General features: G+C 39.6%; 1 protein-coding gene and 1 long non-coding RNA gene across 2 annotated transcripts; one reads left to right on the forward strand and one right to left on the reverse strand.

Moving 5' to 3' along the window:
- Positions 1–15881: 15881 nt before the first annotated feature.
- On the forward strand, positions 15882–26549 carry LOC148131118 (uncharacterized). Its single transcript, XR_015748457.1, has 3 exons — positions 15882–16025; positions 22590–22738; positions 26439–26549. It is a non-coding gene; the product is annotated as an uncharacterized LOC148131118 (long non-coding RNA).
- Positions 23697–51660, reverse strand: SDC4 (syndecan 4). Its single transcript, XM_026665035.2, has 5 exons — positions 51534–51660; positions 31532–31676; positions 30523–30572; positions 28484–28670; positions 23697–26499 (listed from the first exon to the last, which is right to left on the reverse strand). The coding sequence occupies exons 1-5, from the start codon at positions 51600–51602 to the stop codon at positions 26348–26350; spliced, it is 603 nt and encodes a 200-aa protein (XP_026520820.1). The 5' UTR covers positions 51603–51660; the 3' UTR covers positions 23697–26347.
- Positions 51661–72089: the final 20429 nt, after the last annotated feature.

Raw genomic sequence — 72089 nt, forward strand, 5'->3', positions numbered from 1 at the left:
TGCCACCTAGCTGGGAAGGTGAAAATGTGGTCATATTTTATCTTAGCAGGTTGTGTGAACCAGGCATTATATTATGCGCTGTATAATTTTTTTGTGAGTACAACATAACTTAATGTATTTATTATTCCTAAAGCAAAGGTTAAGCAGAGGTTAATATGATATATAAAGCCAATAGTCCCGCCCAGCCTGGCTTACTTCAAACATTGTAAAATAAAGGAGAAATAATAAAACCATCCATATAGACAAACATCCACACACGCTACTATCCTAGTCTCCTTGAATAAAGAATAGGCTAAGTCAGGGGTCCCCAACCACCAGTCCACGGACCAGTACCGGACCGTGGAACAAGTCCTACCGGGCCGCTGGCTTGCTGGGCGCCGCCATCTTTTTGATGAAAAAGTGCTTCGGTGAGCTTTTCCGGGTAGAAAGCTCACCGGAAGCACTTTTCATCAAAAAGATGGCGGCGCATAGTCGGTGACCTTTTCCGGGTAGAAAGCCATTTCTACCCGGAAAAGCTCACGAGCGCTAGCGCCGCCATCTTTTGATGAAAAAGTGCTTCCGGTGAGGTCACCGGAAGCACTTTTTCATCAAAAAGATGGCGGCGCCCAGCTAATGCTGGTACCGGGCCGCGCCATAAAAAAGGTTGGGGATACCGGGCCGCGGCGTAAAAAAGGTTGGGGATCACTGGGCTAAGTGACGTAATTATAAACTAAAAGCCTATGGAGATTCTCAGTCATCCAGGTAATGGTTGTCCCAAAGGAGCTTTTCAGGAGACAACTGGACTTTCTTGTTTTTTCTTTGAAGACGTTTCACTTGTCATCCAAGAAGCTTCTTCAGGATCTTCCATTCCCCACTATCCTGTCAGAACTGAAGAAACTTCTTGGATGACAAGTGAAACTTCTTCAAAGAAAAAACAAGAAAGTCCAGTTGTCTCCTGAAAAAGCACTTTCAGGGTAATTATAAACTGATTCCTAGTCTCATTTTTCCCCTTTTACTCATTGGATACACTTTGCTGTGTATTTTACTTACAGATAGTCTTTGACTTACAACAGTTCATTTAGTGACCGTTCAAAGTGACAATGGCACTAAAAAAAGTGACTTATGACCATTTTTCACAGTTATGACCGTTGCAGCATCCCCATAATCATGTGATCGAAATTCATATGCTTGGCAACTAATTCATATTTATCACCTTTGCTGTGTCCTGGGATCATGGGATTATCTTTTGCGACCTTCCGAGAAGCAAAGTCCATGGGGAAGCCAAATTCACTTAACAACCTTGTTACTAATTTAACAACTGCAGTGATTCACTTTACAACCATGGCAAGAAAGATCATAAAATGGGGCAAAATTCACTTAACAAATGTCTCACTTAACGACAGGAATTTTGGGCTCAATTGGGTAAGTCGAGGACCACCTGTTTTTTATTCCTCGATAGCATTCAGCATTTGTTGTTGAGCTGAGGCTTTCTCCAGCACTTGTTTCAGAGACAGTGGATTTCTTTGGGGTTCTCTGAGGATTTTGTTTTTCCTACCTGACTTAAGCTCTTTTAAACTGAACCATCTTTTAACTGCCTGCTTTTGTAGGATTCAAACCCTTTCTTTCAGCTTGTCCTCTTTCTCTCTGCTCAAAGCCTCCAAGTTTATCTTGTTAAAAAATCAGGCTGCTGGTGCCAAGTGGAACAGAATAATTGCCCAGCTTGGCATCCATGTGATCCTCAAGAGGAGCACTAGCTCCTGGCAGGAGCTCTTTTCCCTGAGTCACACAGATAATTCAGCAACAGCCGCCACCACTACCAACAGGCATAGGGTAAGAAGAGAAGGTCAGGGCAGAGCAGCAGGGAAGAAGAAATTCCTTGGGACAGAGGCGAAGTCACAGGACAGCTGGATAGGAGGGAAAATATGTGCATGGGCGCAATTGTGCTTGTGGAATAACTCAGGATTAGAAAAACAAAGGGCGCCTCCTGAGATTTATGATTGGACCACTCCCAAAGGCAGGGTGCCAACTCCAGCCTAGGTGCCTGGAAGGATGGCTTTCTTTTAGCAAAGATAGGATCCCATGCTTCATGAATGCTTGGAAAGTGAAGTCAGCAAGGCAGACTGAATCACGTTTTATGTGCAACAAGCAAGAAAAGGTGAGGCTTTGATTATAGGGTGGTGGCCATTACCTTGACTTTTTGGTCCTCTCTGCAGACATCTCTACCCCATTGCTGCCCCAGAACAATATGTAGTTCAGAAAGCCTATAATAACGATCAACTGCATTATTCTTTCCCATAAGAGAAGTTCTACACAAGCAGTTAAAACCTTTTTTTTAAGTGTCCAACAAAAATAAACAGCATAAAGCATTATTTAAATTTAAGTTGAGAAAAGTTCAACAGGCAAAGCATAAATTCACAATTATAATATTAAAGGTCTGAAACACTTTAAAAACAAAAGAGTGGGAAGAAGGAAAGGTTTTCATCTTGCAATGAAAAGAACCAAAGAATAGAATAGAATTCTTTATTGGGCAAGTGTGATTGGACACACAAGGAATTTGTCTTGTTGTAAATATTCTCAGTATACATAAGAGAAAATATACATTCGTCAAGAGTCGAAAATCATAAGGTACAACACTTAATGATAGTCATAGGGTATAATAAGCAATCAAATAAGCAAGAACCTAGTGAGCCTGGCAAAGAGGGAAACTGCCCCAAAGGATCTTTCTGTGAAAACCATATGCCTTGCCTTCTGATTTATTGATTTAATCCATTTATTAGCCACCCCAGTCACCAAAGCAACTCTCAGCAGCATGCATGTTGTTAAACCGTTACAATTGAAGATAAAACATTGCAGCAATAATTGGAAATACAGTGCCATATGCTGGAGAACAGACACCGCCATGTAACCCTCCTTAATTGGAACGCCTGAAAAAAGGAACAGCTGATTATTCTAGAGTTGCTATCACTAAAGAAGTATATACTTCTACAGATAATGTGGAAGTTTTATAAGGTTTTAGTACCAAGCAGGAGCATCTTGGGTGGTTAAAAAAAGAAAAAGGAAGTCAAGATGGCAACCAAACTATGCAATTAAAGCTGTCATGCCCCATTGGACCCAGCAGAGATTGAGAGGGCGGATTGTTGGCTTCAGAGGAATGTTGGGAGGAGCAGGATGAGGCAGCCCAGGGCCCCTCAGGATTGGGATGGCTTGCTAGCAAAGAGGAATGGGGGCAGGATGACCAAGAGAGGACAAGCAGTGAAAATGAGGAGCGGCACAGCTCAGGCAATGAGCAAGGACCACCCCCTCCTTATCCCTGAGCATGGAGAGTGGAGAGAAGGCAGGACAACCCAACGACTTGGGAGGAAAATTCCCTGCCCCTCTTCACAAGGCACACCTGTGGACTGAGATTTAAGAAGACACTATGGGGAGCGACGTTTGTCGGGAACAAACACTGAATTAGTGGAGTTTTGTATGCCATTGCAGATGTCTGGCTTTTGCAGGACTGCTTGCCTTCTTCCTTGCTTTGTGGACTGAGTACCTTTTCCCTTGCTTCGTGGATTCATTTCCCTGTTCCTCTGCTTTGCTGGACTGCTCACAGCCAGAGGCTGCTGCATGTGTGTTGTGAGCACTTTGTTCTGCGACTTGCTATGAACATGGGAGCATTTGTGGGACAGTTGGAGCATTAAAGGTGTTAAGTTCGGGGTGAGAATGGAAGCAAAGCTAAAGTGATCTTCAGCAAAATTCATTTATTAGGTTCATACGAACAACAGGGAACATCATGGCTGACAGCGCTCCTTTTATAGGAAGCTGTCAGCCGGTCAACCAATTAGCATGAAGTATTTTCCCACTTCAACAGGGGACCTGAGTGAGAACTTCAACCGCTCATTTCAATATGGAACAAAAGGGGAGTTTGAACTCTCAGATGGCTATGTGGCCTTCGTGCTGTGGCGTTCAGGAAAGACTAAGCCGAAGTCTTCACTCCGGTCCATGTTTCTAGCGGGAACACGGACCGCTCCTATTGGCTGATGCCATTTGACAGCCAGCTATAAAAGGGAGCTGTCAAACGGCATCAGCTGTTGTCAGCCAGCTGGCTGCCTTGTTAGCGCGGCAGCCGCGGCAACCCTTTATTATTTCAATAAAGTAACAGCTGAAGTTTGCTCCAAGTTTGCCTCAGGTTATTCCACCACTCTACAACACTGGCGACGAGGGCGGGATCCCTATAAGAGGCAACAGGGCAAAGAATCGCTGAGCGAAGTCACTACAAAAAGAGCCGAAGTCACTACCGAGCTGATTGTCATTTTAAGAGCTACTGTCACTATTCACAAGTGCGAATTTCAACTTTCCTCGAAAGATATGGCACCGCTGAATCGAGATGACTTCAAACCCTGCATTCCCGCCTTTCAGACCGACAGCAGAAACATGGGAGTCCTACAGAAACCGATTTGACTGTTTTCTAGATGCCATAGACCTTGCTGACATTTCCGACCATAGGAAAAAGTCCTACTTTTTAAGTTTTTGCGGAGCCACAGTGTTTGACACTGCTACGGCATTATTGGCTCCACGTTCAGTTAAGACTGTTCCATGGGAAGAATTGCAGGAAATTCTTTCCAACCACTATTCCCCTAAGCCATCCCAAATTGCCAGGCATAATGCTTTTAGGAGACGGATTCAGGCTGAGGGAGAGACTATTAGTGGGTACATGGCTGCCCTACGAACAGCCGCCTTGCATTGTGGGTTTAGAGACTATCTGGAAGACATGTTATTAGACCAACTAGTTTGTGGAGTCAGGGATTTAAGGCTACAAAGGCGTCTATTGGCTAAAAGAGATTTAACCCTTAAAATAGCAATTGAAGAGTCTCAAGCTGCTGAACTATCTGCGCTTTCAGCAGCAGAAATTCAGGGAAATCCAATTAGCCAGGGCAGCTCAGCCATCCATTACGATGAAGCCTCCTCAGAAGAAGGCTCTGAAGAGGCTAATGATGTAAATCGCCTCAGTCAGCAAAAAACCAGTCAAGGGGAAAATAGGCCAAACCCCAATCTACCTCCACGGCATCAGCCCATTTGTCTAAGCTGTGGGGGAAACCACCTCAGGGCATCCTGCAAGTTCAGGAATGCCATTTGTCTAAAATGCCAAAGGAAGGGTCATTTAGCCAGGGTCTGTCAAGCAGGAAAGACTTTTGCCCAAAAGCCTCAGACAACCCAACATTTCCAAAAACAAGTTGAAGACTGTTTTACCTGCTATCAAGCCAAGCTGACTAACAAAGGCTCTAACAAAATTAGTGTTTTTGTTTCTATAGAAGGAAAACCTTGCGGGATGGAGGTTGACACAGGCTCAGCACTGTCCATCATCTCCTGGAGCACCTTGAAACAACTACTTCGCAGAATGGCTAAGAAGAAGCTTCTCGGCTGCCAGTTAACCCTATGTGACTACCAAGGCAGAACCATCCCAGTCATCGGAAAAAGCAAGTTTTTTGTACAATTTCAAAATTTTAAAGGTCACTTGCCTTTAGTGGTAGTGGATGGTGCACTCACTAGCCTGTTGGGGTTAGACTGGTTCCCTGCCCTTGGCCTCCATATAAGCGGAATCCACTCTATTACAAATGCTGATGTGGACACCTTGTTTAATGACTATGCTGATGTGTTCAGCGAGGGGCTCGGCTGTTATTCAGGAACCCCAATATCTTTCAACTTGGACCCTCGGGCAGTACCAATCCGTTTAAAGCCTCGAAGGGTACCTTTTGCAATCCGCCCCAAATTAGACATGGAGCTTGACAAATTAATTAAACAAGGTGTATTGGAGCCTGTGGACTTCGCAAAATGGGAAACCCCAATAGTGACACCCCTGAAGAAAGACGGGAGCGTGAGAATCTGTGCGGATTACAAGACGTCATTGAACAAATATTTACAAATCAGCACCTATCCAGTCCCTGTTATCGAGCACCTACTACATTCTTTTGAGCCAGGAACCATTTTCGCTAAATTAGACATGTCACAGGCCTATCAACAGTTCCCTGTTGATGACACAGCTGCTGAACTACAAACTATTGTAACACACAGGGGCGCTTTCAAATGTAGGCACCTCCAATTTGGCAGTAAGTGTAGCCCCAGGGATTTTCCAATCCTTAATGGAAAGACTTCTTCAAGGATTACCGGGCGTAGTTGCGTACTTTGATGACATTTTAATATCTGCCCCTGACAAGCCTCAGTTACTGCAAAGAGTCAGAGGAGTCCTCGATCATTTCAGACAGCATGGCCTTAAGTTAAAGAAAGACAAGTGCACTATTGCCACCCCACAGGTAGAATTTTTGGGATACAGAATTGACGCCTCTGCTATTCACCCAATCTAATCCAAAGTAAGGGCTATTCATGAGGCACCCACGCCAACCAACAAAACTGAGCTCCAGGCTTTTTTAGGACTTCTTAACTTTTACGCTTCATTCTTGCTTCATAAAGCTTCCGTTGCGGAGCCTCTGCACAGACTCTTGGACAAGCAATCCCCCTGGCACTGGGGACCTAGGGAAGCCCATGCCTTCCACGCTGTCAAATCATTACTTACATCCAATGCTGTCCTGATACAATTTAATGAACATTTGCCTTTAGTTTTAGCAGCAGATGCTTCTCCTTTTGGCATAGGTGCTGTTTTAAGTCATAGACTAACTAACGGTTCTGAGGCACCCATTGCCTTTTTCTCCAGAACTTTTTCCCCAGCTGAGTGCAACTACAGCCAAATTGACAAGGAGGCTTTGGCTGCAGTTGCTTCTGTCAAAAAATTCCATGAGTTTCTATATGGACACTATTTCGAGTTGATCACGGATCACAAGCCTGTTAGGCCTTCTGTCTGGTGAAAGACAAACTCCTCAGATTTTGTCTCCAAGAATGACCAGGTGGACCTTATTTCTGGCTGCCTATTCCTATACACTGGCTCATCATCCTGGCAAGAGTCTTTGCCACGCTGATGCTCTTAGTCGCTGCCCACTGCCTGTTCCTGTGGAAGATCCTGCACCAACTAATGCTGTTTTCCAGATCAACGATCTCAAACTCCCCATCACTGCCCTTGATATCGCTGCCCACTCTTCCAGGGACAAGGTAATTGCCCAAGTTCTTGACTGGGTGGGAAGGGGGTGGCCAGCAATTCCTTTTGCCCCTGAAATCCTGCCTTTCAAAATTCGCCAGCAAGAACTATCTTCTTTGCAAGGCTGTTTACTTTGGGGAACTAGGGTAGTTATCCCTTCCAAGTTGCAAGACTCAGTTTTAAAGGTCCTGCATGAGGGCCATCCCGGCATTGTCAGGATGAAGGCCCTGGCTCGTAGTTATGTATGGTGGCCAGGCATGGATGCTCAGATTACAAGTTGGGTGAATGCTTGTCAGCCATGCCAAGCTACCAGACCTGCTCCACCCACATCCACTGCAGGCAGGTGGGAAGATTCTGTGGCCCCTTGGTCCCAGGTGCATATTGATCTGGCTAGCCCCGTTCATGGGCATACATTCCTCGTAATGGTTTATTCTTTTTCTAAATGGGTAGAACTGACCTTGATGACCACCGCAATTTCAGAAGCTGTCACTAAGGCTCTATCAAGGATATTCGCTCCCCATGGCCTCCCTGACACCATCGTGTCTGATAACTGCCCCCAGTTTACTTCCTGTGAGTTTGAGGTCGTCCTAGTCGACCTAGGAATAAGGCATGCACTTACAGCTCCTTTTCATCCTGCCAGTAATGGCCTGTCTGAAAGGGCAGTCAGATCAGTTAAGGAGGCCCTGGCAAGGTTTGGGCCTATAGATTGGCACTCTAGGCTCGCTAAGTACCTCCTGACCCAGCACACAACCCCCTGTGCCACCACTAAGAAGTCTCCAGCTGAACTTCTCATGGGTAGACGTCTGAGGACCACCCTAGACAGACTCCATCCGCATTATGCCCCAGTCACACCCCTAGGGTCAAAAAGCCAAGCAAGGGAGTTTGCTGAGTGTTCTGTACAAGGAATTAACATACTTGCAAACCCCGCGTTGCGATTGGCTAAAGCGCGCGGCAACCGGATTGGTCGGGCAAGCCGCCCGGATTGGTCCGTTAAGAATCTCCCGCTATTGGTTGAGCCAAGAGCGGGAGATTCGAACGATGTCATTGGCAGGTCGCGCGCTTGGAAATAAAAAGCCGGGTTTTTCCTTCCTATCTCAAGCATGTACTGGAGCACAATAAAGAGCTGAACTTTGTCACTGACTCCGAGCTTCCTTCCTCCGCCGGACGCGACACTGGCGACGAAGGTGGGATCCAAGAAGGAACCACCAAGCACGTGTCCGGAGGAAGACAAAGACCAACACGATGGCCGGCCTCACTCCGCCCGCACAATTCAACCCGACTACCGAGGACTGGGAATCGTATGCTGATCGTTTCCAGATGTACCTCGAGAGTAGCAACTTGAAGGATGCCAATGGAAACAAGAAAAGGGCTGTTTTCCTGACACACTGTGGGCCCGCAGTGTTCAAAATGGCGAAAGCCCTCGCCAAACCCGCAGACGTAAAGACAATGGACTGGGCCGACCTTGCGCCATTGCTAAAAAACCACTACGCTCCCACCGTGCCCATCCTCATCCGACGAGACGAATTCTACCGGCGAAATCAGCGGCAGGACGAGAGCATAAACGACTTCATAGCCGCTCTAAGGGACCTCGGGGGTTTGTGCGAATTCCATGAACTAGACGACATCCTCCGAGACCGCGTGGTCCCTAGGTCTCCGGGACCAGGCACTGAAAAGCCGTCTAATGGCAAAGGGGGACATCAGTCTCGATGTCGCCCTGGCAGAAGCGTCCGCCGCCGAAGCCACCAAGAAATCGGCAGCTCGACTACGGAAAGCGGAGAACGGGGACCGCGCCGACAACCCCGAGGTTAACCGCCGAGAAACCGCCACACACCATGGCAACCTGGACTCCGCCTCGGACACCCCAGACGAAGGAGAAGAAGAAGACGTCCATCGGCTCCAGACACGACGAGACCAACGAGGTCGTAAGTCGGGACCCGTGTGCGGGTGCGGGGCAACCACTACCGAGCAGACTGCCGTTTTTTCGACGCGACCTGTCGGAATTGCAACAAGAGGGGCCACATCGCCCGAGTCTGCCGGCTTAGGAAAAATTACAGCCCCCGACGCCGAGAGCCGAGCAACCGGCGGCGAGACAACACCTCCCCCAGGCACCGAGAGCACCAACCCGACACTCGTTGGAATAGGGACAGCCGGGGCCGACGAAACGGGGAGACCAACAGAGGGAGGAAACCCACCAGACACTCACAATTGGCCACGCCGAGACCAACGATACCCGTAAGGTCTACGTGGAAGTAAGCATCGAGGGCGAGCTTTGCCGCATGGAGGTGGACTCCGGGTCCTACCTTTCCATGATCGCCTGGGAAGAAATCAAGCGACTAGTACCAAATCTCCACAAGGCTGAGCTAGAGAACCAAAGATTGATAGTCAAAGACTACCAAGGGAACCGCATCCCCGTCATCGGGACCGGACAGTTCAACGTAGCCTTCAAGGGCCGCACCGCAAAACTTCCCATCACAATAGTGGACCGGAACCGACCAAGCCTCCTGGGACTCCAATGGTTTGCACCAAGAAAGAATAGAACACAACCAACAATACTCACCAGATATCAGCCAACTCGAAGCCGCACCAGGGAGAAGCAGCCAAGCCAGCTCGACCAGCCCGGAAAGACCAAGCGGGAGCGGCAAAAGTCGCAGCTCGACCAACCCGGGTAGACCGGGAGGGAGCTGCAGCAGCAGGCCCACACTCCAGACGATTCCATCAAATAGGCTGGGAGCAACAAAAACCCCGACCGAACAGGCCGGGAGCCAGGAAACAACTGACCTGCGCAGGTCCAGTAGACAAGTACGGAGCCCCGCCTACTTACGGGACTACGTTGCGTAGGAACGAACCAAGAGGGGAGGGGTGTTCTGTACAAGGAATTAACATACTTGCAAACCCCGCATTGCGATTGGCTAAAGCGCGCGGCAACCGGATTGGTCGGGCAAGCCGCCCGGATTGGTCCGTTAAGAATCTCCCGCTATTGGTTGAGCCAAGAGCGGGAGATTCGAAACGATGTCATTGGCCGCGGGCCGCCGCGGCTTGGAAATAAAAAGCCGGGGTTTTTCCTTCCTATCTCAAGCATGTACTGGAGCACAATAAAGAGCTGAACTTTGTCACTGACTCCGAGCTTCCTTCCTCCGCCGGATGCGACACTGAGAATGACCAGGTCTATGCCTGGAACTATGCGGGACACCCTTTGTGGATGCCTGGGCAAATTGTGGCGGTAACTGGTCCTAAGTCTTACAGGGTCCTACTGCAAGACAGGCGCATCTGACGCTGCCATATCGACCAGCTTAGAAGGCGTTGGAGTGCGTTTGCAGATGGCCCTCAAGATGTTCCTGCAACAGAGAAACCGCTGGCGCCCAAAGAAACTTCCCTCGGATCCGACAAGAACACAAGCCTACCTGAACAGCCATCGGTCCCTCGCCCTGAAGCCGAGACACCAGCTTCGTCGGCACCAGAAGTTGCCCAGCAAGCAGAGAAGTTCCTTCCAGCTTCACCAGGACTTAGAAGATCTGGCCGCCTGCGCAAGTGCCCGAGTTATCTAAAAACTACGCATGCTCCGTTTTGGGGGAAAGGAGTGTGGCGTTCAGGAAAGACTAAGCCGAAGTCTTCACTCCGGTCCGTGTTTCCAGTGAAAACATGGACCGCTCCTATTGGCTGATGCTGTTTGACAGCCGGCTATAAAAGGGAGCTGTCAAACAGCATCAGCTATTGTCCGCCAGCTGGCTGCCGTGTTAGTGCGGCAGCCGCGGCAACCCTTTATTGTTTCAATAAAGTAACAGCTGAAGTTCACTCCGAGTTTGCCTCAGGTTATTCCGCCGCTCTACAACACGTGCCTTGTCCTGGGTCATCACATTAGCCCTGTCTGTTTGAAAATCAATGCATGTAAAATGGTGTGGCCTACAGTCACAGCCTCTGTCTCTTTTTGAACCTCCCCCAACAGATAATCCTGGTATTCACATTTAGAATTGGGCTTGAAAACTATGTGGCAATCAATAGAGGAAGAAGCAGTGGAATAACATGCTTAAAGTGACCAGGCCATCTATGTGGCGTTAAGACTAAACACCATTTTCTTCTTTTTATAATTTTTATTTAAGATTTTAATTACAACAGTAAAAGCAAATGCAAATTAAACTCAGAGAGAGAAGGAGAAGTAGAATGAATGAAAAATACAAAGAAAAAAAAGAAACAAATATGAAGAAAAAAAAGAAATATATTAAAAAGTGACTTCTGATCTTCATTGTAAATATAAACAACTCTTCACCCCCTATATTACAATCAAAATTCTTTGCATGTCCTATTTTTACCTATGAAGATCCATAAATCGATTTTCAAACCTGGTTTCCACAAAAAGTCCATAAAGGGTCACCAAGGTTTTATATAAATGTCTTATTTTAACTTTTAGTGACTTTATATTCTTTCCTTTTATTTTGGCAATCTTGATTTTTAATTCATTCAGATGTTCTTATAGGATCTGATCTCTTTTCAGTTTTTTTTTCTATCCTAAATACTCCTTTGAGACTTTAGCAAAACTCTTTTGTAAATGCAGTTTTAAAAAGTCACTATTTGAGTCATTCTCTTAATTAATCATTTGTTTTTCCACTTTGATTTCCATTAAGAGTAACAACTCGGTGGCACATAATCATCATCCTTATCAAGTGACCAGGCTCACCTAACACCCTAGAGAAATCTGAACTTCTGTGACAGTGTTGGATCAGAGAATATCTCCAGATTACATGTCTGGTTCTTTCCAGACACTGAAAAACTCTTATAGAAAAGGAGAGGCAACACTTAACTCACTGTTTCTCAAGCACAACAACTTTAAGAGACATGGACTTCAAGTTCCAGGGTTCAGCTCCATTCAACTCCAAGGGATTGAAGTACATACATCTTAAAAGTTGCTGAAGTTGAGAAATACTGACTAAATTAAACAGATGGACCACTTGTGATAGATGGACAGCCTGCATTAGGACATGAGAGCCATAGGCGTATGCCCTACTGATCAGTGGTGGGATTCAATTTTTTTTTACTACCGGTTCTGTGGGCGTGGCTTGGTGGGCGTGGCAGGGGAAGGATACTGTAAGGAGGAGGTATTTGCCGATCCTCTGAACTACTCAAAATTTCCATTACTGGTTCTCCAGAACTGGTCAGAACCTGCTGAATACCACCTCTGCTACTGATGTTGCATACCGGTGAAGTGGCAGGAGAAACACAAAACTGTGGTCCCTGTGATATGGCGGGTATAACACAAAGAACAAGAAAATGGATCAGTTGCAAATCTACTAATAATTACTCAAGGATTCCCAGTCTAATATCTGCCTATTACTGGACCATGATTTTTACTAGCAGGAAATATACTCTTAACAATTTAAGCACATCAGCAGTTAATTCATTGTGAATCCATAGATTCATTCACACATTCCTTGCTCCTTAATGAAGACTGTTTCTTTTACAGCCTAGTTTTCTCCAATATAGCTTGACATGACATCCAAATTGGTAAACTGCATTCAGCAATTTGCTTAAATGCATTACAGTATTTGAAACTAAGATTGGAAGGAGATCGTGCATCCATGATTTGAATTTAATCACAGTTTTCCATTTTTGCTAATTATGATTAAAATTAAATCAGGCAGCAATGGAAAAAAACAAGAGGTAAGGGTAACTCTGACAAACTCTCAGACTTCCAAATCACGTTTTAGAAAATCAAGTGTTTATGTCTGAACCAAAAATAAATATATGCCGCAAAGGAAAAGCAAACTAGTTTCTAACAAGGGAAGCACTGTGGCATCTGTAACTGGAAGAATTTTTTTACATCCATCTATTGCATTTGAGTCACAAATCTTATTCTCCTCATATTAACCCACATGAAATATTCCTGGCTGCTCTTGCTGTGGCTCTTTCCAATGCAACTATTGTTGCAGTGACACAAATGCCAGTTGCTCTAGGGCAGAGGTGTCAAACTCAAGGCCCAGGGGCTGGATCTGGCCCCCGGGGTGCTTAGATCTGGTGCACGGGGCCACCCTGGAAACAGTCAAGGACCAGCCCAGGGTGCCTCTGCCAGTGAAAATGGAGCTCAGGAGGGCCATGTGTAGCCCTCCTGAGCTCCGTTTTCACTGGCAGAGAGTTGCAGGAGGCCGTCCCACCCAAAAACGGAATTCAAGAGTCCATTTTCTCTGGCAGAGCACTCGGGCCACCACAGGCGCCCCTGACACGAGTGATGTCAAGATGGCCACACCCACCTGACTATGCCCCCCCCCCCCCCAGGGTCAAACACAATCCTGATGTGGCCCTCAATGCAATCAAGTTTGACCCCTGCTCTAGAGGGGTAAGGTATCCACACCTAAGTCATTGAAAGACTTGTCTCCAGTAAGCAAGCATGTTCACATTGTCATCCTGACCCGAGATGGTTTTCCTAGGTGACTTTTCCCCCATTTGCCCATCACTCTCAAGTCCTACTTCACCCTCAGATGGTGAGAAAAGCATCCAGAGATCCTAGCAACTGCTCCCCATACCACCAGGAAGAAAACTAAATCATTACATCCTTTTAAAACAGAGTCTATTCCTGCCCTCCATAATTAAAGCTTTGCTATGGTCAGCATAGCCCTAAAAAGAGCTTACCACTACAGGGCCATTGGTGTGTATGAGTAGGCAACATCATTGTATTTTGACCATACCAGCTGGGAATTTTGAGAATCCCATATGTTGCCAAGTTGGAATGTCTACATTAAAAAATTACAGCTAAACAAGCCAAACTCAGAAAGTTCTTGAACTCAGCCACTGTAAAAATAACATTCTTCAATACAATCAAGGATTTGAATAAAACAGGACAAGTCTTCCAATATGTAACACTGCAATACGTGCAAATGACAAAATGAGATGAATACACAATTTGTAGTGCAGAAATATTCCCTTTTTTCTGTAATTTTTATTACTAAGAATCCAATGGACCACTAAAGTACCTTAATCATTGAGAATCTTATTTATTCACTGTACCTCTTCCTCTTCTTTTGAATATTTCTCCAGTAATTTCATAAACATGAAGACACAGCAGAAATAAAAATACTTCACTATGAATACAATTAACAATGAGATGAGGCAACTAATATGTATGGCTTTATTTTTTATACCAGTGTATTTTAAAAATACGTAATCTTTAGGTAAATGTATCTTTCCAAAAAGCTCTTTAAAATGTCCACAATTGATTTTATTTAATTGAAAGGTTCTGTTTTGTTCTGAAAGTTGATCTTGCTTCAAAGCAAAACGTATTTGGGAGCCATGATGTTTATTAAATTAATGAGGCTATTTTCCGGCTGTGCCACCAGATACACCACCAATAGAGACATCACAGCATTCATGCTACATTCATAATTTAGAAACTGATGTTTGAGTGTATTTCTTCATATAAAGCAGGGATCCCAAACCCCTGGACTGTGGCCACACAAGCAATGGGCAAGCACACACACATGCTCAGTTCCACTTGTGTGAAGTGTGCATTTGTACAAACAGCGGGCATGCATGCTAATGCAAATAGCAATAGCACTTAGCAATAGCACTTAGACTTATATACAGCTTCATAGTGCTTTACAGCCCTTTCTAAGTGGTTTACAGAGTCAGCATATTGCCCCCAACAATGTGGGTCCTCATTTTACCGACCTCGGAAGGGTGAAAGGCTACTGAGTCAACCTTGAGCCGTTGAGACCTGAACTGCCAAACTGCTGGCAGCCGGTGATCAGCAGAAGTAGCCTGTAGTACTGTATTCTAACCACTGAGGCTCTATGGAGCTGATCACGTGCATCCGCTACTCACATGAAACCATCCCCTCTCCCCACCGTTTCCGCTACTGCAGCCACCAGACGGCAAAACCAGAAAGTTTGGGGACCGCTGATGTAGAGAGATTCCACCTAGCAAGGTCGCATGGTATGTTTTCAAACTGGTCTTGCATGGCTTGTGATGGTCATGCAATTCTTTTAGTGCCTTTCAATCTACATATTTCATTTCAGACTTTTAAAATATAGCTAAATTTCCAAACTCAACCTAGCTACATCGTTAAAGATCCAACAACATATATGTAACTGCACCGACTCTACTCAACTGAGGAGAATAACAGAAGTACAGAGTTGGAAGGGACCTTGGAGGTCTTCAAGTCCAACCCCCTGCTCAGGCAGGAGCCTATACTATTTCAGACAAGTGGTTGTCCAATCTCTTCTTAAAAACTTTCAGTGTTGAAGCATCCATAACTTCTGGAGGCAAGACCCAGCCCTGGAGATAGAAGATCCAATGTGAACCCCTGCCATTTCCAGCTAGGACTAGAACATGTTATGCATGAAACTCAAGAGAGTTCTAATAGCCAATGCTTTCACTGAGCTTTTGATGGCCCCTGAGCTAAATTCTCATGTTCCCAAAGTCCTAGTTCCAGTCCCCAGTATCTTCAAAACATGAAACTAGATGCCTTTGTCTAACATGTCAGTTTTTGTATAACTTCGCAAATCTTAAAGATGGTTGCAGATGAAAGGATTAATTCAAAGCCATAGTTTAGGTGATTGCATTAATCCCACAATTCTCTCTGAGCCCACTACCCCAAAACTGCTAACCATGGATATTGGAAAGAGATACCAGTGTGCTTGGATGTAGCTGGAAACTAGGAGTCATAGGAGGTGATGCTAGTAGACTTTAGCCTTTGTAAAAATTTGCTCGTTTGGGCTGGCAAGGTGGAAAAATACCAGGATTGTCATTTGGTAACCTTGGAAGGGTGGGTTGAACCATTTGCTCTGTTCAGAGAGCAAAGAAGTGTTTGTTGGCCCCTTTCCTCTCTCTAGCAAGCCAGGAGGTAAACAAACATGTAATTTGTAACAGTCTGCCTGGAAACCATTCTTTTTACCTTGTGATGGGTCATGTTTCACAGCTTTTTCCTATTTCGCTTTTTACTCCAGGAGCACAGCTGAAATAGAAGAAAACTAGAAATTTCTAAGGAGAAAAAGTAGAGGTGAGCTTGTCAGGGGGATTTTTAGGGCAGATTAGGTTTCAGCTGATTCTTCACATAGCAAGTGGCCCTTGGCAAGCTACCGCAGGGAGCCAGAAACTTCTTGCGGGATACAAATTTTATAGAAGCAGTGAAACTGAAAGGTGTGGGTATTGCCAGTTGAATGTTTTATATTTACTTTTTGACACATATTTATACTAGAATTAATTAGACCACTTTTTTACATTGATTATTACAGCATAATTCTTTCATAGTGGCATCTAAGGTTAACAGGTGAATATTTTGGCCAATGCTGTAAAAGATGAAGAAAAAGCAAAACAAAAATTATGATCTACTTCTGCAGTTATCTGGGAGCCAGAAATCAGAAACCTGATTTCTGAATAAATCCATTTTCTATGTGGAACCATAAACAGCTAAGTGGGCTGGTTTACCCAAAATATCAAGCCATACACACCCACAATAAGCAAAATTAAACTAGCATGAAATCTGCAAGCAACCACTGGTTCTTTAATTGACCACCGTAAGCTTGTTGTAATATATAAGCCAGTCACGATAGTATATATACATAGATATCATGAATTAAATTTGGGGAGTACAGTTCACAAAAAGTAACAGATGAAATAGATTTATATCTTATTCTTTCTTTCTCTCACTTGATTTGAAAGCAATTCAGGCTTCATATCTGAAAGTGAATGTCATGCCCTTTTACACCGCATTTAATGAATTAATAGTTTGATCAGGAGTCTAGACTGGTCTAGAGTATGAATCAGTTATTGATATGATCATAAAAAAGTTTAATACAAGTTTAGTCTATATTAACAAATCATAAGAAATAATGGTTCAACTTTCTGCTGTTCTTCTTAGATATTTTGGCAATATTATATTCTACTTGTGGCCTTTTATTTATGGACCACAATTATAGCTGAAGGATAATTCAATGTAGTGAATAAAAGTTCCAATATGTTAATACTGCAGTTGACAAATGACAAGAAAACTATCATGCTCTGAGGCAAAGTCCCAACTTCTAGCATCATCTTCATTTGCAAGAATGCTTTCAGGTCTCCCAGCAACATTCATAGAAAGTAAGTGTGGTAGGTGGGTGGAGGAGGACGAGGAGGAAGAAGTAAAGGAGGAGTAATGAGGAAAATTAGAGGCAGCTTGTCTTAGTTCTTCATAAATTCAGCCAAGGTCAATATATATACCTCTTTGTAAGCAGCTTTTTCTGCAAGTAAAACAAGAAAAAATGCCTTGCTTATTATTCTGGTATAGGTAGCTATAACAGGAATATAGCTGGAATTGCTTGGGTATATTTCCCTTTTTCTTGTCACTCAAAGGCCAATATTCCCACCAGTTTCCAAGTTCATCCTGCCATCCTGCCATTTTCAATTAATCTCCTTTTATTTCTTATTGAGAAAATCCTCCCTTCTTAATCTATAACAGGATGCTTGGAATTGATACGCCACTTTATATGCTTTGCTGGGGATCTTCGATGTGGTGCTTATAAGAATGGTCCAAGCTCCCCACCAAGAACCCTGCCCCCACTTGATTATTTCTAAAAGATAGTTGTATATTTAAAGAATGATTACATATTTATTGATTTGTTTTTACAATATTATCCATCTAGAGCTGGGTGGTACAAGGTACAACAAATCCTCCCAAAATGCAAATTAAATCTAAAACATTAAAATAATACACCAGGCAAATTATTTATTGCTATCACAGCGGGCAAACCAACAGTTTTCAGTCTCTTTTGTGAGTTTTGGTCTGGACATGGTAGCTGAAATTACAAAATATATGTATGGAACTTGAAATGATTTTTGGAGTTTTTTACCCTGAAAGGTGCCAAAATTATACTATGGGAAACAAGTCTAGGGAAGCTGTAGGAGGCACGTGGGCTGGAAGCTTTGGAGATATCAAACAAAGCACTAATCTAAAAGAATGCTTTTGTGTCCTTGGACATTCTTTTAAAAAAATGGAAAGGATGACATTCCAATATCTCATTTTGAAGTGTGCCATCTGCCCAGAAAAAAAACAAGAAAAGTAAAATTAGGGTGGACCACTTTGCCACAGGAAACTTTATGAGGCTAGAATTGATGGCAAGGAAGAGCTTCAGCCATCTAACCTTTTGCTGTCTGACAAATGCTATTTGGCTGGCCCCTTCTGTCATCCCACACTATGTGCTCCAAATTCCAAAAGTGTGCAGCAAATCAAAAAGGTTCTGCGCAACTCTGATGCAAGGAATGTTTACATTTAAAAAAAGGAAAGTCTCTTTTTTTTTTGTAAAATGTCTGAGGGAGCCATAAATAAAAATCCAACTTTTTATGTTGGAGGGTTAATTTGTGTTAATTGTTCCCCACTTTAGAATTGGCTGTTGTTCTTTGTCTTGAATTACTACGAGTGTCTCTTCTTAGTGTACACCACACCTCCAGGGAAGATTCCATATTCCTACACATAGGAAGCTGCCTGTGTTGGCAAAAGGAGGATGTGCAGCAGGGATAGCATGAATAGAATGTGGTTAAGGCGGCAGCATGTAATTTTTCATGACTGAATTCCGAGAAAACTGAATTGAAAAAAAACATGTCCCAAAAAATGAGTTTGGAGATTTGTAGTCATATGCATGGATCTTAACTTATTTAGTCCAATATGTTCATTTCCATAAACAGGGTTTCAAGTGGGTGTTAAACTATGCAAAACATCTTGCTGTTTTGTAGATATTCAGCATTTTCAATATACACAAATCTCAAATACTCAGAAACCATTTTGGCTAGTCCTTTGAGGGATTTATGCATTTGGGATAACTGCATGCACATTAAAAGAAATAATACAACCTAGAAATCATTCTTATCCCAACCCAGTAAATTAGTAAATTCTCCACATTACAAGGGGCCTTCAAGGGGAGAATAAAGAGAAACAGAGAGACAGCAACTAGCTTTGTTAAAGCTATCAAGTGACATTTTACATTTTAATTCAACTGAGATGTGAAGTCTGAAGTGCAGACTTTCTTGCCTTATGCATGTTTGTTTCATTATTCAGAACTAATCCCATTCCAGAGACATGGCCCTTTATACCCCTTAATCTTGTTATACTTGCTGGAACAGGAGTTGGAAGGAAAGAAAACAAGTGGCAACAGAACATGTAAAATGGGGCAGTGACCAGGCTGGGCCAAGCCAAACAGGAGAAATGCATTAGAAGAAGTAAAACAAACAAACAAACAACCAGAGTGTAAACATAGAATGAAAATTAGGAAACCTGTAATATGAAGCAACTGAAAGGAGGAGAAAGAGTAAATGAAGGAGAAGGCAGAGCAAAAATAAAAAGAAATATCTGTTTTTCTAACCTCCTTCTGTCATAGTAGCATAGCTGAAACCTGTGAGCCTATAGTTGCAGAACTACAATTCCCATCTACCTTTGTAATTTATTATATTGTTTAGGATTCCCTGGGATTGTAATTCTGTGCTATTTGAATAGCTATTCCTCCAGTACAATTTCTATCCCCTGTAATGGTGCTAGCAATTTAATTTTTAGCTTTCCTGCTAATCCATTGCTTCTTTCCTTTTCAGCAATCCCCATCAGCTTCTATATTCCACTCATTCATAAACCAGGCTCTCCTATTTCCTCTGCTCTGCCCCATAGCCTCAGATTTTCTTCTCCAGCCTTAGCCCCATTATGGCTGCATTTGCAGCAACTCAAGATGATTTTCCCCCTACACCTCCAGACTCCTTAGATTTGCACAGAATCCCTCAACCTTGTTTTCTCTCTCTCTCTCTCTCTCTCTCTCTCTCTCCCTCTCCCTCCTACACCCCTCTCTCCCTCTCTCTCTCCTTGTCTTCTTATCAGCTCAGACACCTGTCACTGCTTCCAGTAAGGAAGAAAGGATTATTAGCAGAGAAGCAAAGAATAAATCAAAGAGTGGACCTTGAGCACATATTGGAACAGCTCATACCATTTGGTGAAACAAGCTGGAAAGGGAGGGACTGGATTTTTTGGGGACATTAAAATGCCTGCAGGCTTGTTGGAGAGCCGCAATCAGAGTAGGGGCACTGAGACTTATTTGAAATATCAAATAAGTTTAGTGGGTTATCATTCATGTCTACCAAACACATAGGTGGTTTCCATGGAATGTATGCGAAAGTAGAAACTCTCTGCAGGAAAACTAATATATCCAAACATTAATTGGTATTTAAGTTATTGTTAACAGTGTGATGTTCTGAGACTCATTCCTCATCAAAATAATTGTTCCCTCATTTAGCTTTTCCTTGTTGTGTTAAGACGATTGCTCTTAGAAACATACAATACAACAAGTCAAATACAAATTCTTATCCTGCACAACTGCTATGATACAGATTTTTTAAAAAAGGTAGCTGGTCACAGCACTGCTTCCTTGATTCTTGGGACCAACATTTCTGGATTAAATTATGCTGACCTTTGATTTAGGATTGTGGCCAGAAAGAATATAATAAAGGGATGGCATCTACAAGTGTCTGGCATTATGTTCTGCTTTGAAAAGAATTTCACTGAGGATTTTCATGCTGCTTCAAGTGCTAAGAGATTAAAACCTACTAAACTACAACATTGTAATATGTCATGATTAGATTATAAACAATAAGCAAGCAGATTTCCATGGTGTGTGTGCAAGTTGGAAAAAAGCGGGAAAGGAATGAGGTGAGGCAATTGTTCCATGCCCCACCTCTGGAGGTAGGCCTGTCCAAAGTATACCTCAACATTCAATGATTTGTGCCACTCATCCAGGGCAGTAAACAAAATAATCAGTTAAACTATAATCTGTGTTATTTCCAAGGCCAAAAAGCAATGTGGATAAAGCAATGATATTGTACAAGATAGTGTGTGAATAAATTATATGCCTCTGCATGTGTTATGTCTGAGGAGGATTTAGACTGAACTTCTATGTTCTCTCTGTCCAACTTCCTGCAAATTTTTAAATATTTTCTATGCAGTTTTCTTAACTTTTATACAGTTTGGAAAACCCCCAACATAGAGGGAAAGTTTTGATTGTGGTAGGACAATAGAAGTTGATATCTCCTCAGCTCACTGAAAGACTCTCAAGTGCAGTTTAAAATATCCATGGCTTCCTTTACAAAGCAACATGCTTGTCTCAGTCTCAGGAGAATGTGGAACAATTTCTTTGGCTCTGAATAGGAAGCCTCTTTAGGTAACACTGAATGCCAAAGAAGGTTGTGGCTTTCCCAAAGGCACAAACCAGAATATCTGCCATTTACAAGGGTTTATTTATAAAGCTTTATCTTCTTCTAAAAGTGGTCATTAAAAATGTAGTGTGCTGGCCTTGTTCAATTGCTTGTGGCAAGTGTGCATGTTAATAGGAGGTAAAAATTTCCCCTGTCCAGTTGTGTCCTATTTAAGGGGCTATGCTCATCTCCATTTCTTAGCCAAGGGAGCCAGCATTATCTGAAGATGTTTTCATGGTCATGTGGCCAAGATAACTATATGCCAAGATGCATAGAATGATGTTACCTTCCCACTGAGGTAGTACCTATTTATCTATTTGCATTCACATGCTTTCAAATTGCAAAGTGGGCAAGAGCTGGGATAAGAAATGGGAACTCACCCCATCGCATGGCGCTTGGGTCTTGAACCCGGGCTTTCAGTTTTCCAGTTGACAAGCTCCGTATCTTTAACAGAGAAAGCACCCAATATATATATTTGCACTTTTAATTACTTTGGTTGAAGGTGATACCATTTTACCTTTCATGGAGTGCTTCAAGATGCTCATCACATTATAACACCGCCATTACCTTGGAAAATGAACTTGGTTGCCAGACTGTTCCCTTCCATTTCATCTCAGTGCCTCCTAGCTCAACAAGTCCCAGCATGAAAAAGGCAACAGGGTGAAGTTAGAGTGCCCTGATGCACTCTAACATATTAATATAAATTATGCATGTAGTTTTTTTCAGACATAAGGACTGGATGATTGCATGTTAACGCAGCTGTCATCCATCACAGCCCTCACCCTCAATTTGAAATAGAACTCAGCTGTTGTAATATGCTATGCAAACTGTGGTTTAATGCCATGCAATATTTCTCTGTGAAAAACAGGCTTGTAACCAAGAGTTGAGAGCCACCTTGGTGTAGTGAATAAAGACATCGGGCTAGAAATGGGAGACTTTGAGTTCTAGTCCTGCTTTAGGCACAAAGCCAGACTGAATTTGGGCCAGTTCCTCTCTTCCCAAGAAAGGAGTCAATGGCAAACCACTTCCAAAATCTTGCGAAGAAAACTGCAGAGACTTGTCCAGGAGGTTTCCCGGAGACAAAGGCAACAAAATAAAATGAATCAAAAATATCCAAGATATATTAGGGTTTTTGCTATAGCAACTCCTTTGGCCACCTGCAAGTATGAGACCAAGGCAACAGCTATCCTATTGTTTGTCCCCAACTTCTATTTTACCTCTTTGCAGATTTGTAGAACTGCAAAATGGGATTTTTTGTCATTTCACCCAAGAGAGGCTCAGTAATGGGTAACATCAAATAGCAAGACCCTAAGAAGTTATACCAACAATATATACTACATATATGCTTCAATTGCAGATACTCTTTGTTCCTACAACTCATCACCAAGCCATGTTAAAAGAAATCTTTTAATCATCTTGATTGCAACCATAAAAGTGCTCCATTATACTCAAATTAAAAGGTGCATGTGAATTTACTGAGTTTAAGGCAACTTTCTTGGGTTTCAGGTAAGAGTCTTTCTCTACTTCTTAATGGAAAATTACAGCATGGGTTTCACTATTAAGCTGCATTCTGTGCCATTTATGGCACTTTATGATCTGAACACAGTAGTTGAGTTCACACTTTGCTTTCAATCATGGTTAGTTGAACATACCATAATTTGGCTTACAAATAACACTGTCATAAATAAAATGTTTCCTATGATGTAGCTTGTGAACAGAACCTTTAAGACTGCTTTCTGAAAGTGAAACTGGACTTTTTCTTGCCGATTTGAAACACTTCGCTGCTTATCCAAATAGCTTCTTCAGTCTAAGAAAGTTAGTGTTAAACTTGTTATCTTACCCATCGTTTACAGAACCAGGCTTAGGGTTAGATGCAGCAAATGACTGACAACGCACAAGTCAAGTCTTCACTGTCTATACAAGGATGGAACTGGTTTCTCTAGAGACCAACCTGTGGTCACCATCTAAGTTGCACTTCTATCTTCTTTCCACAAACACAGAAGCCATCATTTTAGTTTCAAGGCAGGCAACTATAAACTGAAAGATTAGACCAGGGCTGTCAAACTCCTGGCCGATGGACCGAATGTGTCATGTGCTGGTCATGGCCACGCCCAGTTTAGTGAAGGGGAAAAAAGCCCCGATACGTTATGTGATGACAACGTGAGTTTAATACCTGTGGGTTAGACCAGGGGTCTCCAACCTTGGCAACTTTAAGGCTTGTGGACTATAACTCTGGAAGTTGTAGTCCACAAGTCTTAAAGTTGCCAAGGTTGGAGACCCCTGGGTTAGACCATTTAGTTTTTTCCAAATCTCATGGCTGGCTGAGAATTCTGGAAGTTAAACTCCAGACATCTTAAAAACCGAGATTGAAAGAGTTTTAGAGCCTTCCCTAAAAAAGTAGGCGGGGTAGAGGGGGAGTGTTAGCACCTCTCCAAGATTCAGAGTTTAATTATACAAGGCAGAATGTTAGAAAGTACCAGTTTATTTTATCAAATCAGCGACAGTGAAAGTAATATACAAGAAATATTCAAGCAACCAAAGGCAGACATGGGATCCATATTTTCCAAGTAACGCTAATCAAGTGTTTATATGCTATATCTGCCTCCTACCCCCCCAAAAAAACAATTCCTGAAGCAGACCCAATTTAAAAAGAATGATGCTATTGCTGAAACAGAACCCTTGGCATAGGCTTAACTTTGGCCATATGTTTAGCAATCCCATAATGACATGATAAAAAACATAGCATGAATTTGCTGCCAAGAGCAGAAAAGGGAGAACAGTCCTTATGCAACTATGAATAAACATTGGTACAGAGCTTTGCCCAGGCCACTTTTAGTAACATGAGTTTTGCAAAGGGAAGCACAAAATTATGTCACGCTTTTAAAAGGATGCAAAATTAGGAAAAGATCAAGATGATATGTCGGGATTTATATGACTCAGGCTGTTTTCCCTTTGGCTTCTACTAAGTAAGTTGAAGAGTCACAACTTCTGCCATATAAGCAATAGTCTAAAAACAGGGGGAGCGCACATCAAAATTGATAAGTTTGATCTCACCACATTGACTGAAGCCCTTAAAAGGATTTTGGAATTAATAGGGTTTTTCCAAGTAAAAATCTTAGATAAAAATATACACCTCACATGTCATTGTTCTGAAGCAGCAGCTTTGCATGATCCTTCAATGGAATGCATAGGATGCTAATTAAAGTAGTAAGTACAAGCATCTTCACCAAGCTATGTCCTCTACCTGAAAACCAGCCCAGCTGCAGCAATTTCACACTTCAATCTGATCTGGTACAGAAGAGGCAGGCTATTCAAAATCTGTCCTAGCTTGCTATGGATGGATTGCAAATTCTCCCCAAGACATTTTTTGCCAAATACAATCAGCGTCTCTATTCCTTAGAGGAGAAATAGCTGTATGCTCATTCAGAACTTCGAAAGCCAAGGGCATCAGCCAAGGTTCTAAAAGGGAACAAAAGCTTGCTTTAGCATTATAATGTCTTGGTTGTTTTCACGAAAGGACCAAGTTGCTAAGAGAAAGAAATATTCGTACCATGTGCTTCCAGACCACTTTGTGTGCTATTTCTTAAGCTAGCTGAATTATCTTTGTAAAGCAGCCCCACCACTCTCAAAGCAAGGCCTCCTACCCAAGTTACCAACTGACCATGCAAGTGAAGCTAAGAGCAAAATCCAGATCTCAGTTTATCTGAGTTACTTTCAGTTGCCATTCGTGGCTCTGTGAAGTTGTTGCTCCACTTAATAGGCTGGTATTAAAAACAAAACAAAACTCCATAAATCAGAGAAAGTAGCCCCATCACCCATGCAGAAAAACTGCATAAAGTCCTTCTGGTATTTTTATAAAAACTGTGCACTTTACTGAAAAAATATACCTCTATAGTAACGATAATATATTACAAAGCTAAAAAACCTCCCCCAATTACACTTATTTCAGAGAAAATCAATTTTGCACATAAACATTAATTCTAAGCAGAGATTATTGCATCTAGGATATATATATATAAAATACACAGAATAAAGCTTAAATAGTTTTCACAATCATTAGGAGTTTCATTATATTAGTGTTTTACATATAAAGTTACTCAAAACAGAGCAGCCATCTTGGAAACTATAAATAGTTCTATTAAAAACAAACACATCTTTGCTTTTATTTGGAAAAAAAATACATAAATATCTTCTTGTCACTTGTTTAGTATCGTTTATGATATGAATGCAGAAAGCTGAAACATTCTCAGGTTGTGCAATCATTTATCTGAAATGCTATCTTGGTAGAAAGATGTCCAGCAACAGGAAGGGAGGAACTACAAGTGAATGTCTATGAATGACTATAAAACTTTATTATTATTATTATTATTATTAAGCAGTATTTTGATGGATTTTATAGGCAGCTATTGACATTTTTTAGTGAAATCCTCTCCACTAAAAGTATCCTATTACAAAATGGAAGACATGGTATTCCTCTAACAATTTGCTTTTATAGGTGACTGAGTACCTGCGCTCTCCAAAAGAAGGAAATCTGAAGGAAATCCTTCTTTACATAATAACTGCTTCTCTCAGCAAGGCCCAAACTACAGGCAGAGCTACTGAATAATTTTCTCAAGACCCAGGCTAATTTATGATGCATGTAGTGTAGGAAATTTCATAAATAACTTTTGTTCTTTAAAAAAAATGATGACAGTGGCTGGTCACACCTTTTGTGATTCCCTAAGCTGGCTATGGGACAGTCCTCTTAATACTTTCTATAAAACCAGGTAAGCTGAAGCACTGCAACCAAATGCAAGAGTTTCATATACAACCCCCTTCACCCAAATATAAAATTCAACAAATTTTCCTTTCCAATATTTAAAGCACACGCTACTTTGTGTGGGGTTTCCCTTCCCCATCCTGGGATTCTGAATACTTTATTTATTTTATATCTTCATTTGTTAGTAGGAAGGGCTGGAAAGGAGGATTTAAAAAACAAACAACAGTTTGACATTAGATCCAAAAGAGTATTTGTTTCAGAGCATTTTGTCCATGGTCCAAATGCTTTTTTTTTCCTTTTCTTTTTACAAAGTCTATTTCTGACTCCCGCGTTGGTATATCAAGTACTGGCAAGCCTTAGGCGTAGAATTCATTTGTAGGAGCTTTCTTGTAGATGGGTTTCTTGCCAAGGTCATAACTACCCTCATCCTTCTTCTTCATGCGGTAGATTAGGAGCAGAATCAGGAAGACAGCAAACAAGAGACCAACTGCTCCACCTGCAATAAGAGCTGAAGTGGGAAAGGATGGAGGAAAGAGAGAGAAAGAAAAAAGAGAAAAGTGGAATAAATGCCATGGAAATTTGAAAAGCCCTGCATTGACATTCCGCTCCTGTCCAACAGTGCAACTTTACCACTGCCGTTAAAGTTGTAGAAATAGCTACTGGGAACCATTTTCTATCCTGCTTTTAGTTCTGACTCAAAATAAGTATCATCCACTACATAAAACTGACGTTTACACTGAAAAAAACCAAATAAAGGCAGCAAAGCTACCGTTACACTTCTGGCTGAACAATGGATGCCTGGAAAATGATCCTGGAAAGCTTCTAGTCAGACAGGAAATGAGAAATCCTTTTTTAAAAAATAAATAAAAATCTAGCTCTGAAAACGAGGTGAACAGCCATTCAGCAAAAACATTAAATGTTGGGGACTGGGGAAAGACACTGGATTACTGTCTGTGCAGTTATTATATTGCAATTCATATTTTCCAGAATTATCCTGGAATGAGGCAGAAATGGAGGATATGGTAGATCTTCAGTATTCCAAAACCTCCATCCAATAGTCAAGAGGGCTGCACTTATCCATGGATATGATCTGCCTGTGTCTTGCATGCATAACCTGTACTCCTACTTCTAGAGAACAATGTACCTGAAATCGATCAACATAAGCTACTATGAAGATACAGTAGCTTTTCTGTAGGTAGCAAAGCAGCAATGCCTGCTGAGATAAGCTTCCATCAATAAACTCACAACTCTGAACTTTTATCAGAAGACTTTAGTTTTTTGTTTTTTTTAAGCAAATTTTATTAATTTCAAAGACAAACAAATCATCATCAACCATTACATATTTGAACCTTTTTCCATTATAAATTTTACAAGTCAGATAAAACCTTATTTTATACAATACAATTCTATTTTAAGCCATTTCCATATGAGCATAAAAATACCTCTTATCCAACTTCTCTTTACTTCTCTTTACTCTTATTCATTAACAATGATTGATTTTAAAATGTAATAAAATATTAAAGGGAAAGGCAATGGGAATGTTATAAGATTTAATATTTAGATTTATTATTTAACTATGTATTTAATCATTTTGGATTTATTACTCTGTTTTTATTGTTATTAAAAGAAAAAAATTAGTAGATAGAATGTACCAAGCAGAATCAGATTGGGTATTAGGTGTTATTTTAAATGTTAATCTAATTAATTTAGGGGGAGGATAGAAAGGCATCATACTCTGATTAGTGATTTCAGGAGAAATTCTTTTTTTTTTTTTATAAGGAATGAGATAGAGGGATAATAAAGAATGGGCAAAAGATACAAATATAATGATTTAAATTAAGATGGATTAAATAAGGTAGAATTATGAAGAGTGAAATGTGTGGAGAAGTTTATATAGAAGATATAGAATGGTAAACAAAATAGGTAATGATATGTAAGATGAGCATGAATATAATTGAAGCCCATATAAAGAGAAGTACCTGGGGCCAAGTTACTTTCCTAAAAGATTTTTTATATGTTTGTTTGTTGTGTGTTTATGTTTTTGAGAGTATTAATAAAACCTTGTAGAAATACAGAATGAGAATAATGGTAATCAAGTCAGAAAGAAATAGATGAAATAATAATAGTGAAATTGAATAAGAGTAAAGAAGACTTTAGTTTTTTTACCTTGTTTAATTAATCAAATGTGCCCCTTCTGATTTAAGCAACAATGCAGATGGAACACCAAATTCCTTAGAAATGTTCAACTTATATGTCCTAACTTCTCATACACGTTCTCTTTTTTTTAAAAAAAATAATAGCTATGGAGACTGGGAAAAAGTAATTTTAAACTAGTACTCAAACCATTCTGGTTTTTTTTTTAAGATTAAAACTAGCATGATTTGTGTCTGTATGGGACAGTCCTGATTTTAAAAAAACTTTGGTTCAGAAAGCATGGCCTTTTCCTTAGTTATGGAGAGCAGAGTTTATCCATCCATCCAAACAATGATTACCTGCAAGCACTTCTGTTCTCTCAAAGATGCTCCCATTGGCTGTGCTGGCCATTGAGACCTTGTTAGACAGGTCTTCTCCTTCAGGAGATGATTTTTTGGGTACAATAATCTCATTGTCTATGACAGCTGGTGCAATTTCATCCTTGGAATCTTTTTTGGAGTCAGGAATAGAGTTGTCCATGGAATCCTAGTAAAGAGAAGAATGTCAATCCTACCTTTAACATACAGTTGAGAGCAGTAGTACTATGAGTGCTGTTGAGCATTTTAAAAAGCCAGACTTTGCTACCACCCCCACCTCCTTATTTCAAGTGTTTCTATTTAGGGCTGATCACACATTTGGAGGCAATATAATGGAGACTGACCCAAAAATCGGAGAGTACACAACAGCTCCTTGTTGGAATCAGGTATGCAACTAGTGTTACACACTACCTGTGGACATTAATAATGCTATTAAGAGTTTCTACTGTGCCATTTTCCTACACAGTACACATTTTCTCTCCACACTTTTTAAAAAACTTTAAGAGTAGAAGAGATTGAGGTTTGCAGTAGTTAACTAGGCAATAACCACAGATTCCCAAAAAGTATGCCTTACAGGTCATCTAGACCAGTGGGCCGGGGATCACTGCTGGTCCACGAGAAAATTTTGGTGGTCCACAGAGAAATGTCACCCCCCCCCCAAGCAATTAATCCATGCTGCGTGGAAACACAAGGCTGCGCTGCCCACATGGCCTGCAGGAACACAAGGCATTGCGAACAACACAAGATAGTGAAGGGAGGGGGGAAAGGGAGGAGTGGTGAACTTGCCCCACATGCACCACACGCATCGCCTGGCCACCAGGCTGCTTCTTGCCACTTCTTTCTTCTTCTGCTTTTGGCTGCACACAAGAAAAGTAGCAAAAGTCTTTCTTTCTGTCCCCCAAACTCTGCCAGAAACGAGTCTTTGGGACCCTGCAAGGCATCCTGCTCCAGAGGCTGCACTGGCACAACAAGTCTCACAAGACTCATTTCTGGCGGAGTTTGGGGGAGAGAAAGAAAGACTTCTGCTGCTTCTGCTGTTTTCCTTGCATGAAGCCAAAAGTCTCTCTCTCTCTCCCCCACCTCCCCGAGAACAGAGCTGGATATGGTATCCTGCAATCCCAAATAAAGAATGATAGATCGGTAGGAAAACAGGATGGGGAATTTTCCTGCACACTTTTTTGTGGATTTTCCAGAGTCTCTGCTGCTTTCTGCAGAGTCCCTGGGAAAACATCAGCAAGCCACCGTCAGTCAAAATTCATATTAGTGGTCTGAGGGATTTAAAATTATGAGTTTGGTGGTCCTGAGGTCCAAAAGGTTGGCGACCCCTGATCTAGACCAACTGCAGCAGTGTCAGAATCCACTAAACCAGTTAAAGTTGGCACCTTTAAGATGTGTGGACTCTAACTCCCAATATGCTGGTTATGGAAATCTGGAAGTTGAAATTCACATATCTTAAAATTGCCAACTTTGAAAAAAACTGCATGAAACCATGGCAATCCAATTGCAGTACCCAGAAGTTCTAGGGAGACTGTTCTATTGCTTAACTACATTTACTGTCAGGATGTTTTCTCAAATAATCCATCTAGGTTTCCATTCTTTAATTTCATTCCTTTTTTCTTTAATTTCAATACATTGTCCCTTGTCCTGTCTTTTGTTTTAACGAAGAACCAACTTTCCCCTTCTTGCATGGGGCAGACATTTATATATCTGTAAACTGCTTTTTCTTTTGTACGTGAAACATTCTATTTCCTTTAACTTTAACCACAGGGTTTGGTTTTCAATCCCTTTTATGATTCAGACACCTTGCTTTTCTATCTTCCTTTTCAAAAGTGGACACAACAGTCTTAAGAATAAACTAACCAGTCCAGAGTAAAACTGAGTTATTACACCTTCCATGATTTGAACATGCTATTATTAATGCATTGAAGATATTTTTCATTTTAGTGCATCATTCATGGTGAAAGGTAGGAAAGCCAATGACCAGCTACTTCAGAAATTCAATTTCAAGTGGAAATACCTACCATAGTGCTACTGGTGGCAGAAACCAATTTATCCTCCATATCTGTATAACCTACAGGAAAGAAAACAATATTTAATCCTTGCTAATATTAAAGTTGTGAAATGCAGTATTTCAAAACAATCGCTAGCTTAATCTGTCAAGTTCTTTTGGATAGTTTGCACCAGATCATGCACACTCTATCAAATACTTCCGTCTCACTAGATCTTGCAACTAGTTACGAAGACCTGAATTACAAGTCATTCAAAATGTATTTTGGCTTGCCTTGCAAGGAACCTGCTGGCTTTTTTAAAACACCCATTTCTTGAAGATGGTATGAGTCTTTGACTCATATTAACCACCAGATTTGCCTCAACTTGCCGTGTGCTAGTTTCAGAGTTTGTTTTTCATGAGAACTCAGTGTACATGAGGACAAAGTTTGTGTTGAGAATTTGGGAAGAACCAAGACCGCTTGGTAGATTAGTTGCAAACGGAAGATAGAAACAGAGAAGGAATAAAAGTCTTCAGAAAAAAATGATATATGAAATGTCAAAAGCCATGCCCACCCCACCCCCCACAAGAGTGTTTAAAATGTTATCAAATTAACCAGAGGATAGCAGGTTTTCTTGAAAGGAGAATTAGAAAATTTAGACAATGTGAGGCTCTCCCATTACTGGGCATGTGGAAACAAGGGTATTGGAAGTATTACAAGTTAAAAATGTGAACCAGGTGGGTTACATTTGAATGATCAAAAAATACAAAGCAGGAAGTTCTCCAAAGTTTATGAATTCTACTCAGCTGAGGAACCATTCCCAGGTCAAAGCCAAGAAATTCAATACTGTCATCTCAAATTTGTTAGACAAATGGTAGTCAACAAAGTAAATAGCAGCACAGTAAGTCTAAGTTGAAATGTAACCTCAGATTTATGAACTATGGTCTTTTACATATTGAAGCACCATTCCCATTGATACATAATTAGCAAAAACAAAACAAAACATGAATTTGACCAGGAGTTAGTACTGAGAAAGACCTACCTTGTTCATCTCCTGAACCCGAGAACTCTTCACCATCATTATAATCAACTGTTAAGTCTGACCTTGCATCTTCATCATCTGGCAAGTCACCAGATGCAAATTCCTCTATGTTCAGTTTTGGATCCATAATCTCAGTTTCTCTCACCTAAAAAGAGAGAAAGAGAGAGAGAAAAAGAAATGAACAGGGAAATTAATGAATATTGAAGATTTACGGTGGGGGAGAGAAATATTGGTACCTCTGCAGATTAGTAAGATTAGTACTATAACTAATTGAGACTATATATTGAGCAATATTCATGCCATTCAAACTTCTTTGTTGACAAGGATTTAAGCTGGGATTGTCAGGTCATCGCTTTAGAAATAGGACCTAATTTATTAAAAACCAAGATCCAGTAGGAAAGAATGTAGTAGTATAATTTGTTACCCTTCTTATATTTGTGCTGCCATTCCTCCATAGTTAATTTTAAAGATAGAAACAATATTTGATACAGTGGGCAAAATGGAACAACTTTCTTACAGCATTGTCACCAATTCACTTTTTTTGCCAAACATCATGCAACGAACTTTTTACTTGTATACTCTTAGTGAGCCAAGTGTACTTTTCCCCCCAGACTGAATGCTAATGTCTGAAGCCAGGTATATTTAAAGAAAAATTATTTACTTCTCTGAGACCTTTACCTATAATATACCTATAATATATTAGTAAATGTTTTTAAATGGGACTATTACATTCAAGTTAAAACTGATAAGATTTGTTTGTAACTCAATCTGAAAATTTAGCTGACAGAGGATCAAAGGGACTAGTCTGTAAAAAAAAATAACTCACTTGAATTAAGTGTTCCATTAAGAACACTACTCTTTATAAAGGAAACTCGGGAACTGCCCTTTGAAATTTTTTTTTAAAAAAGGCTGCAATGCTGGGACCTAATAACAGCTACAGATATAATGCTAGCATTGCAACAGCAGATAAGCTGCTCTACAATACATAAAAGCCAAAGTGACTTTGCCAAGGTTGAGATATCAAACTACATGATTTTATCAGAGCCCATTTGCCTTGTGCCTTCAAGGAACCAGAGAGGTCCTGTATTACAGTGCTACGAGATAAGCCAGCTTCCTGCTGTATACCATTGAGCCTTGGATAGCACAGTAACTGGGACATTGCAATTTAAAATTGCAGGCGACTACATTCCAAAATCAGTGGATGGTTAGTTCTGTTACTTTGATAACTTATGGCCTTGCTTTTGAAAACAAGTTCTCCATCTGCTTGAAGAGAGGTATCAGAGTTTGCAGGCAAGTATAATTTAATCCATTTATTTAGCAGCAGCAGTGAGAACTTGCGGGAAATGAACATGTGAGGGCTAGAAGGATCCTTTCAGATTCTCCTATCCACAGCCCTAAAGGCTGCACCATCCACTAGAATATCCTTCTGGAATGTTTATGTGTTGAATTACAGCTTTGAGAATTAGATCGAAGTACCAGATACAAGCTCGGTACCACTGCCAAATGGCTTCAGAAATTCCTAAACAACAAGGTATGGCAGTATGCCAAGCTGCAGAATCTAAAGGTTCTGAATAAACCTTGCCTGATCAGAGCTCTGCAAACAGGATATGTTTTGCTAGCAAGTTTTGGCTTCTGATGCCAGGGGTATTGTGAACTCTTCGTGCATGTCACTCATGAACTCATACACTGTGATTCACTTTTGTCCTCTTTGCAGAACAGACATAATGGACACACCTATATATGCCAACTCAGACTGCATTCACTTTATTGACTCATCAATGCAACTTTTCTTTAACAGTCATTCTGTTGCTGATAAGAGATTTGAAAAGACTGAACAGATTTTACTACAAGAAAAGAGTTGAAAACAGTAGATGGTGTATTAACAGAGGATAAGCAAGGTCAAGGACCAGACATATATAATCACATGGCTTCTAATACTACAGGAGTTTAATTGAAAGAGGATAGGTAGGTTTCAGTGGTAAAATGGAGCACTTTACATAATCAAAGATTTCATTCAAAATAATGTTACTCAAATTTTAAGACCATCAACATCAAACTATCAATATATATATATATAGACCATATGTAGAATATTCACTCTTTTTTTTTAAAAAAAGAAAAGAATATAAATATTGGCATAAAACATGCTTTAGTAATACTCTCTCCCACTTATATTTAATACTTTGAATAAAAAAGATTTAATTGCATGCATGATCTTGCAGCTAATGAGATCTGTCATCAACACATAGAATGATTTTAAAGTAGTAATCATAATTTTCAGACTCTTTTCAGATTTTATTGTGGGTGTAGTAAGTGCTGAAAATCTACTTTCAAAAAGGTACATTAAAGGGAAAATCAGCTGAATAGCCTCTTTACTAAAAAAAATCTCATTTTCTGCAAATATGAAAATCCAAGTCTGCAAAGGATACATCAAAATACCTAGATATTAACCAATTTGTTTAACTTAATGTTGAGATTAAGATCAGAAAGTTTAGGAAATTTAATTACAGATTACCCATCACAGGAAGCTCAGAAAGTGGAATGTACTTTCAGTAGCTATTCAAACTTGACTGAAGTTGGGCATCTTCACCATCCAGATCAGGGGTATCAAACTGGTGGCCCATGTGCCGAATGTGTCACAGACAGGCCATGCCCATCTCAGTTCCACGAAGGGGAAAACTTCACAATACATCATGTGAAGGCAATGTGATGCCGCAAATTTGACACCCGTGATCTAGATGAAGGCCTAGTCACAGCAAGATCTGTCTTCTTAAGGCAGCCATATTTCTTTTCTCCCTTGCCATGTGGCATATTCTTGGTCTTCAGTTAGCTTCCAAAGAGTCCATCTTATCTCACGTTCCATATATCCTGCACTGTTTTATTTTGACTGGTATTATGCAACATACTTAATTAGGTCAAAAACAGTCTCAGTGGCTACATTCATACAAAATAGTATGCTGTTTAGTTTTAACCTGATCCTTTACCATATTGGCCACTGAATCTGGCCTGTTTGATTAGTTTGTGGTTCAGTGCTTTAGCACGTGGATATGTCCACAAGGGTCCATCTGTCCCTGTATGTGCTGTCAAAATCTGTAAGATGATTTATCACAACACCATTGCCACCATCTTTCAAATTTTGATATACACATTCTGCAAAAAGCAATGGTATATCCTGAAATCAACAAGAGTTGAACTCAACTCAAAAAATGACTTTTTTTTACTGTACCAAGAAACTCAGACAAAGGGTCAACTAAATAACCAAATTAAACAAGTGAATAAAGTTTTCATTTGGATCAGGATATCTGATTCACTCAGAAACACAGTATGAGAGCATTAAACAATGTACTTTGTATGTGTAATACCAAGTTTATTACAAACTTCATTTGAATAGACCACACACTTTCTCCAAAACACACCCCTTATGCAGTTTTAATTACACAATTCTGTGTGCTCAGGAATATTTTTTTTTATAAAAGTTTTATTAATTTTCTTCCCCAGTTAAAGTTGTTTGTTCATTAAAGATGGCTTCTTCTTCTTCCTCCCAACCTTCTTGTTCTTGTAATTCCTGATAGGTAGAAATCGCCATTTCTAAGAAATGAAAAACAGATCCAGAAGAGCCCTTCCCTTCTTGTTCCTCTTCTTTTAGCTTGTTAAATTCCATTTTCAGTTCTTCAACAGATAATGCCATTGTGAAAAATTTTTAAACAACCCAAATGTTTTTAATCTTTCAAATAATAATTTCCAAAGGTCCCAAAGTCACCAAGCAATCCAAATAGACACAAGCTGTTTCATTTAGCACTTTCTTCTTTTTATACTTTCTCTTCCTGGGGTACAGTTCAATTGCAAAGTTCCAAAATGTATCTTTTAGAAGTCTTATTACAGTTTAACTCTGATCTTAAAAGCTTCAAGCAGCCTCCTCCAGCGAAGTCTTAATATTAATTCTTTACCTCTCCCTTCCCACTTATAGCAAAAAAAGAATTTTTTTTTTCAATTCCAATGTTCATAAATCTTTAATGTCCCCTTGGCTTTAATTTTCAAATTTAATTACCTGCTGATGCCAAAACGGGTTTTTCCAATTTCCATCTGCTATCTCCGTAGGGAAGGAGAGTGAGAAAAAACAAAACTTTCCCTTTTAACTTTCATCTGCCGCTTTTTACGATCTTCTTTGGGAACAATGTATCTTTAATGAAGTTAAGTTTCCAGGGTATTTAGATGTTACTTGTTATCCCGGTTCAGCCAAAAACTTTCACTTTCTCAGCTTCCTCCTGCACATTCTTGTCTGGATGAAAGCTTCTTTGTGGCAGCCATTGCTGACCGCCGCTCCACCGCTTTTGGAAAAGGGAGTTAAGCCAGCTGAGGAGGGGGGTTGCGATTCCCCCGGACCCCTGTTGGATCTCCCCTGTCTTCAGTCACCTCTACGAGGTAACTATTAGCCCCCAAATCCAACTGGATCGGGGGCACTCCAGCCGCGAGCGCGGCAGGGACCGCGCACGATCGCAGATTCCTACCGCCGGCGAAGCCTTGCAAACCGGAAGTCTGTGCTCAGGAATTTTAATGCCACAATGGTAGAGTGGTCAAAGTACTTGACTAGGAGGAAAGAGACCCAGAAGCTCACTGAGTGACTTTGAGTCAGTCACTCATTCCCTCAGCCTAATCTACCTCACAGATTTGTTGTTGATGGGAAGGTAGGAGGGTAGGATAAGATATATAGAGCTCTCAAATGAAAGACAGGATATACCTCTAATATTTAAATTTAAATACATATTGGCTGTCTTTTCTGATATTATTGTCTTGCTTCCCGCCTCTTTGAGTTTCAGCTTCAGAGTTACACACACACACACACACACACACATATAGATATATAATCAGCTTGACTAACTTAATATTCAACTCAAAGGGGGAGGGAGATATGTGAACATAGCTATTATTTAAAAAGATCCCCAAGTTTCAAATGATTTGCTTTGCCTGAACAAAGCCCTCCAGATTTCCCAATTTTGCTTTTTGTAAAATAAGCTGGCAATTTTACATGGGATCTATTAGACTGTCAGTTATCAGTTTTTTCTGTACCAGAAGTATTCACTAGATATATACTGTATTGAAAAAAAAACCTAGATAAGAACAAAGTTGCTATATTTCCTTTCTATAGTTTTCACATTCTTATGAAGAGGAGCAGGGATGGTGTACTTGACTTGCTGGCTATGACCTGCTTTTTTACTATATAAAGCCTTACTGGGGTTCAGAACTTAAGGCTAGTGTGATATATAGATTCTGGCTTTGTTTTTATTTTTTTTAAACTCCACCATGACTTCATCACAATACATGTGCCAGAAAGGTTTTTGACCGAAAAGGAGTTCTTGCAGCTCTGACAGTCTCCTTGAGCCTGGCTCTTAATCCACTCTCCAGCTGAATCCTTTAGCTACTAGAGTCTGTCATTTCTGTATTTAATCCAGTTCCAGTGTATTTTCTGAGCATTAAGCAGCTTTTACCCATATTGAGTGCCAAGTGAGATTAGTAAACATCATAGGGACGAGCAGAAGGGTGGAGAAGCAGATTTTCTAACCTACAAATCGCTGAAAGATTTACTTCTCAGCTACCAGCCACAAATCTGTGCAAGCACACAAATATGCCTTGAAGCTGCTAGTTAGGAATGAAACTGTAGAAAGATATAAATATTTACAATCCTGATAGTTAACTATACAACTAATGTGCCCAATAATGCATAATAAAAGTATTATTAGTGCAGAGAGTGAAGATACTTTTATTGATATGGCTCTCAGGAAAGCCAGCAAATTTAATAGGTTCTTTTTCATGACTTGAAATGTCCACTCAAAAATTATAGTGTAATAACCAGTTTGTTGTTTTTCAGACTGACTTGGTGCTAATTCAGAACACCCATCTTGAAAACAATCAGATTCTAAGGAAATCTTATTTGTGGCTTTAGCAAAAGAAAGTCTATGATTGAAACCTTCAAATCTATCCAAGGATTGTCCAAAGCCAAATAATTTCCTACTCTAGATGTCACATTTTCTGCTCTTTTCAGTAAGACAAATAATTAAAGTTCAGATTATTCTATTTAATCCTTATTAATGTATACATGGCAAAAAAAAACAGTAAAACAGCCACAGCAATCAAGTGCATATCTTCAAGTCCAAAATTCTGAGCCAAGCAGCTTAGGAAATGAAGTATTGATGTATCATTAACAGTTTGCAAGCTTGCAGAAGTACATTTATTTTTTCAGTACCCCAAACAGAAAAATGTGTCTGGCAAATTTCTTTATCTTTTACAGTATCTGGCCAGTTCAAGTGACAATACACTTTTAGGAAAGCTGCCATTTTTGTTAAGTTGCCAAGGGGAACAAACAGAGGTGAATTAATTTGCTTCTTTCCTGTGGAACTGCCTCATCCATGATCTTGCCTAATAATAGCCAACGAGATGCAAAACTCTCTGGTGGGGTGTGGCATTTATGTATGACAGGTGGGTTTAAAAACAATTCTCAAGCCAGTAAAACATTGACTTTAATGGCACTATGATTCTTGCCAGTCTTGATTTTTCAAACATGCTAGTTCTTGATTCTGTTCTGACTCAGATAGGAGGTGCAGGAGGAATGGATCCTATTAAATCTAAAACAACACTCTGCTCCCTCCCAGATACGGTCAAACACTCTCAAACACTCTCACGTGTTGTGCACTCTTTTGTGAACGGTACACAGTTCAACTGTTTACTTAGGTGGGTGATAATAAAGCTTGTTTGTTCAATTTCCCAGGAATGTGCAGAACAGAATGACAGGAGAAAGCAGAAAACTCAAGCATAGACCATAAACCCTCCTTCAGAGAATGGGTGGACAATTGTCTTCCAACGTATTTTATCTTGCTAAGTATCCGCTGACTTTATCAAAATTAGGAAGGACTGAGACAAGTGTGTCTTTATCAGGGCTATTCATTTTTAATCCAATCTGTAGGTAAATGGAACAAGATTGTGCAAGATTGGATTAAAATGGCAGGAAAGCCCTGATTAAGGCACACTTGTGTCAGTTCCTTCTTAATTTTCTCACATTCTAGTCACATGCACATTTGAATGCAGAGATATCCTAGGAACAACCAATTCTTCTTCCTGCAGGTCCCTTGAGCAGAAAACTGAAGAGTGTGAAAGGTGGCATAGAAGAAATACAAAATTAATTCCTTCCACTTCTGAATCAGAGACTCTACTGCAAACAGAAGCAGCCCTCTTTTGGGGGTAAAAGCAACTCAGCAACTAAAGCCATATTGGGAGTTTTTTTCCTGTACATATATTCTGTGTTGATTGCAGTTTCCAAATAACAATAATAAAATAAAATGCCAACTCCAATCTAAACGTCTGGCAGATATGCAACCAACCGTACAACTACTAACAATCTTGGCCATTTTTTAAGGTTCTGAACATTATCATAGCAACAGGTAGGAATGCCAGGCAAATATTATTGCTATGTACATTTAATTGGCCCACACGTTTTACATAATCATATTTTATTTTGTTTTATATAAAATCATGTTGTGTTTTCAAAAGTTCTATGAGCTCATAGAACTTTTGAAAATAGTTGAAAGCAGAAGAAACCAACAAAAAGAATCACAAAGTCCCACATAATATTATATAATATAGTGAAAAAAATGTTCTTTTTGATTTCCTTATACTTAAGAAATAAGTTTTCTATTTCAATTTGCAGGGTAACACTCTTCTAGAAGTACAGCATATGTAAGTCCCACAGGTGATCCCTTAATCACTTTGATTCTAATGCATTTGGCCAGGAATTATGCAATTTTTTAGTTATAATGTGTATCATTCCTAATGCAAAAGCTGCTTCATCCATGCTTGCAAAGCAAGATCATGTCTAATTTCCTTTTGGTTAAGCTACTGATACTTCTATGTTAACTGATCCAGATTTCAAGTGCAAAAATTCTCTACCTACATACACAAATGGCAAAAACTATTAAAATGACTATAATTCCAGCAGGAATTTAATTCCATGAAAAATATGCATATGTCCTTATTTTATCTCATCCTGATTTTCAAAATTGTTTTAAAGAAATTTAGGGTTCCCTGGAGGCTTAGAGTCTTTGGACAGAAGATCAATAGACATCAGTAGACAACCTTCCATTAAAGAAACTTTGCTTGCCAGTATAAATCTTTCAATTAAAGTATATGTGAAACAAGAGTTAAGCAAGTTCTTATTTGGTGCTCACAATTAAGGCAATCCATTAATCTAGTCTAAAGCATTACCCTGTCCCCCGTTTCCCGAAAAGCACAAAGGTTTCTCACGCAATATATTAATTTTGGTTCAGCCAAATCCCTTAGTTTGTAACATGGTTTAGCATATGTGTTGCTAGCCGGTGTTTTGACAGTGGCAGGATACAGAAAAGGTTAACTGAGGACTAAAACTTAAGAACCAGATGTCTGCTACTATATCTTCATCCCAACTGTTTATAAGGGACTACAGCAACCCTTCTGTCTAATTACTTCCAAAGCTAGCAGGAGAAAACTTTCGCTCCTAATGTTTATTAATTAAACAAATTTACATAATATTTTTTGGCCTTGGAAGTCTCCAAGATGCATTGACAAGGTTTAGGGCAGCTTTACTGTAGCAATAAGCTCACCAGATTTACCTAACATGACTTAACGGACTGTGTTATTTGGACAAAACCTTATTGAGAGAATTCTAACAGCAGTCCCGAAGGGCAAACCTGCCACTCCCACAGCCTCTCCCCTCATGCAGTTACCACATAACCTCTTGGCAGCTTATGTGGTCCGGAGGGTGTCTCAGCCAAAGTAAATCTTGTGCTCTGCAGTTCATGAGGTTTCCAAATCCCCCATTTACAAAAATGCTGCTTTGAGACTTGCTGACCATTTGGAAAATTTGTAATCTTTACATCTGCTCTGACTCCTGAAGTTCCTTAAAAAAAAAAACCCGTTGCTAAGGGATTGGGTAAAGTGGTAAAAGGTTTAAGTCTTACAACAACAACATTGAGCAAGAAAAGAGAAATATCACTTCATTCAGTTTTATGACTACACAGTTCTAAGGAAGTTCAGAGAATCCTTCTGTCAGCAGACTCTGCTGAGGTTATAGTCATGCACCGATTCAACCCTGCAGATATCAGTCAAAAGGCCTTGTTGTCCAAGACCTCCACCCCATCCCTCCAACTATATTTCATCCATACAAACTACGTTTTAAAATAAAGCCACTTTTGAATGGGAACTAATCCTATAGGCTCAGAGAGGTAGAACACTTGGATTTTATGTGCCTTCAGGTTATTTTCAACCACTAATGTCCACATAGATTTCTTCAATGGTCTGCCCTTAACTCTTCCAACACTGCACCCATTGCCATTCTAACTGGATTCATTCACCTTGCTGCTGGTCATTCTCTTCTTCCCTTCCACCTTTCCTAGCATTAGAGACTTTTCCAGGAAGCACTTGGAATCATTCTGAATATATGAATTACAAGAACATGAATGTTAACAGAATAAGCAAGGGAAAAAAGCTAAAATTCCTTACTTAAATTATCTAAAGATAGCATTTAGGTAAATAAAGCAGTGGTCCGGAGACCATTCACTTAGTATAAGCAGTCCAAAGCCATGCTAAGTAATAGAGAGAAAGAAAGAGTTGACATTGATTTCTCATATCAGTAGTATACTTGGACCCAGCCAGGTATATAGCTTGATATCCAAGTTATCAAACAAAATAAAGAAGAACCAATTTTAAATTGCAGAAAATTAGAAATTTAAGTGCTTTATTTATTTATTTAGCATATGGCACGTGTTAGCCAGGGATCACCGAGGTGGCTGGCTGCCTCTGTGAAAGGAATTTTTTTGGGCAGTTATCTTTACCTGCGGGACGCCTGAATGCCAAAAGGCATTCGGAGGAGGCTTTCTTGTCCCTACACGGTTTATTCACTCATGGGAATCGAACTGCCGAGCTGTCAACCTCAGCGGTGCGCAGGGTTAACATAAATCTTTTCAACACAAAGTATTCTACCTCCTGCTTAGTCTATTTTTTTTTAACTATGCCTCTCAACTAGTTTGCCATATCAGTTTAACTTTTTAGTGTCAAGAAAGCTTGATTTAATTATTTAAGTGTCTGGCACTCTCCCACTTGTTATATCTGGGATATTTCAGATGTAGTTAGCTTGTGTTCAGATATACTATAAAGATAATCCAGGCTTGTTTGTACAGCTAAATTCTTGCATGATATCCATGCTATCTGTTTTAATCCAATCAGGATGCCTAAAGATTAGCATAACTTTTTAAATTTGTAACTAATTAAGATATAGCTGGTGACCTTTATGGTTAATTCTGCTTTGCAAAATCATCAGTTTTGACTGATCTAAGTCTCCCTATCACCATCCCTAGGACATTACATGTAATAATTCCAATCTAGTTCATGATTTTAAGTTACATTGGAAACCTGTGTGGCTCTTCAACTATACTTCCCAGAATTCCTCAACTATAGTCCCCAGACTTTGACCAGAGTTGCTGAGAACTCCAGTTCACTAACATCTGGACAGATTGTTCATCCCATTTTATAAAATAAAGATACTTAATTAGGCAAATAGATGTATTAATAGTAACAGCAGAAGTTACTTTCTGGCCAAGAAAGATAATTATTGTCTTGCTTTACTCCCATGAACATTTTAAATCAAGATGGCCTCAAAAACAGCGTTTATCCAACTTGGGGGAAAGGACTTGGAAAAGTTAGGCAATGTTGGACTTTTTAAACATTTAGATTTATTTATTTATTTTTATTTGTCAATTGCTTACAAGATAATAGGTATAAGTAAAAACATAGTTATGAATACATGGATACATATAAGAAAAAAATATATAAAAGAAACAATAGGACAGGGACGGTAGGCACATTGGTGCGCTTATGTCTCAGGACCCTAGTTTGGACTGAAAAACTAAAAAAAATATCTCAGAAGGCGGCAATGGCTAGAAAATTAGAAAATATGTCCATACAGTCATCAGGAATCTAGTTCTCAAAGGACATTTTTATGATGACATTACCACAAAAATAATAATTCATTCCATTAAAAAAATTAAGTTACTTTGGAGTCAAGTTCAACCTCTTGTGTTTACACAGATGTTTCCAGTGCAATGTTCTTGGCAAGATATAAGAATACTTCGTCATTTCCTTCTTCCAGGATGCACTTTGCCTTACTAGTCTGGTCTACAGCAATAATCTTCCAGTGCATTTACACCCAAATATTAACCTGACCCAGCTTAAGAGTCTAGTTAGGCAAGGTGGCCAAACAGGATCACCTTCATACTTCACTAAAAATCCTGGAAGTTTTACTTTACCCAAAGGATGCCCGTATTGTTAACAGAAATATTACTTTTCCTGCTCTCACAAAAAGTCTCCTTCAAATCCCCTGATTAGATAAGAGTAGATTCTTTTTCTGTAGGACTGCAAAGATTCTTCCTTCTAATTAAAAACAATCTCAAGCGTCAAACATGTCTTAAATAGATACTAATAATGTCCAAAGCATATTTAACTTTTGGAAATTTCTGCATACAATGCTTTGAATTTTCCAGTCTATTCAGAAAAGTAAATAAATGTTTTTGCTGAATTATACTACAAGACTGGATTGGAAAGGCTAACCACTAACTAATACAGTAGGTTCTCAGAAAACCTGCTGTAGTTAACATCAGTTCCCCATTTTCTGGGTCCAGAGGTCATTGTGTCAGATAATCAGTGTACATACCCGCTCTTCCCCCCAAAATTAAATTTTTTTGTGCCCAACGCAAGGTTAAAAGCAAAATCTGTTAAGTGATTAAATGAAATACATCAGTATTAGCATTTGGCCAGCTGTAGAATGTTGATTAAGGAGCAGCAAATGACCACTTCATGTGAGGGGTTTTAAATAGTCATTACAATAAATGCTTCCCAAAAAACAAAGAGTTTCCATAAGCTATGCTTATTTAATTATCATGTCTCATTTACAAAGAGCAAGGTGGAGAAGATTGATAGATTGTGAACTCCTTGACACAAGGATTCAACCTTTTTCTAATGTAACTCCATCGAGTAGAATATATTGCACTACTGGTATAGTATTAACTTTAATCAGGCTTTATCGATAGGAAGTGGAAATGAGGGACAGTTAAGAAATTGACTCATGTGAAATTACGCAGTATGGAGACCTGGTGGTTACAGCAAAATATATGTGTTGGCATGGCTGAAAAGAGAGATCATGTTGTTCTACATGTATTTACAAAAAAACAATGTAAGTGGACTGCTTCTTAGTGAAGCTGTAAATGCTAGCTCTCAACGTTTTTTTGAGAATAGTTAGCAATGGCAGCAGATCTTATACGTGACTTAAACTTCTGAGAATGTCAAGTTGTTTAGAAAGTTTGACTTACTGGGTATAATGAGTTTAAGAAAGAATGTTCTTTTCAGAGGCAAATAGCACTGATTCAATTTCATTTGCATTACAATCTTAGCATATAATCATTAAAAATACGTAAAAAGGTGTGCACTGCAGTGATATCAGAATATATAGATTTCCCATAATTCTCCACATCACAGCCGCATTCCTATAACCTCTTATCAGACAGTCAACTCAGAGAAGATTACTTGCAAGTGTGTGTGTGTGTGTGTGTGTGTGTGTGTGTGCTTTGTTCGGGTATTTTCCCACGTCATTGTAGTTGTTCTTTTAAAGTTGTAGCAACATTTCAGCAGAATCTCATCTGCCATCACAGAAGCCTGATGATGGCAGATGAGATTCTGCTGAAACGTTGCTACAACTTTAAAAGAACAACTACAATGACGTGGGAAAATACCCGAACAAAGCCGAATGCCATACACACACACACACACACACACACACACACACACATTAGAAGAACAGTGGGTGTATATATAAAACTGCAAAGCATGTCTGCATATAAAAGATATTATACAGTTTTTCTTTTAAAGAAACATTTCTTATTCGCTTCAGAATTGAACATACCAGGGTCATTCCTCTTAAGTTTCAGTTTACTTACAAAAGGCAAGTCTCATTAAAGCTTTTAAAAAGAAAACTATTAAAACTAAGATAATCAGTTGCTTGAAAATGATCATATTGCTATCTTGGGGGAGCTTCATCACTGGAAGCTTTCGAGAAGAGACTGCTATCTGTCAAAAATCATGTAGGGTCTTCTTGGGCGAGGGGTTGGACTAGATGACCTACAAGATCCCTTCCAACTCTGTTACTCTGTAAATATCTGCTCACACCTCCATAGATAGGTTCTGTTGCAAACTAGCAGTGCAACCTCCTGTGTTTCTGGCCTGAGGAAAAATTGATGTTCACAGGTTTACCCCATATTTTTTAATATCAACAGGAACGCAAAACCTAATATTCTCATGCTGAGCACTGATGCTTTCAAATCTGATCTTATATAATAACTACGGATACATCTTGCTTGGAATTATTTGCAGAATCTCTCTTTCTCTGAACTTCCCGAGGCCTTCAGGTCTATATTCTGTGGAAGAATTTGTCTGAGGGCTTCTATTGCTTCCAAATCTAAGCAATTTGCCAAACAGTCCATAACAAATGCTAGGACATAGAACACCTCTTGGGAAAATTTACCTTCCCTGTCGAGTTCATAACAACGCAACAGCTACAAAAAGGTAGCGAAATGCTGAGCTTTCAGGATGCTTGTGTACATTCTGTGTGCATGTTGACTTGATGCTAGATCACCATACAAGGTCTCCTCATTCCATTGCTGTAGTTGATAGAACCAATATTTTCTAACTATGCTTTCTCTGCTCTACAAGACCCCAAAGGTTTCAGGTCAGATGGACACAGGATATATTATTCATGAAATACTGTTGCCACTGATTTTGCAATATACCTTCCTCCATTTCCTATGTGACATAAAACAAGCACTAGGGGGTTGTCTTTACCACCCAGGAGTTGTTTCCACTTAGTCATCTTCCATCTCAAGTAGCAACTTGTAGACAAAATCAATATGCCACAGTACTACGTCATACTTTTTCCACATGTTTAGTCTTTCCATAGACTTTCCAGCGTGACATACTGGGCCAAGAGAGCAAGGCATATCAACTATAAGCAAGAATTTTCCTAGGAAGAGTTCAGCCAGAATCACTTACTCAGCTTTCTATGTTGCCATTCCCCTCTCTATATAAAGTTTTTACAGTACTACAGCCGTACATTTACACTCAAGAATTCTGAGCATTTTGCTTAGAAGAACAGTGGGTGTTTGACAAGCGGCAAAGTGGTACAGTTTCAAGTGATAGCAATGAACAGGTGGATAGAAAATATCTTACCGTTATTAAAGTCTCACAATGTAATAAACCAAGTCCTAATTCATTTACTAGTAAATATGAAAAAAAGCTAACTCAATTTAGGGTGGCAGGATTGACAATGAAACTGAGCCAAAACAATGCAATAATATCAATATTCTGAAATATATTTTATAATGGCCCTAATTTTGTGCAACTTTTCTACATTCAGCTCTAGATTAATACAAAATCAAAAATATATATAGTCTTTCTGCTGCTACCGTGTTTCTCCAACAATACGGTCCCCCAACAGGAAGACCAAGCATGTTTTCTAAGCATAAAATGAAGTTAAGCCCCTCCCCCCAAAATTAGGCCTAGTTTAAAACATGCAAAATTGGGGGGAAGGCGGGGGGAAACTTGCCATTAGGAGTGCCCTGCGGGCAGCTATGCCTCACCATCAGCCGCTCCTAACAGCCAATCATGGTGGAGCATGGAGGACTCCCTTACCCCTCCCTTACCCGGGTCAGCAGGCGGGCGGTGTTGGCGTGGATGTCTGGCAGCGTTTCAGCCGCCTCTCAAGCCTCCGTAGCTTCCACACTTCCCACCGGTGCTGGTGCCTCTCTCACCAGCGCCATCTCCAACAACAGCGTCTGAGTCGCTCTCGTTTTTCCCCCGTCCCCGTAACAACAGGGAAAAAAATCATTTTGAGGTACCGGGAGCGCCGCACACTGCATTTTGATTTAATCCCGAGCGGCTGGGTGGGTGTGAGAAGAGCCGAGCGAGTGTCTCTGCTGCTGCTACCCTTGGTGCTCCAGCCTCAGGCTCTGCAAGTTTGCAAAAGTCCCAGTGTGCAGCCCGTTCCTGCATTCCAAGCGCCCAGGCCGAGCTGCAGCTGTCCCTCTCTCGCCAGCCCCATCTCCAACAACAGCGGCAGCAGCGGTGAGAACGTGGAAGCGTTTCAGCTGCTTCTCGGGTGGGGGAGCCACCTCCGTAACTTCCACAGTTCCCGCCACTGCTGCTACTGTTATTGGAGATGGCACTGGCTAGAGAGGGACAGCTGCAGCTCAGCCTGGGCGCTTGGAATGTAGGAACGGGCTGCGCACCAGGACTTTTGCAAATTTGCAGAGCCCGAGGCTGGAGCACCAAGGGTAGCAGCAGCAGAGACGCTCACTCGGCTCTTCTCACGCCCACCCAGCTTCTCGGGATTAAACCAAAACGTAGCATGCGGGGCTCCCAGGTACCTCAAAATCTTTTTTTCCTGTTGTTATGAGGATGGGGGGAAAGCGGGAGCGACTCAGATGCTGTTGTTGGAGACGGCGCTGGTGCGGGGGGGGGGATTAATTCATCCCCAAAAAGACATCCTAGCCGTTTTTTCGGGGCTCAAAAAAAAATAAGACCCGGCCTTGTTATATGAGAGACACGGTAGATATAAAATTTAAATGGGCTAGCAGCTAAATTAAGGTTACAAAAATATGGATGATCATTTGGCAGCCAAAAGATTCAGTAAACTCTAGTGATCTTCCAATTTTGGCAGCCATGAACTGGCAGCTCTACTTAACTTATATTAAATTAGCTGGGTCTTAGATGGTTACCAGTCTTCTAGCACCCAGCAAGTTTGTTTAGGTCCACTGATTTCACCCCAAACCCTGTGTGACCTATAACCCAGTGGCAGGGAAAGGATGCCTGAAAAGATCTAATGTTCCTTCAAACACAACCAAGTCAGAGTTCACAAATATAAAATCATATTGCAGTTTTGATTTTGTTTTTACATATTGTGTGAATCCAGTGACTGCATTTGCGTAACGCGAACTTAGCCATTTGTGACTTATTCAAACAATGGTCCCAGAACATTATAGCTTTATAAGCATACTGTATACAGAGTACTATGGGTCAGCCTTAATCATCCCACTGTTTTGCTGATTTCTTCATTATTTGTTGTTTCTGCTACTTTACCTTCTATTAAAGTGGGAACATGTCTAATACATTTGTCATAATAGTTATATGGGAAATATTATGAAGTCGAAGACTGAAGCCATTTCAGATAACCTATACAAACTAAACAAACGTCCATTTTTCTTTCAAATTTCTTTCCTATGTGTTTAAAAGATTTAAGACACTCCCATCTTCTGGAGACATGAGTTGATAGCTTTGGATGGTACAGGCCCAACCATATTTTAATTCTATGGCATGTTCTGTCTACTGTCACATATACCTACATGTTTGACGACGAGAAACTATAGAAAAATCTCAAGAACTACACAAAATATTTGGCCATTCACTGCTAAACATATTCTGAAGATGCTAGTAAAGGAAGCTAGTCCTCTTTGACTTTGTCAAGCTACAAGATGCTTCTAAGATGGCCAGTCTTTGAACAGGGAGTTATATCATACTGGCCCAATGAGGGCATATGCATCTGTACTATGTCTCAGCCTGTCTAAACCACATGTTATAGATTGGAAATAAAATTACATATTTAGGCTAACAATGATGATTTGACTGTGAGAGACAGAAAACAAAACTGGGAAAGAGTAGAAAGAACAAGCCTGGGGGATCCATGGCAGCAGGACAGGACAAACCGGTTTGTTCATTAATAATGCTGCACTACTTTTCAAAACAATACGCTCAGCCAGATTCTTATATATATTTTTTGAATTTGATTAACACTGCCTGAACACCAAGATGGAAAAAAAAACTTGGCATGCTGCATTTACAACACAATCCAATTCCCCACAGCAAGGCTTTGTGAATGCCAACTGTCACAGCACCGTAAAATATGATTCATGCACCACCCTTTCATTATAATCCTTGGGGGGGGCCTTCCAGAAAGAGTTAAGAGGAATTTGTGCAAAATAAAGAATAAACAGCAGCATCAAACCAGATGCATGTACTGTAGATAAACCCATATCATAGAGATTAATCCATCAGCGCTCTATTAAAATATGTCAGGTGAATAGAACCTGGAACACAGTTTTCAGCAAAAACAGAAGGTCCGGGAGGAAATGACTAAATAGACTACAAGTTCAGTTCATCCCAACCATATAAGACATTCTTTTATAGAAAAGGTATGTACAGGTAGTCCTTGACTTACAACAGTTCATTTAGTGACCATTCAAAGTTACAATGGCACTGAAAAAAGTGACTTATGATCTTTTTTGCACACTTATGACTTTTGTAGCCTGCCTATGATCGTGTGATCAAAATTCAGATGCTTGGTAACTGACCCATACTTATATGACCCATACATTGTGGTGTCCCAAGGTCATGTAGCCATCTCTTGCAACTTTTTGACAAGCAAAAACTTAACTGTGTTACTAGCTTACCAACTGCAGTGATTCACTTAACAACAGTGGAAAGAGATCATAAAATGGGCAAATTCACTTAACAGAAATTTTGGGCACAATTGTGGTCGTAAATTGAGGACTACCTGTAATCTATCACAATCCAGATGTCGCTGAGTTACCACTCCCAGCATCCCTCAGCACTGGTTAAATTGCTGAGAACAGCAATTCAGCATCTCCTAGAAGGCCTTTCTGATCCTTCTTTTACAGAATACCAAGCAGTTAGAATCTCTGAACTTTTTGACTAACCCAATAAGGCCTCAGATTCATGTAACTTTCTGCATGGATTCACTTAAAACAAGTTAGAACCTCTCATGCATTTTAGTATTCCATAAAATTAAGGTCAGTTAGTATTTAGGACACCTTCTGAAAAGCTAGATAACTATATATTTTACTAAAGACTGAAGAGACATCAACAGAACCTTTGACTGAGAAACTGCAGGAATGTTTAAAACAAAAGTGATCAATTTCAGAAATGTTTTGTTATCTTGAAATTCTCTCAGACTCATCAGTTTTGAGGCCAAGACTTTTTGCATTTTTAAGCTAAGTGAATGTTGCTGGTGAAAGCTTTACAAATTACTACTGCTTATAAATAAAATAAGCTATGCAGATCCATTACTAAGAAATGAAAGTCTATGTTCCATTAATTAAATGCAGAATTTTTAGGAACAATCAGGCAAAGGAGAGTAAACAGCAAGTACAAGAGGGTTAAAAAAATTACGCTTCTGAAGTCTATAGATAACTGCAATCCATACCCAAATCCAACGGAAATAAAAAACAATTTGCAAGAGAAGATCACAGAACATCACAGTACAATTACAGGCAAAGGCTCAAATGACAGACAAGAAACCAGGACAAAAACTAAACTGGCAAAGGAATAATAGAGCTACATTTGAAATAAGATAAAGGGGAGGGATTAAACATGAAGCCCCAGTTTATAAATGTCACCCTTCCCCTCTAGAAATACAAACTCACTCAAGTTGCTAAAAACATAAGCAAGTACACAACCTAAATACAATTTAGCCTGAATTATTCCTCTGTGCTGCTGTTCAAGCTTTCTGATCTTCTCCCAGCATAACCTTATAAAGCAAGTTGCAACTAATCTCCCACCATCTCCTCTGAGGAGTCACAAAGCTTTAACGAGTTTTATTAGATTTTTATCAAGCCTTTATTACTTTATAAGCAACTCTGGTGGTGAACATGTCAAATACCACTTCCTCCTCCTGTTTTTCCCACAACAAGGACTCTGTGAGGGAGGGTTGGGCTGAGGGAGAGTGACTGCCCCGGTCACCCAGCTGGCTTTCTTGGCTAGGGGTGTTACTAGAACTCAGTCTCCTGATTTCTAGACCAGTAACCTAACCCACTCTACCCAAACTTGAGAGATCAGCAACAGGCAGACCAGTGTTTGGCAAGGTCAAAGGTTGAAGAGTGTTTGCAGGAGGATAAAACAGCCTGGCCAAATAACTGAAGAGAGGAGAAGCAAAACAGAGGCTTTCTTTTCTCAAAAAGCAGAAGGAGGTGAATGCCTCAGGAGCAAAGCAACCACATTCAGATTTACAGGAAAACCCCAGATCTCTAATGTGTCAGACACTTGGGAATTTCACTTAATGGGTTCTGTGTGACGATGGAGAATTGCAACAGAGCCAGGTTTTGGGTCAGCGGTTACTCATTCCACAGCTATGAGCTGGAGGAAGTGCTAAATAAGGCAACAACACGGCATGCTGTTTGCTGGTACTTGGGAGACTCTGAGAACATTTGGGAGGGGGGGGGAGAAAGAGGCTAGGAATCCACCAGGCAGTCAATGAGATGATGAAAACCATCCCGCTGGTCGTAAAGGACGGCTGAAGAGATTGCCAAGCATGGGCGAAGCTTCTCCCCCTTCCCCAATCGCAGTACGCTCAAAAGGACCGAGGAGATAGCTGCGGGTTAAGCAAACGCTGCGCTAAAAAGTAATACAAGACCGAGTAAGAATAAACTACTAAGCGGGGGCCAAAGGGGTGGCAGCGTCTCTCTCTCTCTCCCTCCCTCTTTCCTAACTTCCTGCGAAGAAAGGGAGAGTCGCCCCGGCTTTAGCCCAGCGACCCTCGCTTGGAGAGAGGGTTACTTGAGAATGTGTGGACGTCTCTCCAGAAAAAGGGGGACAGGGGTCTCCCTCTCCGGCGTGGCACCGGGAGTAAAGGGCGATCTCCTTTTCCTCATTACTTGACCCGCAAAGCCATCAAGGGCGAAGAAGATCGAATCCCGGTACCCAACTTCGTCTTCCCTCCTAACTCCGCCAGCGAGAATAGCTTAGAAATCAAGGCCGGACAATCCCGGGCAAATTTCCCTCCTTTTCCCCCCACAAAACCCACCGCGAACCTTTTGCTGCTCCCCCCTCCTCCTCCTCCACGCAAATCCCCGACAACGCCACTCACCGACTCAGCAGCCACGCCGACGGCGAGCAGGAGAGCGGCGTACAGGCCGGCGAGGCGAGCGACTTGCATGGCGTTCTGCAAAGAGGCGAAGAGCACGGAGCGAAATCAGCCGCGGTGATTCCGATGTAACCCCCCCGCGCCGGCGCTCAGCTTTCTTATAGGCGGCCCCCGGCGTGGCCCGTCCTCGTTCGAGGTGGAGCCGAAGAGGGGCCTCTCGCTGGGCGGACGGCGGGAAATTTCCCTGCTTTCGCGATTCCTTTCGTATTGCTCGCGCCGCCCCTCTCGCTCCCTTTTAGGCACGTTCCCCGGGCCCGGAGGATGCTTCGTTCTTGATGGTGCCCCCCCTCTTGGACGTACAGGTAGGCATCGACTTAAGACGACAGTGGAACCCCAAATTTATCTTGTTAGGCGAGACATTGTTAACAGAACAGAACAGAACAGAATAGAATAGAATAGAATAGAATAGAATGCCTATATTGTCATTGCATTCCACGAATACAATGAAATTTGAAAAGCTACTCCATCACAGTGCCCCAAACACCACATCACAATCACACTACAGAGTTTAAAACTTAAAATAATTTAATAATAATAATAATAATAATAATAATAATAATAATAATAATAATAATAATAATAATAATAATAATAATAATAATAATAATAATAATAATAATAGGACTAAATCACAAATGAAGTGTTTGAATTCAAGACAATTACTGCCTTGGAAAAGAAACTGTTTCTCAATCTATTAGTCCTCATTTTAAGACACCTATAACGCCTCCCTGATGGTAACAGATCGAAATATGACTGTCCAGGATGAGAACGGTCTGTGGAGATTTTTAGTGCTCTAGAGGAGTCTGGTCTTCGCAATCTCTTCCAAAAAGGAAAGAGAGCAACCAATGATTTTTTGTGCTGTGTTTATAACTCTCTGGAGCATCTTCTTAGCCGCTGCAGAGCATCCAGCATACTTTTGCCCCATTTTACGACCTTTCTTGCAACTGTTGTTAAGTGAATCATTGTTAAGTGAATCTGGCTTCCCCATTGACTTTGATTGTCAGAAGGTCGCAAAAGGGGATCCTATCCCAAGATATTGCAATGGCCATAAACATGAGTCAGTTGCCAAGCATCTGAATTTTGATCGCATGACTATGGGGATGATGCGACAGTCATAAATGTGAAAACCGGTCATAAGTAACTTTTTTCAGTGCCGTTGTAACTTTGAACGGTCACTAAATGAACTGTTGTAAGTCGAAGACTATCTGTGCTCCATGTAAAATTAGTTAGAAAACAAGGAGCAACTCAGCCGAAGCCTTGTAATTTACAGAATGAGCTGCTGCTTTCAAATTTTCTGGGAAAATTTGCAAGGGACAGAATAAGGGGAGTAATTAGATATGGATTTCTTTCAAAATACTTGGGAAATAAGGGGCACTGCCCCAGGGCCTGGTCTCCCTCTAGATCAGTAGTTCCTAAACTTTTTGCCGTCACATCTCCCTTTAGTGTAGCTCTAATGTACACACTTCCCATAAAAACACCAACATGAACGAACACAAGTAAGAATGAAAACAATACAATAAAACTTTGGGAAAAGTGGATTTATTTTCTGCACTCCCCAAAGGAGATACACCTCACAGTTTAGGAAATTATGTTCCGGATGCATTGCAGATTCTGCTCCCTGAGTACCCACTTACTTTTTCGCACATTGGCTAGAAATATCAATTTTAAGTCATCTAAAAAAAATGCCAGGTTGTGGAAGTTCCAAAGGTGCTTTTTCAGTAGGTAACTGGGCTTTCTTGTTTTTCTTTGAAGACTTTTCACTTCTCATTCAAAAAGTTTGTTCATCTCTGACTGGATGGTGGGGAATGGAAGGATTTATATTCATTGCAGACAACTGGTCATTTGCATTCTTTTAGAGAGTCCTTGAGACCACTAGGAGGTTTATTTTATTTATTTATTATTTATTTTGTCAAGCGATTATAAAATAACAGGTATAAGTATAACATAGTTATGAATACATGAAATGGATATATATAAGAAAAATAAAAAGAAACAATAGGACAGGGACGGTAGGCATGCTGGTGCACTTATGCACGCCCCCTACAGACCTCTTAGGAAAGGGGTGAGGTCAATAGTAGAAAGTCTAAGGTTAAAGTTTTTGGGGTTTGGGGAAGAAATCACAGTCAGGTAGAGTATTCCAGATATTGACCATTCTGTTGCTGAAGTCGTATTTCCTGCAATCAAGTTTGGTGCGGTTAACCATGACTTTGTATCTGTTGTATCTTTTGTATTGTATTGTATCTCTTGCATTGTTATGGTTGAAGCTGAAGTATTCATTGACAGGTAGGACATTGCAATGTATGATTTTATATACTATACTTAGATCGGACCGAAGGCGGCATAGTTCTAGGTTTTCTAGGTCTAGAATTTCAAGTCTGGTGGCATAAGGTATTCTGCAACAAGTAGAGGAGTGGAGAACTCTTTTTGTGAAATATTTCTGGACTTTCTCAACTGTGTTAATATCAGATACGTAATGTGGGTTCCAGACTGATGAGCTGTATTCGAGTATTGGTCTAGCAAATGTTTTGTAAGCTCTAGTTAGTAGTGTGATATTACCAGAGAAAAAGCTACATAGGATTAGGTTAACAACTCTTAATGCCTATTTGGCTATGTAGTTACAGTGGGCTCTAGCACTTAGATCATTTGAGATGAGTACTCCAAGGTCCTTGACAGAGTTTGGATCATCAACAAGGTCTTGACTATTCAGCTTGTATTTTATTTTCTGATTTTTTCTGCCAATATGTAAGACAGAGCATTTATTTGTTGAGATTTGAAGTTGCCATTTGTTTGACCATTCTGATACATAGTCGAGGTCTTTTTGAAGGGTAGCAGAATTATCTCTGGTGTAATGTGGATTCCAGACTGAAGAGCTGTATTCATGTATTGGTCCAGCAAATGTTTTGTATCTGTGTCCTCAGGGTCCCCTGAGCAGTGCAAATGGGTGTGGAGCCTTCTTGGCTGCAGGATGTTTTCTCCCCTGTGTCCCTTCACTGTTGAAGACAGGAGCAAGCTGTTGGGGATGAATCTGTGTTGTCTGCATCTCAAACTGAAGCACAAATGGTTCCTGCAGACTTGTAGGTTGTGGAAGGTTACAAGGTTATGGTAATTAGGTTTGGAAGATGCTTTTGGCAGGATTGCTTTCAAAGATTCACACCAGGCCTGGAGGAGAGAAAGGAGGATTTCCATGAGGCCATATGAAAAAGCAGTGGGAGAAGTAGAAAATATTTCTAGACTGTAGTCTGTAGGCCAGTCCAGTAGCTTAGAGATGAGGAATATGATTTGTTGGATCTTCTGAACTACAGTTTCAGGCATTCCTCACTCCTGGAAGTTATAAATCACTGTAATCTGGAGGGTGAAAGGTTTCACATACATAACATCCCCTACCTCTTCATCATCCACATTACTTGCAACAAATAGTTTTACAAAGCTGATCACCCAATGCTGTTTCTCCAGCTACAGAGAACTGAAACTTATCTCATTCCCGGTTATTTGTTTAACTAACTCTGCTGTCTGCGAGATGACATGGTGTTGATCTCGCTCTCTGCAAAAATAGGCAAGATGTGAAATTTGGATGCTTAAAGATGCAGGTTACAGGTAGTCCTCAAATTGCAACCATTTGTTTCGTGTCCATTCTTACATTCTTGAGTTGGAATTTAAGGACAGCTGGTCCTTGACTTATGACCATTTGTTTAAACGACTCTTCAAAGTTACAACAGCATTGAAAAAAGTAATGCCAGTCCTTGTGCTCACAACTGTCCCAGCACTCCCACAGTTACGTTATCAAAATTTAAGTGCTTGACAAGCACAGGCATGCATTTACAACCATTGCAGGGTCTCAAGGTCATGTGATCGCCATTGTGATCTACCCAGCTGGCTTTTGACAAGCAAATGGGGAAGGCACATTTACTTAATGACTGCATGATTCACTTAATGACTGCAGCGATTCGCCTAACAACCATGGCAAAAAAAGGTCATGAAACCGGGCACAACTTTCTTAACAACCACCTTGCGTAGCAATGGAAATGCTGGTCCCAACTCTGGTCATAAACTGAGGACTACCTGTAGTGACGGCCCCATTGCAACTGGGTAGAGGAGGGACAAAAATTGGATGTAATTTAAAAATATAGTTCATTAAAGCCATGTGGCTTTTCAAAAGGATGCCTTGCCTTGTTGAAGGCTGGAGCAAAACTACCCTACAAAGAACAGGTAGTCCTCAACTTGCGACCACAATTGAGTCCAAAATGTATGTTGCTAAAGTGAGAAATTTGTTAAGTGAGTCTTGCCCCATTTTACAACTTTTCTTGCCTTATTTGTTAAGTGAATCACTGCATTTGTTAAATTAGTAACACAGTTGTTAAGTGAATCTGATTTCCCCATTGATTTGCTTGTCAGAAGGTCACAAAAGTTGGTCCCATGGCTCCAAGACACTGTGATGGCCATAATTATGAGTCAGTCGCCAAGTGTCTGAATTTTGATCCCATGACCATGGGGATTCTACAACGGTCGTAAGTGTGAAAAAAAGTCATAAGTCACTTTTTTTAGTGCCATTGTAACTTTGAGTGGTCACTAAGTGAACTGTTGTAAGTCAAGGTCCACCTGTACTTCATCAAGGCAGATCTGAATACTCTACCTATAGTTCATACAGTTCTAGTCTAGGCTCTTTCTAATGGCCCACTAATAAGCTTTCCTTACATTTTTGAGTTGGAATTTAAGTCCTCCACTTATGACCATCTGTTTAGACCAGAGGTCTCCAAACTTGGCAATTTTAAGACTTGTGGACTTCAACTCCCAGAATTGGAGTTGCAGCTATGCTGGCTGGAGAATTCTGGGAATTGAAGTCCACAAGTCTTAAAGTTGCCAAGTTTGGGGACCCCTGGTTTTGACGACTCTTTGAAGCTATGATGGCATTGAAAAAAGTGATTTACCACCAGTCCTCATACTTCCCACTGTTGCTGCATGCCAGGGTCACATGATCGTCATTTGTGACCTTCCCATGGGCTTCTAGCAAGCAATGTGGGAAGATGGATTTGCTTAGCAACCGCATGATTCACTTAACAACTGAAGAGAAAAAAGGTTGTAAAATTGGTGTAACTCACTTAAAGAACTGTGATGGAAGTTGCAGTCCAATTACGGTTGTAAGTTAAGAACTACCTGCATAACTGTTTAAATTATTTTGGCCCCACAGCCTTTCTTCTGCATGTCCTAGCAACTAGCTTAGGCAGTGTTGCTATCCTGGCATAAGCCATTGCAATGCAGTTTTGGGCAGCACTTTGTGGCTTCCCTACAGTTCTTTCCCCTCCACACAGCATCATCTGCCAGCAGGAAAACCAGCTAAATTCTGCCAACCTCTCTTTCTCTGCCCACAGAGACGTGGCCTTTCTAGCAAGAGATCTTGCTTTATTCTGACCCAAAAAGCTGCACTATAAGCAAGTCTAGCAAGAGAAAAGAGCAAAACTTCAAGGGAGCTTGGAATAATGTTTAGATTTGGAATACCTTTTTTTCCCCTCCCTCAGACATACATGTGTGCCTGGGGTCCCTTGTGAAAGAAATGTGCCAAGAGCAACTTTTACAAGTAGAGTGGGGGAAAGAAGCAAAAGTTCTGGGCAAGGACCCAGCTCTGTTTCTGGATGTGAAATCAGTTGGCAGAAGTGCTAAATTTTATTGCAGATGTATGAAGAAAAGCAAACTATGGTTGGTCTTTGGCATCGAAGGAAGTGTCTTTCCTGCTGTTTCATCACAAATACTTCCACAGCTAGCAGTTCTTAAGGGCCAAATTTCCCTCAGGAGTTGGAAACCATCTTTTGATCAAAAACGAGCTTAAATTGCCATGTAAATACTCCTGAATTACATTGAAATCGGAAATCTGTATGTCGCCACCGATCATGGATTTACAGTAGCTGAAGAAACACTGGTCCACATTTCGGCCAAATGTAGCATCTTCCAATTCCTCCCAAGGAGCCTCACTTTTCCCATCTATATCTTGCTCCTTCCAAAGCTCTTAAGGGCCACATGTCTCAACAGAAATACAGTAAATAATTATTGCACAGAATATTGGAGAAATGCCACAGCCTTCATTCTTACTTTTCCTATTTATTTCTATGAGCCATCCTTTTTTTTATTGCTTCTAACCCAATAAACTGTAGGAAGAAATTACATAAAGATGCTTGGGATTTTATGTTTTGGGAGCATAACTTGGAGGATAACTCTTCGAAACCTGAACAGAAGCAAATTTGGTGTAGTAGAAGAAACCAGACAGAGAAACATTAAGTAAAGAAATGGTCTGAATGTGACAGAAGGTTGGGGGAGAAAAACAGCCCAGAAAAATAAAATCACCCAATGCATCCTTATGAGACTGGCAGTTGGGCACTCTGTGGGAATGCCATCAATTGTTCCATGCTTCGCCTCTGCCTTCTGATTAGGTGACCCAAACTGGAGCTGTTACAGGTAGTCCTCAACTTACAACCACAATGGAGCCCAAAATTTCTGTTGTTAAGCGGGACAATTGTTAAGTGGATTTTGCCTCATTTTACCATTTTTCTTGCACAGCAAAACCGCTTCAAAACTTCAAATCTGCCCATAGGGAAGAAAGTTGCAGAAACCACCATTTTGTTTTCCTTGATGCCCCTCAAGTTCCTTCGTGCTCCAAATTTTTAAAGAGTTTTTTTAATTTAGAAAAAATGACTGAAAAGCTGATTTACCAGTGTAAATCGTACTTTGTATCTTCTGGACTGTTTTTGGACCCCACGTAGATTCCAGTATTTTATTTTTACAAACAAAAAATTAAAAATAGCAATTTGGATGGCTACAAATGCTTTGTTTCTCTTCTAGAACAGTGCTTCTCAGCCTTGGTAACTTTAAGGTGTGTGGATTTCAACACCCATAATTCCCTAGCTAGCATCCATGCTCTCACATCCCAGCATCCATTTTGGAAGTCCATCTTAAACTTGCCAAGACTGAGAAACACTGTTCTGGAATATGAATGTTTTTTGTAATTGGTGGTATCCACAATCACAACTTTATGACTATCTCCCTCCTATGTTCTTAAAAGTCCAGTATGTCCACTGGGCTGTATCTAACAAAATGAAATTCAGTGTAGAGAAAAGTAAAGTCCCTACACTTAGGCAAGAAAAACCAAAAGTACACATATAGACTGGGTGAAACCAGGCTCAATAGCAGTAACTGTGAGAGGGATCTTGGAGTCTTAGTGGACAACCAGCTAAATATGAGCCGCCAAAAAAGCTAATGCAATCCTAAGTTGTATTAACAGAAGGATACAAACAAGATCAAGGGAAGTACTAATACCACTCTATAAAGCCTTAGTAAGACCACACCTAGACTACTGCATCCAGTTTTGTTCATCACATTATAAAAAAGATGTTGAGACTCTAGAAAAAGTACAGAGAAGAGCAACCAGGATGATTAGGGGACTGGAGGCTAAAACATACAGGAACTGGGCTTGGCTACTTTAGTAAACGCAATATAAAACCATCTCTATCTATTGGACCGGATGGAATATGTGCCTACTTCTTAAGGGAGACCCCAGCCTAGTTGAAATTTACAGACCAATCTCTTTATGCTGCATCACCTGTAAAGTCATGGAATCAATTATTAACCCATCCATCATCCTCCACTTAGAAGCAAACAACCTACTCTCTGATAAACAATTTGGTTTTAGGAAAAAACTATCATGTAATCTGCAACTCTTACACTGCAAAAACATATGGACTACACAACTCGATCAGGGCAAAGCAATAGACGCAATCTACATAGACTTCTGTAAAGCCTTTGATTCAGTGGTACACGACAAACTACTCCTAAAACTAAAATCTTAGGGTATCTCTGGACAACTGCATAACTGGATAGAAGCATTCCTGTCAAACAGACAACAAATGGTCAAAATTGGGAGCGTCCTATCAAATTCTGTACCTGTCAACAGTGGTGTCCCCCAAGGCAGTGTTCTAGGACCAACTCTTTTCATACTCTACATAAATGACCTCTGTGATCATATCAAGAGCAACTACATTCTCTTCGCTGATGATGTAAAGCTATTCAACACCACAGACAATACAGCTACCCTTCAAAAAGACCTTGACTATGTATCAGAATGGTCAAACAAATGGCAACTTCAAATCTCAACAAATAAATGCTCTGTCCTACATATTGGCAAAAAAAAAATCAGAAAATAAAATACAGGCTGAATAGTCAAGACCTTGTTGATGATCCAAACTCTGTCAAGGATCTTGGAGTACTCATCTCTAATGACCTAAGTGCTAGAGCCCACTGTAACTACATAGCCAAAAAGGCGTTCAGAGTTGTTAACCTAATCTTACGTAGCTTTTTCTCTGGTAATATTACACTAATAACTAGAGCATACAAAACATTTGCTAGACCAATACTCAAATACAGCTCATCAGTCTGGAACGCACATTACATATCTGATATTAACACAGTTGAGAAAGTCCAGAAATATTTCACAGGAAGAGTTCTCCACTCCTCTACTCATTGCAGAATACCTTATGCCACCAGACTCAAAATTCTAGACCTAGAAAACCTAGAACTACGCCGCCTTCGGTCTGATCTAAGTATAGTATATAAAATCATACGTTGCAATGTCCTACCTGTCAATGAATACTTCAGCTTCAACCATAACAACACAAGAGGAAACAATAGATACAAACTCAAGGTTAATCGCACCAAACTTGATTCCAGGAAATACGACTTCAGCAACAGAGTAGTCAATGTCTGGAATACTCTACCTGACTCTGTGTTTTCTTCCCGAAACCCCAAAAACTTTAACCTTAGACTGTCTACTATTGACCTCACCTAAGAGGTCTGCAGGGGGCGTGCATAAACGCACCAATGTGCCTTTCTTTTATTTTTATTTTTTATTTTTCTTATATGTATCCATGTATTCATAACTATGTTTTTACTTGTACCTATTATTTTGTAAGCAATTCACAAAAATAAATAAATAAATAAATGAATAAATAAATAGAAGGACTAGTGGAGACATGATAGCGGTCTTCCAATATTTGAGGGGCTGCCACAGGGAGGAAGGAGTCAAGCTATTTTCTAAAGTGCCTGTAGGCCAGACAAAGAATAATGGATGGAAACTGAACAAGGAGAGATTTAACCTGGAAATAAGGAAAAACTTTCTGACAGTGAGAACAATCAACCAATGGAACAGCTTGCCCTCGGAAGTTGTGGGAGCACCATCACTTGAGACTTTCAAGAAGAGATTGGACTGCCATTTGTCAAAAATGGTGTAGGGTCTCCCGCTTGGGCGGGAGGTTGGACTTGATGACCTATACGGTCCCTTCCAACTCTCTTTATCTGTTATTTAAATATTAGGGATACTTTTAGTCAACAACTTCCAAATAAATGATTAGAGTTAACATTGATCATTGATAATGAAAGATCACTTCAAATAAGGAATACAAAATATTAGACACAAAGAGGAGAATGTGGCTGAAAGACCAGTGTTTTATCTAACTTCATTTTTATTTTTTTCTTGTGTGGTATTCTGCTTTTTTTTTTTTTTTTTTTAAAAAAAGCCATTCGACTGTTTCAATTATCACTCATTATCTGCCAGATGAACTTTAATGTGGTCTTACTGAATAAATAATACATATGTTATGCATAGTCCTTACTTTAGAGGCACAACTTAGTGCATATTTCATTTTTTATTAGTCCAGTTGATTTTTAAAATTCTAAAGAGATTATGTAAGAGGTTCACTTCCAATACATAAAAACAAAATTACCTTTAAGCCTCAATGGAAAATATTTTTTCCTTTCGTAGAAAAAGCAGATTCAGAATACAGTCCTATATTTAAAAGTAACTGCCATTGAAATCCAGAATAAAAATTACGCTTAAGAAGATTTGTATAGGATAAATTAGAATTCATTTGAAAAATGAATACAAATTTATGCCGATTTATTGGAATTAAATATAGTAAGAATTGCACTTAGATAAGCACACTTAGGATCATATTATAAAAAAGTGCATCTCATAACTTTGTCTTTCATGTTTCAAAAATAATTAATTCCATTAAATTATTTCCTGTTATTTGTTTTATGTAGTATATGCAGTTGCTTTTGATAAAGTTCAAAGATGGATTGCAAATCAGTTAATAACTTTCAAGTTTAAAAAGTACAAATTTTCTCAGGACAGAATCAAAACACTTATAACTGATTTTATCTTCTGTATTATTTGTATGGGAAAAGAATATTTTCAAAGACGTGCTGCTTACTTCTAAAGTATACTGCAACGGCACAAAGATTTTACTTATGAATGGTAAGTCTTTGCCAGTGTACTATTCTGTCTCTGAGAAATTTCTGAAGGTGTTACACTACTCTGATTTTTGCATCTAAAATTGCTATAAGCTGAACCCTGAAGGAAATGTGCCTTAAAGCATGTTAAAGGAGCAGTTGATCACTTTGATGCCAAAGAAAGCATATAGATGGTGGGCAGCGATGATTCATCTTTATTTCCTTCACATGGAAGGACAAGCTACTCATGTGGGTGGCTTGTCATTTGAATAGCTTGTGCCGGAACTGTATAGGAGTTCTAGGGAATTCATGAAGCTACAGGATTTCAGAGACAAAGCCAAACGGTATCTAGGCTGCCAAAATCCTGACAGTCATGAAATAGCAGCAAAGAGTTATTGTATGTATGTGTTTTATGGTTGTCCTGAATTATATAGAAGCCTTGTTTTTAAATAACTAAAACCTGGGCAAAAGCTCATGGTTCCACAGATGTGTGCAATAAACAACAGTGGCAGGAAAATGACAATGTTCACGCAATAACATCGTAACACAAGCAGTGGTATTTGTGTTGTGATTCACATTCCATTGTTTTCACATCACATTCCTTTCCTACAGAAACCTATGTATGCAGCCACATGTCTGCATAAAAGTGGGGTATATGCATGTACATTGGTTTCTTCATCTGACCTCTACACGAGCATGCAACAAAATGATATGCCTGGAGCTCATCCCAAGCTTGTGATTGAAGATCCCGAATTGTATTGTTCTTTCCTTCTTATTTTGATACTGTCCAAGGACAGGCTCAAGTGTACAAAATCTGGTGGGCTTGGTCATCCATTATCTTGGAGGGAAGCCAGTGATGGTAGGGAATTGAAATCAAGTCAGTGGCAAGGCAGCAATGGAGGTATCAGTTTTGTTCTGATCTTTTCTGAATCAAGGATGAATAGTGAGCACTTCCATTCAGCAGTGGGGAGAGACTTTTGGCCCATCTCCTAACTACTTGCCTTGTGATACGTAGTCTTGATCTGAATCTAGAGATGTGATGACTCCCTCAGACCCGTCCCCAGATATCTCTTCAGGTGTGAGTTCAGAGGAGGATAAACCAGTCCCAGGCATATCAGAAGAAGAGAGTTGGTCAATGGCTCCAAGAAGCCATCTGAGAGTGATTTGGCTGAAGCACAGCTGCAGGTGGACAGCCCTGAAGCTTCAGATAAGGAAAGCACACAGCTACAGCCAGTTAGTGATGAGGAGGAACTGCCTTCTGCATTTAATCCAAGAACACATAGGGCAAGACAAAAGGCAGCTAAAATCAGCTTATTATTCACAAGTAGCCTCTATCAGCATTCCAGAAAAACCCAACTCCAGTTAAAACTGAGACAGGCATTTTCTCAAAGTTTCCTTTTATTAGAGTAGTTATACTAGCACATCGGGAAAATTGGAATCTGAAAGTTCCAGGTTTTCCTCCAATAAGTAAAAAACTTACAAATCCACCCCCTGCACCCATCATTCCATCACATGCCCCAATCACCATCCATTCCAACCTATGACATCCCCTCTACCACTACTCAACCAGGTGCAGGAATAACGTGACCTTAACTTTAAAGAAGAATGCTATTATGTCTAACCACACACACTCCAAGAAATTCCCCCCTCCCATTTTCCCAGGCTCAAGAATGTGGCAGCATGGAAGCTTCTGGTACTAATATGGCTTCCAAAGCTGAGAGGGACAAATACTTTGTCCCTCTTGATCAGAAACTGGCTATTTAGCACAGCAGACATTTGGAGCCAATGCTGGGAACAATATGTTTATTTCCTAGCTGTGTGCTGCCTGGTCATTATGATTCCTGCCTTGCTTTGGATTGACACTGACTTTGGATCGTGTCTTATGAACTGCCTTGTGAATCCTCTTGTGTGGTGAATTTAATTTTGCCTGGCGGATTTATTTTGTTTGGGAAACTTTTCAAGTGCCTTGTGGACTCATTGGCCATTGCTCTGTGGACTAGCATTGGTCTGCCTTTGGCTGGACTTAATTGGGACAGTTCTGGGTTTTTGGTGAAGAAAATTGCTGGGGAATATTAATAAACCTACTAAACCATCATTATGTGTGTGAGTAAGCAGGACAGCACAAGGGATGGTTTTCCAGGATTTCATAAACTTAGATGGAAAAAATATATTACAGGTAGTCCTCACTGTGATAATTGAGACCTGGAACTCTGTTCCTAAGCAATGCAGTCATAAAGGCATATGGTGGTACATCACATGACTGTACCACCATATGCCCGCAATTCTGGCAGTCCCGGTTGCCATTATTAGGTAAATCCCAAATGATTACAGCAGGGGTGTCAAACTCACATCATCACGGTGGCGTCAAGTGACATATCAGGACTTTTTTTCCCCACTTTGCTAAACTGGGCATGGGTGTGGCCAGTGTGTGACAGCCCGCAGGCCAGGAGTTTGACATCCCTGGATTACAACATCCCAGAGTCACATAATTGCCATTTGCAACTTCTTGTCAGCTTCCCCATTGACTTTGCTTGTTAGAAGCCAGCAGTGAATGTGGTAGGATACTGTGATGTCAAGCTGGATGTTGAGCTCATAAATATCCTCGTTTATAACTTCTTTTTTTATATATAAATTTATTTATTCAACATTTCAACATTTAAAAAACAATTTCCACTTTTTAGAAAGATTCCGTAACGGTGTTCACACTAGTTAATAAAGTCTATAACTATATCAATTCATAACTTCTAACAAGTGGATGTTAAACAAGGACTGCTTATATTGTCACTAACCCCTATCTGAAATTTAGCTTTTCGTGTTTTTGAGTCTTGTTTACTTTGTGATACAGACTAGAACTATGGACTTTATTTTATGCACTTAAAATCTTCTGAGAAAGGGTTAATGGATTTTACCAGACTCTCAGAGGGTTAATAACCTGTGTTTTGTGACTATTCCGTTTTCTTTCTTTCTTTCTTTCTTTCTTTCTTTCTTTCTTTCTTTCTTTCTTTCTTTCTTTCTTTCTTTCTTTCTTCATCTCTCTAAACTGAAACATGTCATTCTGGTGATCTTTGTACTTCAAATTTGCATGATGTTTTTGTAGCAGGCTCTCTTGGCAGCTGGTGTCCTTGCAACAAATAAGTATACTATAAACACTACTGAATTGTAATCCTGATTGCTAAAACTCTCTTACGTCCATTGGTTTATTCTCAAATAATGGTTCCTTCCAAGAGGACTTACAGCAACTTTCAGTAGCATGTAAATGCAAAAGCGTTCCCTTAATTAACAAATCTCTTAACTCATAGGGAGTACTTAATATTGTTGAAAATAAATTCCCCAGAGGCAAGCTAGCAAAAATTTAGATTTAAACCGATTTACAAAGGAAAGGGAGCATTATCCATTTATCACAACTATATCACAAAACAAAAAAATGTTTTTATTATGAAAAATAAAATAAAATCATATAAATGTCCATTGTTCAATATATTTAGTAAATTATCCATTTTTATCTGTTAAGAAAGTATAAATGAAAATTGGGAGATGGGGGGAGGAATAGATTTAAAGTTTCTCTCTTGATTCTTACTGGTGAAAAATTTCAGGAAATTTTCTCACAAAAGCAATTGACTGAAAAGTGTTGATTAACTCAATCACTACTACTAGCAGGGATTTATTTCTGTCAGTATTTTACTAAAATCTACCGGTAACTACAATGTCATACTTCATTCTTTCCTTTTCTCTGAAATATAGTTTAATTGATATATATGGAAAGATATCTGCCCTTTGAAGCCAGTGTCATGAGGTGAAATAAGGTATTGGAGTGGGAATGAGAAGTCCAAGTTAAAATCCAGCCTGGGCCAAACATCTCTCCTCCCTATTTTGCAAAATGTATGTTGTAAGAAAAATGAAAAAAAATGAGAGCTGTGTACCAATTTGAGGAAGAAATATAGGATATATAGTAAATGCAGTGAATAACATCAATACATCATGAGAAAAGATACATTTATATTATGTTTTGATTAATTAAGAAACTGAGGAATGCATTGTTCAAAAACATTACTATGTATTTTTTATATTGCTTTGAGACTCAGAGCACTATGTAACATTAAATCTAATTCAGATCTATGAATTCAAATAGCAACAAGTGTCATATTTTCATATTTTGCAAGTAAGGAAAAGTAGGTAATATGAATTCCAAGATGGCAGACACAATCATGCAATAGAAATTTCATCCCTTCTTACATGCATGTAAGAAATTGTGAGGCTTTTAATGATTCACTTGTGGGGGCCATTTTGATTTTTTTCAATGTTCCCCTCCACAACCCAGATGCCCTGGGTGGACGTTAACATTTATTTTATTTTCAAAAGACGTGAGCTTCTTTTGGCAAAGGGTAAAACCACAAGACAGCTAATAAAATTGTTCAAAGCATCTCTTACCAGAATAGTTTAGAGAGGAAACCCTTTGAGGGTTATCTCAAAATTATCTCAAAATAGATACCGTTTATTTTCATTTCATTATACTGGTTATTTAAATCCCATTCCTTTACTAAAATAATAATCAAATCAACATTAAAAATGCATCATTGAAAAAAAACACAAGCAGATATAAATACAAAAGGCATATCAAGAAGATAGCAATAAATAAATATTCTAATACAGCAGGTTAATGTTTAAAAGTTATTCTAAATACAAAGTCATTATCAAATAAACATTATATTATCTTTTCAGACTTTTTGTATGGTTTGTATCACTTCAATTCATGTTTGTATTTTACCTTACTCATGTATCGGGTATTGGATAATTTACAGTGCTTTGGCGGCATATTTTTGTGTAACACCTGGCATTTCTAGTAAAATTGCATTTTTTTCTGGACCAAGAAAAATATCTCAGCAGCTACATTCCAAAACAAAGTGAGTCAATGTAAAAGGAATTTAGAGATGACCTTAGGATGGTATGAAACATCTATTAAGGAGGGACCTGAAGAAGTGGTTTGACTGTACCGTGACTGATAATGAAAAATGCTCACTAACACCAGCCCCCACCTTGTTTTATTTAGTATGAGAAAAAAGTCTAAACTTTCATATTATAATACCCAGAATAATAAAGTACTATTCCTAGAATCCTTGTGGGTCTTTCCTAAATTTGGCTGGCCTCAAACAACCGATAGTAGGGCTAGGACAAAACCTAAATTTGATATACAGCTAATCCTTGACTTACGATCATAATTGGGACCACAGTTTGCATTGCTAATGAAGGCAATTATTAAACAATTTGCACCCGATTTTATAACCTTTTTGTCATGGTTGTTAAGCAAATCACTATAGTTATTAAGTGAATCACGTATGTTAAGTTAATCCGGTTTCCTCCATTGACTGCTTGTCGGAAGTCAACAGGGAAGATGATCCTGGGATACTGCAACTATTGTAAATACATGCCAGTTGCCAAGCGTCCAACATTTGATCACATGACCATAGGGATGTTGTGACGGTCATAAGTGCAAGGACCAGTTATAAATCACTTTTTTTCAGTGCCATTGTAACTTTGGTCATTAAACGAATGGTGGTAAATCAAGCACTACCTGTAATTTATATTTAATTAACATTAAATATTACACTCAATCGTCATTATGTGTAGGAACGCAGTTTCCCTGTGTAGCTCATATTTAACACTGGGCAGTAAGACTCTCATACACTTTTCCCTATTCTGCATAGATACATAGAACCATATTGAGTCTGTGTTTCATGAAAAATGGATTACAGTTTTATAGACACATATAAGCAAATCTGCAGAAGCAGAATGCATGGATAATGAGGATTACTATCTTTTAGTCATCTGTTGAATAATTTTCTCTCCCTGGCAAATTAAAAATTATAATTTTGGATATCTATTGGGGATATATCCAACATTCTTGAAGACTGCCTTAATATATTTAAGCCAAAAGGATTTCTAGCTGAAACCTTGAAGAACTGCTGCTAGGTAACATAGACAAGACTCAATCCCATGGTCTAACTCTTTGCCTTCATTCAAATGCCATAATAAGAACATATTTATCCTTAGTATTAGCTTTATTTCACCAGGAAATTGCAACTAGCTGCATCAGCTAAACTGATGACCATGGTTAATTTTATTGACCATGGTTTATTCTAGCCAAACATCACTACATTTCATCCCGAGCTTAGGTGTTAATCAAATGTGGAAGCAAATGTTCCCCATCTCTTCTTTGTAAAGAATAGGGAAGAGAAAGTGAGAGTCCACAGGATTTGTTCTCATAAGAATGAATCATCCAGTATTTTTACCATGTCTGAAAATTCTCAGTATGATTTATCTTAATACATGGTTATTTTCCTCCTGAGAAGTTTTATGAAAATGGCATCTAGTGATTAGCTACTTGGAGAAAAAAAAATAAAGGTCACTTAACTTATGACCACAACTGTGCCCAAAATTTTTGTTCTCAAGCAAGACCATGGTTAAATGAGTTCTGTCCCATTTTATGACCTTTCTTGCCACAGTTGTTAAGTAAATGATTGCTGTTCCTAAGTTACTAACATAATCGTTACATGAATCTGATTTCCCCGTTGACTTTGCTTATCAGAGGTTCACAAAAAAGTGATCATGTGATCCCAGGAAATAAATACATGCCAGTTGCCAAGCATTCAAATTTTGATCATATGACCATGGGAATGCTGCAATGGTCATAAGTGTGAAAAAAAACATCATGATTAACTTTTTTCAGTGTTGTCGTAACTTTGAACAGTCACTAAATGAATGGCTGTTAAGTTGAGGAGTACCTGTAATAAAAGTAGCTGTGGGATTCAGAGAACAAAACAGGACAATATGACAATGAAGAAATCCACAAATTTAGAAGATTGTTTTTGCTATCTTGGCTGGACTCTCCCTGCAATGTTGGGTTGCAGAAGCTTAATTGTTACTTCTTCTTATCATCCAAAGCCAGGGCATTTTCAATTTCAGTACTTACTTTGAACTTTCAGGATGAAAAATGCAAAGATCTTGGTTTCTGGTGCCTAAACAAAGTGATTAAAAAAAAGAAAAGGATCACTGACTTGAGGCCAGTGAGTAATACATGAAGTGGGAAATCAACCGACGTGCTGCTGTGTTTTCCAGATTTGCATGAATTCAGTAACATTTCCTGAACAAACACTGAAGGTTTTCATCTCTAGTTTTAAGTTGAAACTTTTCAAATTACACTGATTCTTGCCCTATGGTATATAGTTTTCAAATTAAGACTATGAATATCATTTTCCAATCAGACAAAAACAATTATTCTTTCAAAGCTACCCGTGCAACATTGCTAACTTTAATTCTCCATACAATATTGAGGAAATCTTGACTACATCTATAAAATACGATTTTTATAATCATAGTCAAGGTTTGTTTGGTATTGTTGCTGTAAATAGCATGCAGCAGGAGAAAGGTGTGAAAACTGCTTTTTTTCAAGACTATCTACCCTTAAATCAGATTTTAAAAGCACAGTTCATACCTGGGATTCCATTAGAGCAATATATAATAGGAATTCTGCTCAAACCACCTATAATTAATGTTTGAAAGGTAAAACAAAGGAAAATAACTTTGGTTCACCTGCCTTTTTTCAGAACAAGTATTAGTTAGGAGTCTAGAAATTATGTACATTCTGCCAAACCTGTTACAATAAACATTTTTTGTTGAAAATTTTATTTGGGTTTTCACAAAAACAAAATACAAATAAAACATCTTTTTTGAAAATAGCATGGTCCCAGGTTATCACTTCTTCATACAGACACAAAACTCAATTTCATGCTCATTTTTATATTCTATTCCATATCTTATTACCATTTTATATTTTCTACATAGTTTTTCCCCTCTTCTAATTTTCTCAACTTTGTTTCAATTATCTCAATTCAAATCATTATATTTATACTTTTGTCTGTCCTGTTACAATTTCACATTATCTTTTCTTATTAAGCAAATTTTTCCCTGTAGTTACCAATTAGAGTATGACACCTTTATATCCTTTAATTTTATCCATTCAAGCTCTTATTTAAGCTTCAATGTATAGCTTTAAGATTATAGCATTCAATATAATACATAACTTCCAATCGAATTCTGCTTGGTACATTCTTAAAATAGACACTATATTCTTAAAAAGAAAAAATTATATATATATGTAAATAAAACACATTCCATTCCAATTCAATTCTATCATTAATATGCATTAAAATCTTAACATCTTTAACATTTCTTTTCAATTGAATATCATACTTCCTTGGGAACACTTATAAACTTTCCATAGTTAATTCTTTTTTTTCCATATTTCTCACTTATATTTTTATAAATCATTATTAATAATTAAAAATGTTCCCTTTTAATTCTCTCAATCATTTTAATTCATTTATTTATTAACAAACAACCCACTGCATCACAATAAATATTTTATCCATCATCATATTTTCTAAAGTTATTTCTATTTGTAATATAACAAAGCTATCTTATGTACCTTTTCAGAATCTCTTTTACAATTAAATTTTCACCTATTATCTCTAAACAAACTTATGGTTACAATCCTTATATCTTTTCCCTGTTTCTCCATTTCTTGTTTCTGTCTTTTACAACTTCTTTTCCTTGCCTTCTTCCCCCTCTTCTTCTCCCTCCCCTTTTTACCCCCTCGTCTCTCTACTTCTAACTCTCTCATCTGTAATCCTCTCTTCTGTTGCTTTCTAATATACTTATCTTTCAAATTGTTCTTCTTCTTTTTAATTGTTTTTTCTCATCTTAAACCTTTCACTCTCTTTCCCCCCTTTTCTTTTTTCCCCCACTTAAAATTATTTGATCATTAAAGATGGCTTCTTCTTTGTCCCAGTCTTCTTGTTCTGCAAGCGTTTCTTGTTGCCTCTCATAGTTCCAGATCTCCATTTCTAAGAATTGAAACACGAAGCCAAAAGAACTTCTCCCTTCTTGTGTGTCTTCTTTCCATTTTTTAAGTTCGGTTTTCAGTTCTTCTAAGAGTGATACCATTTTAAAAACTTTTAAACAACCACCCAGTTAATTTTAGTCATCTAGATGGAAAAACCAAAAATCACCAAGTAATCCAAATAATCCAAGGCTTTTTCTACTTGCTTCTTTTTTCCACTTTCTCTTCCTGAGGTTCTATTATTTTGTTACCAAGTTTCCATTAAAATGTATCTTTGAGGAATCTTGTTAAGATTTCACTGTAAGTTCCTTTTAATTACAGTTCCATTCCTTAATTCCAGGCAGTCTCCTCCATTTTTCCAGATTCTGCCCTTCTATTCTTTTTTTTTTCTCCTTTCCAGCTTTTAAAAACTTTTAAATGTCCAAAAATCTTTATTATCCCTTTGACTTTTATTTTCAGCTTAGATGCCTATTAATGTCAAAGTGGATTTTTTTTTTCAGTTTCTTGCTTAAGTCTCTTAGCTGTCAGTATAAGGAAGGGAAGAAAAAAAAAACCTAATCCTTTCCCTTCTCTCTCTCCTTCATAGCTTCAAAATCTTCTTTGGGAACAATGTTGTTAAGTTTAAATTCCAGGGTACCTTATTTGTTGCTTTTGCTGTTTGACCCGGTCAACCAAAACTTTCTCTTCTTATCTTCCTCCTGCACATTCTTTTCCGGTCGAAGTTCTTCTTTGTGGTGGCCATTTCTGACCACCGCTACAACCGCCTTCGGGAAAGGGAGTAATAGCCAGCTGGGGAGGAGAGATGCGGCTCTCCTCAACCCTGCAGGCAGTCTCCCCCCTCTTCACCACCTCTACGGGGTGGCTTAGCCCTGAAACCAGCCGGCTCGGGGCACTCCAGCGGCGAGCACGGATCGAAGCCTTGGAGAGACGAGGTTTCGGTCTGTCGCCGGAGAAGCTCTAACTGGAAGTCCCTACAATAAACATTTTTAAAGTGTGCTTAACCTTCCCAACTTACTATAATTTTGAAGAAATGACCCTATATATTTTTTCTTGTCAATGTCAACCCCAATTATTCCAATTTCTGCTGAAAACTCCCCTCTCAATTACCAACACCTAAAAGACCATGGAGAGATTGTTAATAGTAAAGAGCACCTACATGAACAAATGACAGTCCAAAGGATAAAGTGTGAGCCTTCAGATCAGATTGGGAGTAACTTTTGGATCAAATCCTACAGCTATTTCTTCTTCAAAATAGTAGCATATGCTTTTTAATAAGTATTTCCCCCAACATATAGTTTTAACTTTGTCGTCGTTCAAGTGCAGTTTTACATTCA

This window comes from Notechis scutatus, chromosome 3 (assembly GCF_049901735.1).
Source record: "Notechis scutatus isolate UNSWTSFEM ecotype Mainland chromosome 3, rNotScu1.2, whole genome shotgun sequence".
Classification (NCBI taxonomy): domain Eukaryota; kingdom Metazoa; phylum Chordata; class Lepidosauria; order Squamata; family Elapidae; genus Notechis; species Notechis scutatus.

Bases quoted from the DNA above. Each gene is read 5' to 3' on its own strand.
- SDC4 (XM_026665035.2), bottom strand. From the start codon at position 51,602: ATGCAAGTCGCTCGCCTCGCCGGCCTGTACGCCGCTCTCCTGCTCGCC. The intron at 30,573-31,531 runs GTAGGTCTTTCT...TCTTTCCTGTAG, and splicing joins GGGTTCAGGAGATGAACAAG to GTTATACAGATATGGAGGAT. The intron at 26,500-28,483 runs GTAATCATTGTT...TTCCCACTTCAG, and splicing joins GAGAACAGAAGTGCTTGCAG to CTCTTATTGCAGGTGGAGCA.